Source organism: Nanorana parkeri, unplaced genomic scaffold, assembly GCF_000935625.1.
Source record: "Nanorana parkeri isolate BGI_ZX_2015 unplaced genomic scaffold, ASM93562v1 scaffold2595, whole genome shotgun sequence".
Classification (NCBI taxonomy): Eukaryota; Metazoa; Chordata; class Amphibia; order Anura; family Dicroglossidae; genus Nanorana; species Nanorana parkeri.
Window position 1 is genome coordinate 57,336 of NW_017308863.1, and position 72,089 is coordinate 129,424.

At 40.6% G+C, this 72,089-nt stretch overlaps 2 protein-coding genes across 2 annotated transcripts in view; one reads left to right on the forward strand and one right to left on the reverse strand.

Annotated features, from left to right (window-relative positions):
• TERF1 (telomeric repeat binding factor 1) overlaps positions 1–11,823 on the forward strand; it is a 25,931-nt gene extending 14,108 nt beyond the window's left edge. The window contains exons 8-11 of the mRNA XM_018573889.1: positions 226–291; positions 372–466; positions 8,657–8,742; positions 11,656–11,823. Coding sequence (XP_018429391.1) covers positions 226–291; positions 372–466; positions 8,657–8,742; positions 11,656–11,823 — 415 coding nt within the window. The remainder of the gene's footprint in view (positions 1–225; positions 292–371; positions 467–8,656; positions 8,743–11,655) is intronic.
• Positions 11,824–22,161: 10,338 nt separating this feature from the next.
• Positions 22,162–38,978, reverse strand: SBSPON (somatomedin B and thrombospondin type 1 domain containing). Its single transcript, XM_018573890.1, has 5 exons — positions 38,602–38,978; positions 27,771–27,965; positions 25,204–25,294; positions 23,167–23,343; positions 22,162–22,484 (listed from the first exon to the last, which is right to left on the reverse strand). Exons 1-5 carry the CDS (start codon positions 38,828–38,830, stop codon positions 22,367–22,369), a joined length of 810 nt encoding a protein of 269 aa, XP_018429392.1. The 5' UTR covers positions 38,831–38,978; the 3' UTR covers positions 22,162–22,366.
• Positions 38,979–72,089: the final 33,111 nt, after the last annotated feature.

Genomic DNA, 72,089 nt, shown 5'->3' on the forward strand with positions numbered 1-72,089 from the left:
GGTTCGGCTGAACCAAAGGGCTTCGGCGGCCGAATCGAGCCGGAGGATCTGCCGGAGCTACGGCTGATCCTTCCGCTAGCTTTGTGAATAACCCTCTTAGTAATTCAAGCCTCAATATTCTTCCAAACGCAATACATTTAAAAATGTGGTTCTTTGCTAATATTTATCTAATGTATAGTAATATTTATCAACTGTAAGTTGACTTTTCATTTTCTTATTGACTAGTTATCAAGTAGGGGCTGATGATCAAATGGAGGAAGAATTACAGACTTCAGATAAAACAACAGAGAGGTAAGAAGCATGTTTTTGAAAGGACTGCTGCCAAGGCATACCAGCACATATGTAACTTTTAGTTGTGACTCTTGTTGTAGGTCTCAAAGGCGATTATTTTCCTTAGGAGTGGCCACACCGTGGCATCCAGATAAGCCAGTCCTTACCAGCAGGATATTGCAGAAGCCAGTTTTAAGTGAGTAAAGACCATAATACATATTTAAACTGACCTGTTCTCCCATTTGAACTTTTACAAGTACAAGAGCAAACATCACAAGGTGCTTTCTATTATATTTTTATGTCAGAAAAGCCTCTTGTACATCTCTTATTTAGTTTCACTTTGTTACTGACTTTCCCCAATTTAATAGGTACGCTCCATCAACTGCCTTTCCCCTGTACAATAAGGCTGCTCTTACTTACTTACTGCTTTTAGGGTTTTCGGCTGTCTGATTATGTCTCCAAGGGGGTCTTCCTGCTTTTGTGCTCTTACTAGTCAATTTATTTTCACCCTTATTCATCAGCTACCTACATGGTTGTAATATGTAGTCCTGATGAAGAGGGCAAAGCTCCACAAACCACATGGGGGGGAACTTATCAAAACTGGAGCAGACAAAATCTGGAGCAGCTGTACATGGCAACCAATCAGCTTCTCTCTTCAGTTTGTTCAGTTAAGATTTGAAAATGAAACGGAGAAGCTGATTGGTTGCCATGCACAGCTGCTCCAGTTTTTATAAATTCCCCTCATTACCTTTCAGAGTGCAATACATCTAACCTTCTTGGAACATAGGCATTGCCCCTTCTCTAGGAGTGAGGTGCTCCAAATTACTACTGGTTAATGAGGCAGTCTCATCTGACTCTCCCATAGAATGGCAGTTGGAAGGGAAGTAGGAGAGGGTCAGTTCTCAAAGTAAATCGAAATCAGAATTTAGATTTAGATCAGAATCTAAATCAGAATAGAAAATTAATTTCTGTATAACAAAATTAAAGTAGTATTAAAGGCTGGGTGTTTTTTTTGCCTTAATGCATTCTGTGTATTAAGGCAAAAACACACCCAGCACTCTCCTAGCACTAGTCATGTGCGATTCGTTTCGTTCCGAATCGAAATTCGGACGAATTTTCGGACATTCGGATGTATCCGAATTACAGACATAACGAATGCAAACAAATACGAATTTCCATTTCCGAAATTCGTAGCGTTAGTTCGAACGTTCGTTTCGTTTTCTGTTCTTTTTCGTTTCTTATTCGTTTCGTTCGTTGGAGCAAAGTGACAATAGAGAAGGAGAAAAATATTTTTCCCCCTTCAAATGTCACTTTGCTGCAAACGAACGAACGAAACGAATAAGAAACGAATAAGAACAGAAAACGAAACGAACGTTCGAACTAACGCTACCGAATTTCGTCCGAATCCGAATTGACTTTCACACCCGAATCCCGAAAAACGAAATAACACAAATCCGAATTTGAAACGAAACTAAACGAATTTTTTGGCAGTGCACATGTCTACCTAGCACCCCGTCCCCCCACACTTACCTGCAGCCGCTCGTCTCCTCCACTGCAAACCGGGAAGATGCACGAGTTTGCCCGATCTTCCTGGTTGCGTGGGAGGGTACTGAGGGCAGAGGAGCCATAGGCTCCTTCTGCCGTCAGTCAAGCTGTGACTGTAGGCATGGCCGTCCGCACGCTGTGTGTGTCTCTATGGACGCAAACAGTTAGGTGCGGGCACAGCCGTTACCCTGCATGTATGGGTGCCTCCACAGCAGTCTTCTAGCTGATACAGGAGGGGGGCCTAGTTGTCTGGATACAAAACAAAACATTTTTTTTTTTTTATATAGTAAGTCTGGCCCCCATTATTGAAAAAACCCTGAAGGTTTAATGTCACTTTAACAGTAGGTCACTTGAGGTGTATTCCTTAAACCTGCAATGCATTTTGAAATGTTAAAATGGAGTATAGGTTCACGTTAATCTATAAAAACTCCTCGCCTAATAACAGAGCATTTGTAAAGGTGGAAAATAACATACACCAGGAAGTGAGAGGAAACTTCACATCTCTCCATCTTGGTCAAGACTTGGTAAAAAGTTAGGAACATTTCTGCTGCAATGCTCTGACTGGGACGTGCTAAGATTTATATCTGCATTTGTTCCATCAGGACTGCTCAGGAAGAAGAAAATGTTCATAAAACATCAAGTGACACTTTGGAGCATAAACGCTAAAAATGAAGATTTGCTGTGGTATAGGGAATATCTATAAGTGTTATTGTCTCTAAGCAGCACAATGACAAAATGCACCTTTTGTATGGAATTTCTTCTGAATAGCAGTGCACCTCCTCTTGTGTGAGTGTGCCTTGCAACCCCTGTGCCTATATACTCATAACTGTATATCTGCAGTGTAAGATCTAAGGTACAGCTGCCTCTGACTGCTAGCCTTAGACAATTTAGAGTGAGTATTAGGGATGTGACTACATTGCTACTCACTGTTTTCCTTGCTGGCGGCACTAACATGAGGAAACAAAACCCCCTGACTCTACATAGATGGCCATCTCCACACAAGGGAACAGTGCAGAACAAGGCATGGTAATTCCGTAATGGAGAAAGATCGCATGCAGGGAGACCGCAGGCAATACTGGTGATTAGTCCTTTATCCTCTGCCTACCTTTTGGGGATAATTTCTACAGCTACTTTGCTCTAAAACTAAATAAAATGTAGTTATGCTTTGCTTGTGTAGCATTAGATCATTGTAGATAATTTGTTCAAGTGCAAAGTAATGTCACCTAGAGCTTAGAAAATGATGTATTCATGTACCTTTACTTCAGTTTGCAAAAGAGAAATTAGGTTGTCTTTTCTATTTAATACTAATAAACCTGTTGCATAGCAACATACCATTATAAGTATCTGCAGCAGCAATCCTACAGAGAGACAGATTGTTCCTAGAACTGTTACACTTGGGTCAGGAGACAGGATTCTACACAATAGAGCAAAGAAAACTGCTTTAATTGCCTAGTTACTCATTTTACTTTCTATCCTCCTGCAGAAAATCACAGCTTTAATCTGCTTACTTTTAACGTTAGTTTGCCCTTTTTTAACCATACCATTATATACTGGGAAGTCTTTCATACATCTGCATAGCCAGGGAGTAAAGAAGTCATCTTTCCTAGAAGGGCTCATTCAGACAATCATGTTACTAAAGAGTGGTATTGCAAAATGCTTTATTGCATTTTTTAATTCAGATCCATTAAAGGAGAACTATGAGGTGAGTGCTTTTCACTCACCTCATAGTTCTAGCAAGTTCCAAATGCAATGCTTTACAGGAGATTAAAGCGAACACATCTGCAATGGACATGTGTAAGTATCAGAATCTCCATTCTTATACCAATGCATTACATTTTCGTTTCTTTTTTTTTTTTTTTTACTCTTTACTTTTTTTGTTTTGTCTTGGTATTCTGCTCCCATCAGAATGGAAATGTCAGGCTGTAAGGCCCTCGTGAAAGTTGCCTGCTCCCCGGCCTGAACTCAGGGCTAATACCTGACACTCAATCTGGGCTGCCAGAGGAGGGTAAAAAAAAGAAAAGCAGACAGTAGTTCAGATGACCTTACAATCTGGCTCTTCTCCTCTCACAAGCACATAATACAAGTAAAGAATAAAAAAATCAAGGAATCTGTGATGGAAGTAGCAGACTGGAGTTTCACTTCTTTACAAATGCTTATTACACTTATTGACTGGTTCTCTTTAAGTGAAATTTCAGCTACGACGGTATGATGGAATGAATGTAAGCTTGATGGAATTCGTGTGACATTAGCCATATAACAACAACAACAAAAAAGTTAATGAATAATGCGCTGCATTATTTCTGAAATGCATACCCAGTTCCTTTTTATTTTGACCTGAAAATAAATCAAAGGAACCAAAAAAAGAACATCACAAACAGGCTGATTTCTTGATTGTACATTGCAGGACACAGAGAGGTAAAGTTTTGAACCAATGAGTTATGCAGCTACCTTCAGGTGATTGGACATTGGCCTGCCTCAGATTTGCTAGTGTCCCTAGACATTGAATGCCTTCTCCCTGTTCTGAGAAAGGGAAACCCTTTTCAGCACTTTTCTACTTCAAGGCTCTTTGGGGCCACACAGCCTGACAACGGTTCTACGGAAGGTTCTATGCACTGCTCTCTTTCCCCATCGCTTCCACCTCAGGGTCTTCCTCAGCAGCTTTCAGGATACCTGCCTCTACCCTGCTATCCAGAGAGTAATTGCCTTAGTAATGACTAATAGTTCAGATGTTTTGCCCATAAATTTAGAGACCTCAGACTGCACCTTTGCTTCTTTGCTGCGTTTTTGTCGCGAGTTTCCATTGGGATACAGCCAAGTAGCCCTCGGAAATGCGCGTTTGTCGCGCATTTTTTACCGCGAATCGCGGTAAAAACGTGCAACAAACGCGCATATTCGATACGCCTCGGTGTGAACAGAGCTTAAGATTAAGAAATAGGTTCTGCTAGCAGTTCTGTGGAAGAGGACATGTCTCCTTACACCTCTCCTAAGCTCAATGACGCACTTTCTGCCCTTTTGGACACCGTGTGTAATTGTTTGCAGTTAGAGTGCCTGTGTCGGCCTTACCAAAGATCACTAGTCTGGTTTTCTTTAAAATGTCCCAAGCCAAAACCTTTCCTGTTTCCTTTTACAGCTGGTGTTGTGCGGTGACTGGGATCCCCGGGAAAATTGTTTACATCTCAACAGTTTGCTTATCAATACCATATTGAAGATGCTTTCTTTAAAAAATGGGATGTCCCTGTCATAGAACTTTCTCTTGTTTGAACAAGATTTTATCAGTCCCTGTAGAGGATGTTCCTATTTTCAAGGACAGGAGGTTAGAAGCCCTCTTTAAGGCCTATTTGCCCTAGCATGCCCTGCTATGCAACCTGCTGTTGTAGCAATGACAGCATGTCACACCTTTTTTGTGTGGTCAAGAGCTATGGCTAGGGACCCTGGGTCCATCTTGCAGGCCCTGCCACTCTAAAATGGCAAGAGCTCTTTCCTATGTCCCTGCTCTACTGTGAGGCAGGTCTCCAAAATGGGTCCCCTGTCTATCTTTGTATGATTGATCCTATGGGTTATAGGCTGGTCTGCAGAGCTTTTGTAAAACAAGCACCTGGAACATATGCCCTGGGAAGAAACCCTTTTCACTATGAAGGAGTTCACCCACTTTCACTAGTGGGGAGATGGCTGTTGGCCTTCTCGGCTTCCTGGGTCCAGACATTCCTGATGCCCAGGGTCAATTGCAGCTCAGCATGTTGGCTGTGTGGAACAAGCAGGCTCAGTCCCTTGGCCTCCCCATTCACTTGTCCAGCAAGGCCAGGCTTTTCCTAGATAAGGTAGAGCTGAGGCCTAGGGCCTCCTTTCTTCCTAAGGTAGTCTCTGCCTTCTAACTTAACCAGGGCATTGTCCTACCATCCTTATGTCCTTCTAAGGATCCTAAAGAAGACATTTATTTCCACTGTTTGTACGTGGTTAGGGCTATTTGTGTTTATCTCTCAGTTTCTGTTTCCATCCACAAGTCTGACTCCTTCGTCGTCATTCCTAAGGGTACTCGTCTGGGGCAGCCTGCTTTACTAAAGTTCCACTATCGCTGGGTAAGGTTTCCCCCTTTCCAGAGCTTTGCTTTGCTCACTGCTTTGCTTTGCTAGGAGTATTAAAGCTTCCAGGGCTTTGTAACATCATGCTTTCGCTTCACAATTCTGTAAGCAGACCTGATCCTCTGTTCACACTTTTGCCAAGTTTAACCAGTTGGAGTTTGCGGCCTCTGAGGATGCTAGTTTCGGCTGTAAATTTCTCCAGGTGGCCCTCTGATATTTGGGCCCTTCTGTTATAGTTCCCTATTGGAGTTTTTGTTGTTGTTTGTGGGCCTGTTTGCTGTGTTGCCTGTCCATCTTTTGGACTGCTTTTAGACATTCTATTGGATCCAGAATTAACGGTCTGTGTCCTGGTGACATATGATAAAGAAAACAGTTTTTTTTTGTCTTACCTGTAAAATCTTTCTTGGAGTACATTACAGAAACTAAGGATGCACCGATACCACTTTTTTAAGACCGAGTATGAGTACCTATACTTTTGATCAAGTACTCGCAGATACCAATTACTGATACTTTTTCTTAAAGGGACAGGCACATTTTTTCTAAAGCAATACAAACTAATGCTTTAAGGTCACTTTCTTAATATTATGATTCATGAGATGATGGGGGAGCATGACGCCGGCTTCCCAGCCAATCAGAATGCCGGGCGCTGCGTCATTACACGGCTTAGGGATTTGCTAGCTTCCTGACCAGTCGGGAAGCCGGGCAGAGCGTCATTGCACGCTACCCGGCTTCCTGATTGGCCGGGAAGTCGGCTCCATGCTCTCTCATCACAAGTGACGAGAGAGCATGGAGCCGTTTCCTGGCCAATCAGGAAACCGGGCAGCGTGTAATGATGCGCTGCCCGGCTTCCTGATACAGGAAGTACTCGTGCTAGGTATTGGAGCATTTGGGGATGTACTCACCCAAATACTCGTTATCGGCACCGATTACTAGTATCAATATCGGTGCATCCCTAACAGAAACCTCCCCTCTCTTTTCTGTGATTCACTCTTGTGCTACCTGCTAAAAAAATCTTGGAGTTATACAGGGCCAGTGTTTAGTCACTGAACAATCTGATTGTAAGCTTTCCTCAGGTGTTTTAATCTACACTAATTATGCTAATATCACTGGTCTACAAATTTTGGGAAATTATCGACCTCCGAGAAAAATTTTTGTTAATTCTTACATATTTTGATGAGATGAATTACAAAACAGGTGATAAAGGTGCTGGTTGGTTGGCTAAAGTTTTCAAGATATTTCGCAATAAACAAGGGAGGGAGGTGTCTGATGATCGTGATGCCTCGTAACTTCTCGACAAAGTACGGTAGAACAATGGGAATGGTACCACATGGAAGTGTATAAATGTATCTTTACTTTGCGACTAAAGATTATTACCTAACTGTAATTTATTGTTCTTTAATTGCAAAGTACATTTGTCTGGTCAGATCTACGCATCATACAGTTACATCTGGTGGCTTGTGGAAGTGTCAATGTCTAACATTTCCAAGGAACAGTTGCGTGATATTTTCCCTCAGAAGCCAAGATGCCTCGAAACTGTAAACAACGCAGATAACTTCTCCTGCATTTGTGTCGATATTATGTATGCCTCTCAAAAGTGCGGTATGACGGCAGTGGTAAAAAAAGGCATACCACCTATATTTTGGATGCAAAATGGGGGATCAGGACAAGAGTTGAGCCCTTCATTATTGTTGCACTACATGTGCATCTTATCTGCGTCATTGCCTAAACAAGAAGAAAAAGTCCATGCCTTTCGCAGTCCCAATAGTGTGCAAAAAGCATGAAAATGTTACATGAAAAGCCAATAAATGAATGGAAAGTTATGTTATTGGGATCAATAAAAATATATATTTATAATGATTGACGTGGCACCATTCTCATTGCTATATCACATTTTGCAGAAAATGTATGGAGCATAATCATAATTTTGATGCAATTTTGACCTGAAGCTGTACCTTGGAAACTGGAGCCAATTAATACTCAGGACTTAATTTTCCTTTATTGACCCAATTCTGGTAAAATTGAGCTACTTTGATTTCCAAGGCTTCCTCCTTGTAGACTTTTGTATTTTTTCTTATGGTGCCAAAACATATCACCACACTTCCTTTTGCCTTTTTAACAGACTTAAATATTAGATGTGAACTTTTCTAGCAAAGCAGAGAGGACATGGCCTGTGACATACTATAGGAGAAAAAAAAAAAGAAGCATGGTTTTAGCAGATAAAACTTAAAAATGTTCAGTGATATTAGGGTGTGTTTTTATATAGTTATTAGAGACGTGAGGTAAAAGTGGAGGTAAGTGTATGTAAACCCTAACAATTAACTTTTTTTATTTTATTTATTTTTGCTTCCCTTTCCTCTGTTACATATGACATTGAGAGTGTTATGTCCTATCTGTTCAATAAGTGCAAACATACCTGTTGACCATGTCAAAGCTAATAATTTCCTGTGCTCTCTGCCTGCTACCTCTTACATTTTTCCAGCTATCTCTGTGAAAACACTTCCCCATGTTATGAGAAAAAGGAGGGAAGGAGGTGTCTTCTAGTCTTGTCCTAGAACACTGCTCATCCATAGATACAGTAGTTAGTGAGCATTGTCACACTTGAACAGGAAGTGTGTTACTGGCATGATCACCAGGTGAAAAAAAGCCAGAAAGAAATTAACTAATACAGGCCCCACATCTAAGGATGGCTGAGCTGTAATATACTACAGTTTTGTTTCTGGGTTTAGGTTCACTCCAATGTTCCAATATGTTTGTGTACACAGAAAAAGTAAGCACCGACGATCAAGAAAACGTATTGCCCACAAAGCATGAAAAGCCCTCAAGTTCTGGAGCAAGCAAGAAAAAACAGGTAGTCTTTACAAAAGTTTTTTCTTTTTTGTTGTATCCTAAGAGGTCTTTGATTGCATGTATTGCATTAGTTTCTTTCAAAATGTTGAAAAAAACCCTTCTAAATTGTGGTATGTATTACCCTGGGAAATCATCTTTGCTTCCTGCTTGTTCCATTGTGCTGTATCCTGGCAACTGTCGCTTAAATTGAATTTGTTCATTTGTGATTGCTAAAAACTCCCCTGTTCTGAAGTTCTACAAGTGAGAGAGACTAGGGGCTATAATACTGGTTGTGAGTTTTTATGAGTGCTATTTGAGCTAGGCAGCATAAATACCAGTCTATTCACTGCTTTGAAGTGCTCAGCTTGATGTAAAAGTAATACATGATCATAGCACTTCTGGGTGTCATTTGAACTAAATCTATACAAACATGGGTATATGCTCTATATAACACTATACATAAAGGTTGGATAATAAGTGGGGCCACATGGTCTTTTTCTGCTGTCACTCATCTGTTCCTAGCTGCACATCTTGCCAATTACACTGGCTGTACACTAGATGGTGCCATTACTTTATTATGTAGTTCATGCTTGTATTACGTTGCTGTTTTTATCTGCTATTGTTGCAAGGTGTATATCATTTTTTGATTCTGTTTATTAGAATTAACAGTTACACAAGGCTAACACTGCACATTTACATACACAAACTTCTCTTCATAATACAATGCAAGTCACATGGCATTAATAACCTGCTACGGTTTATTTTTTCTTTGTAAGCAGATCCGATCATATCCTTTTTATAAGGCACTAGAATATACCTGAAATAGCGAAACAGACATTGTGAACCTTTTGCATTTAAAGTCCATCACAACGAAAAACCTGTTTGGCTCTGAACCTGTCTAGTACAAGTGATTGCACGTCTGGCTAGATCTCTGTGGCTTTCTATACTCTTATTTTCTGAGCAGCCCTAAACCTTACCCCCGTGAAACTGCAGGCCAGTGTGTTCCATTGTCTAGCATCCCCACCTTTGCTTACACAGGGCAGAAAGGTGAATACTTGCTTGCGTTTTTGGCTCCAATTCCAGTGTAAATGCACCCTAAGTTGAAATATTTTTCAACAATGAGAAGAGAAAAGTTTTTTTTTCTTCAAATGTGCTTTGACAGAAAGTGTAAAAAGTATATTATCACTGGGAAAAGTGTTAAGCCATATGCAGCAAATCTCTGAGCCCAATCCTCGGCTCTCAGAATCTCTATGGCAAAATTTGTATTGTATGCCCATGTAACTGGGCAGATATGAGAATTCACAGCCAAAAGATCATCTATGTGCATGCCACCCATGAAGATACTACAAAGACACTTTGTCATTTCTAGTGGCTGTAGAAATGATGCCGTCTCATTCTACTAGACGCGGAGACTGCTCACAATGACATGGTCCTGAAAAAGTCATTGTCAATTGTTATACATAACTCTTTGGACATTTTATCGTATATATCATTCTGTTTAACTGTTCTTTACATTTTAAAATATGAATTATAAATTGTCTGGTGATCCAGTTGGCATGATGAAAATGTATTATTTTCTATTGTTGTTGTGCATGAACTTGACCCATTCTCAATGTAAATGATCTAAATGTCCTCATTTCACTATAATAAAGCTGTTCATGTACAGAATTGAAGGGTAAACATTCATGACATTCTATATAGGCCATCACAGTGCAAAGAATTTGGAAAATGTCAGTAAAAATGGCCAGTTCCAACTGTGAACAGTTTTCTAGTGGCATTATAAGTTCAATTACTGTAAGTACTAGAATACCATATGTCCACTTCTTATATCTGGAGCTTCAGCTCTGTACCCATATCCTATTATAAGTAGACAAAATATAGGGCAACCTTTATTCGGGACATTACTGGTACTTTATCCAGAGCAAATATAATAGACCACATGCATATACAAAAGAAACATAGTTTTAATAATACAAAAAAATTAATGACTATGTGTGTATGTGTAAAATATATATCTATGTCATACCAATACAAACAAAAGAAATAAACATGAGAATGCCTAAACATTTCTTAACAGAGCTGTTCAATAAAAAAAAGACTGTTCATTCATAGATTTGAAGGGTAATTCACAAAGCTGCCAAAGGATCATGCCGTAGCTTTCAGTCGAGCCAAAGGGCTGCTGTATGGGCTATTCACTATAGCCCTACAGCAGCCGAAGGCGGCTCAGCCGAGCCGAAGGCATATGCGTTTTTCGACTATTTTCATTGATTTTCTATTCTGCTCGGTACCACGGAGGTGCCGAGCTGAATGCCGCCCAGCAGCATTCGGCTATTCACTCCCTGCTGTTCGGCACTTATGTGAATAGGGGCGAACGGCAGGGAGTAAAGCTGCCGGAGCTTCGGCTCAGCCAATCCAGATGTTGGATCGGCTGAGTCGAAGTCCTTCTGCACTTCGGCTTGTTCGGCTGACTGAAGGCAGCCGATATACGGCTGATTTCAGCCGATGTACGACTAAAATCAGCCATAGTGAGCCGGAGTGAAAAGCCGAACGTAGTATGGCTTAATTCACTTTGGCTTGGTTATTCACTCGGCTGTCTTCGGCAGCTTTGTGAATAACCCCCTTAGTATTTGAGCTGTCTTTTACTCAAATGATGGCCGACACACAAACAAAAGATCAGTGTGGTCCAATTCAATCCTATTTCTCATCAAGACTGATCGATCCCCTTTGACGAATACCATCATTTATTGATGAGAATGTATGTTTATTATAACAGATTTCTGAAAGATACAATTCTTTCATCCAAACTATCTGTGTATCAAAGGGACGTAACGTTTGGTGTATGGCCAGCATGGTGCTTGCAGAATAATTGTAATCTGGCTCTTTACCATTTTTGCTGTTACCTTACATGTGGGTTTTGTTTTTTAATGACTTGTAGCCCTGGACACAGAATGAAGACAAAATCTTGAAAAGAGGAGTGCAAAAATATGGTGTGGGGAACTGGCATAAAATACTTGCCAACTCTGAATTCAACAACCGCACCGGAGTCATGCTGAAAGATCGGTGGCGAACAATGAAGAAGCTGGACATGGTCGATGATGTGTGATACCTCCCAACCACTAAGCATCATTGCAGTGCAATGCAGCAATGACTCAAAATGATTTAGTTGTTCTACTGGTAGGAAGCAAGAATAACAGATTCTGTACTTGCTCCATACGTTTGTTTTGTCAGAGAAGATTTGCAGTGGCTCAGTAGAGAAATACAAATGTAAGAGGGGGTCATACAACCCGACATGCACATATGTGTGACGAGGTGGGATATCTGCATTGAAATTGAAGCTCACAAGGGTAGTGATGTGTGGCATTTTATGTGGGTTGTTATATGCACTGTATACCTGCTGTGCTCATTACTAGGAAAAGGCAGAGTGAGATAGACCAGTGTGTTCTGAACAACCAGTTTATGGCCGTCCTGGAAGATAAAGAAATATGTTAAAGCCTTCTGAGCATAATCACTCCCAGAGCACTAAATACCCCCAGTCATGAAGGGGTTACGCTGAAAATGTGCCATTTTGAAAACCTCAAGCATTCCTACTTCCCTCTTTTTAATTGCAAATATTGCTTTTTAACAAGGTTATTCACAAAAGGGTGAAGAGTTTGGAGAAGGCAGGAGAAGTGAATAATCTACGACAATATAACTGAACTGGAAAGTGAGGGGAAATGGAGAATTTTTCCAAATCAGCTATGTTGTCCTAAATTGTTCACTTCTCCTGCCTCCTCCAAACTCTACACCCTTTTAGTGAATTACAATGTTAGTGTTTTTATTGGTGTACAAAAGAGCTTAAATGTAAATCTCATCACCACCTGGCTCGACAATTTGATGAGCAGGGTGTAAAACTATGGAACAGTGACTGCATCCTCTAAGAATCAATTCATGTTTGCCTAATAAGACAGCCTCTGTGATGCAATAGGTGGAGATTCTTCCATTTACGCTGTTTGGCATGGGGGAATCCTTTGATTTTCTCCAATTCAGCCCACTAGCCATGTATGGCTAGCTTTAGATGACTGAAGCTTTCTTCACATCTCTTTCGCATTATTAATGGTACTGCTCCTCCGCTTTACAATGCAAGTCTGCAATTCTGCTGTGGCTAATCATGGCTCCTTTTTTTTCTTCGCACCACCCCACATGTATGATGTAAACAGGGCACATAGAAACAAGCAATTGTCTTCTATGTGCCCTGTTCACACCATACATGTGCGATGCTGTGAAAATTCAGCTCAACAGACCAGCCCTTTCTGTATGATAGTTGTTCTCTCAGCAGCTGTTGGTCAGGAAGTCTAAGGCCCCGTTCACATATAGCGACATACCTTTTGCAGCGGATCCGCACGGCCGGGATATCGCGACTTTCGGGGCGACGTTCCAGCGACGGTAGCGCGACCTTCCCCGTCGGGCTCCATAGAAAAAAAGTAAAATCGCGCAAAATCCGCCGAAAAAAGGGTCCGGTAGAAGCGACTTGCGACCGCGACGAGCGACGCGCGACATGGAGTTAAGACAGCTCCATTGAATAACATTGGCCGGCGACTTCTCGCGATATCGCACGGCAAAAATGTGCGAAATCGCGCGACAATTCGCTATATGTGAACGGGGCCTAAAGCTAGCCATACATGCATACAAATCTAATAGATTCTCCCATCCTCTCTACCAGCTTTTGTATTCAGACAGCTGGCACCCAAAGCTATCTAAATATTTGAACAGGGAGGGCATCATACTGGATGCAGTTGCTGTTCAGTCAACAAACAGTTGCTTTGATTAATCTATTGAAATGTGTCAATCCAGGTGTTGCCAAAAGGGCCACCCACGGCTTGAATTGTGGCTGATTCAGTAGCAATAAGCCAAAATTCAAGCTGTATATGGCCAGCATTTGTGATGGCAGTAAGATACAGATAGCCACCAAAAGGTGGATCCTTTATCTGAAAATGTAATGCATTTCTGAAGCCATTGTGCTGTAAGAATGTGAAAATATTACCTTGACATGAAAATACACTATTGTTCTGTGTAAATAAACAGAATTAATACCATCAAAAATGATATTCTTCAAGTACATCTTGTTGGTGACTTACTATTTTCTCCTTTTCTAAACATCTACATTTTAATATTTTTTTATCGATGTATCATTTTTTGTATATTGATGCAAACGGTATAGAACAACAATGTGCTTTCTATACAAGAAATGTTCACACATGTGTGAATAATAAAAATAGATTCAAGCTGCAGAGTACTGATGGTCAAGCTGGGCCTCTCTAGTGCCTGTAAAGCACCATCATGTTCTGCAAGCCGGTGGTGGGTATGTACCCTAAAACTAGTAACTACATTTCCATATGTGAGAGAACCACATGCTGCCTGAACTCTGTGCAGAATGGAAGATGCTCTGACTAACTGTCAGGAACCGGATCTGAACCCAGGGCCTCTGGTGTAGCTGGCAGTGGTTCTACCTGCAGAGCCATCTTGGAACCTTGGATAGTGCCTTGCTCCTCCCTTGAACTTCCTATTTAAGCCATGATTTTGCACACTTCCTGTGTGCTAGATTATTGTGCTCCTGCCAATATCTGGCTGCCTTGCTCGTCCTGTGATTAAATCTGCTCATACTGCTACCCGTGTACCGACCTTTGGCTGCTAATTCACTGACTACTCTCATCGACTTCCACTTTATACCCTGATGTAATAGTTGAGCAATAACGATTGGTGAAATTAAGGTTCTCAGCTGCGGATCAATGCTTTGATGGGCGAGGTTTGTTTATGTGGCTCAGGTGGGAGGTTCTCTGTTACACTCTATGTAGTTAGGAGTGAAGTAGGAACCTCTTTACACACCATGCACCACAGTGGCAAGGGGTTAACACAGTAGTGGTTTACCTTTGCAGGTTAATTCTCACAAGCAAGAGGTAATATAATCAAACCCCCAATCCTTGCAGTGGTGTCTGATGATTATTGTAGTTTTTGTGTATGCTTCCCCACAGCCCTAACTGAGGGGAGTGGTAGGTATGAACAGGATTACTCAAGCTACAATATACAGGTGTGTGGGACCAGAGCCCAGCAAACAATGGCAGTTTGTAACAGTTCAATCGACAGAGCTGGTAATGAATTAAGCAGTATTGATTTAAAGTTCATTCAGTGTTAGCCACCAAAGGGTTACGTGCGGTTTGTGAGCAGTGGAGGAATTACTGACAGCTTCCTGAGGCAGTGAAGTTGGATAGAGGGTTGTCAGCGGGCAACGTAGTCTGATTCGCCACCCCTCCCCACCCCATCCTCCATGAAAATGCAGGGGTTTTATTCAAAGCTTTTCACAGTTCCCAAGAAAGATGGGTTCGCCCCATTCTGTACCTCAAATCTTTCGACCGGTTTGTGTGGGTCCAGAAATTCGCAAATAGACAAAGGGCAAACCACTCCCCAGTCCTCCTTCCTTCCTTTTCCAAGTAGGAAGATGGACAGCTGCTGGAGACTGCCCTCTTGTGATCTTGTACTAGACATGAGGTTCAAGGAAGCCGAGCTAATAGAGTTAGAGCCAGCTGTTTGGAAACATGACAAATGTAAGGGCTAGTTCACACCAAGCGCAGAGCAGGTGCAGACCGAATCAAAACTGCGTCCAATGTATTTAAGCCATGACTTTGCACTTCCTGTTTGCCAGATTATTGTGCTCCTGCCAATGGTATTTTTAGCTCTACTGCAATGGTAGGAGTCCAATGGTATTTTTAGCTCCAGTTCACATCGCAGCATGCAGATCCAGAGCAGGCAAAAAAAATGCAGCAGGCCCTATTTTACCTGCTCTGGATCTAAAAATGCATCAAAAACACATGCAAATGCCTGGAACGCACTGAAAGCCCATGTTAAACAAAAAAAAAAGTTGAAAAATGTTTTTGTTTTTTTTAGCCAATAACGCGTCAAAAACGCATCTAAAAGACTAGTGTGCGTGTGCAGAAACCTGACCGGACCTGCTCTGCATTTGGTGTGAACAAGGCCTAAGTGTTTGGGAAAACGTTAAAGAAATGGATCTGGATTCAATATTGAAAAAAAAGTTTAAGAATTTAATTCAACTTTAAATAACATCAGCTAAAAGGACAAGTACTGTGAATTTTACATAATCTACATTGTTGTCCATCACTATTTATCTCCTTTAGACATCATACACATACAGTATAAACTGGAAGGTGTACACAAGGAGAGGCTCAGTTATGCAGGCTGGCTTTCTTAAAGCACTGGAAAACCGTATGAAATATGCATGTTGTCCCATGTCAAGTAGCTGACTTGAATATAAAAGCTGTTAGTAGAAAAATGTCATTCAGTGCATTTTCCCCACTTTCATATGTTTATAAATCACATGCTTTACAAGAGTGGAATATGTCATTCATCAAGTAAATCTTTGTTTGCAGGTGAGATAGGGGAACCATGTGAGCTCAGGATAAAATACTCATCACTTTGCATTATATGAATAGATGTGAGTAGGAGTGTTAAATGTAAATGTTTCGCATTTTTGGTGCTCAGCTGCATAAAATTTTCTCCTGCTTTTCATCAAAAACATCTCTCACACATTTTTATACATTTTATATGTCATCTCCATATAATGGAAAATATACATCAATCTATTCACAGGATTCCTGTTCCAGCTCTGTATAAATGTATAGAAAGTGTAATATTTTAACAGTCAAAGTTGATTCCAGCTTTCCATGAGTAAACAAGCAGTAGATAATATTAACTCAAATGGTGGTTTTACCCATTGTCAGATGACCCCATTGCTTGTCTAAAGGGAAATTTACACTGGAATTAGGTAAAAAAAAACTAATTCTAATATTTACAGGTTTATAATATTCTTAATCATATTAAATATCCATTTGAGCAAATATTTATTACAGGGTACCTACATGACACTTAGTTTGGAAAGCATGCTGGGCTTTCAGATAACAAAGTCAATGGCAGCCATTAAAGACTGACAGGATTAAGCTCATCTCCAACTAAAACGTCTTTCAATGTTTTGAGAAGAAAAGAGTTAAATCTTTTGACAGACTTTTATTGCAGTCATTGTCAAGACTTCCCCAGACTTCCTATTTGGGTGACAGGTACAGGTAGTAATGGAAATACCTTCTTGATATGCCCTGGATCTTTTCCCTCACCACAAGTAGTTCAGTGAAATTGCTGGGATTGATTGTCATCTTTGGTCTGTGTTACTGGAGCGCTGCAGTGGTCCCTGTGATAAAATGAAGCCTGCAAACACTGTATGTATAAATACACTATAACTTCAGTCATTGGGACACAAAGTGAGGTGATATCTCTCCAATGGTGACCCAGACAGCAAAACAGTCCTAACATAGTTACTCTATCCAAAGCTATAGAACTAATGGCTGAAATTCCACTTTAAATAAAGCTTAGGAACACGGTGGGTGCCATGTTCTGCACAGCTCTCAATGGAACAATGTAAAACGTTGCAAAAATAATAACTGTATGCATTGCCGTTGTAACTAATAAGACCAACCAAGCTTGTTTCCTTCATTTTCTAATCTGAACTAGAGAAAATTGTCAGCTGAATGCTCATTAGGTTCTATGGGCATCACATTCATATAACACTTTTTCATACATAAGACCCTGTATTTATGCTGGAGATAATGGCACTACTTCACCCGAGCTCTGTTTCACATCAGAAAAAAAACAATATGCAGTATGTATTGTAGGACTTTTAAGCAGAATAAGCGACTACTGTTTCTAAAAATATTTGCCATTCTGGCCAATTACACCCATGTCACTGAGTTCATGAAATAAAAGAGTCATAGTTCCTTTGTAATATTCCATTGACAAGATACTCGGCTAACCAGGGCTAGACCACAACAAATACCACCACATCTTTGGAACTTCTGAACATTCTCTATATAGTTTGGGTGTTCTGCATCTCATAATTAAATTCCTTGGTAAGCTACACATTTTTACATAAAAGAGTAACATTGTGGGCCTACATAACAAAAGTGATTTGAGGGTAGTAACTTAAATGACCTCAGTCTAAGCAAAAACTTTTCTGTAGCAATAATGGCAGACTTACTTTGGAATATAACTGAATATATTGTGACTGTTTCTGAGGCTGGAAATTGTGAACATTTTCCAATTCTCTAAAACCCCCTACCAACTGGTGCTCTTGGCTCCCACAATTCTTTATCACTCTATCTTCTGTCACAGCCACAACTAAAGTACCCAGTGTGAGCATCTAGAGGAAAAGGTAGTACCATCCCCTTACATCATTTGGCAGTGCGCGGGTCTAACATTTGACTACCAAAGTTGTAGCACTTCATCATTGGAGGAGGTCACGTACAAATTTTGGAGGAAGGAGCAGTGGGGGATCACTGAAGACATAAGTATCAGGGTGGCAAAGTGACAGTACCTCTTTAAAGTCTTGGTGTGTATGTCCAGGCCTCTCCTTGAGTGTCTCTCCTTGGCTCTACTACTAACAGCTATGACAAAAGCAGCACATACAGTGTACAATTATTTGATTCTTCCACAGCAAATTACTATTGTAGCGTTAGTGGCCCCAATCAATAGTTTGCGGTAATTACAGGCCTAGAATTTTAAGAAATTACGCTGGGGTCATATTCCCATCTTAGAGTTGAATCTTTTCTTTATTGAGACTTATTCCTATTTTAGATAACGAGTGCCTAGACAAGTTCTTGTTTAATGGCTAACTGAAGGGAAAATCACAGCAAACTTTCAAAGGACAAGGCTAATTAGTCAAACCGCTAATCAGGCTGACATAGAGCTTTGCACTTTGAAAGACTGCTATGATTTCCACTGTGGTTACTCATGAAACATCTTACTTTTGATATTTGCCTTAAAAGGACTACTCCTCCCTTTCCATGGCTAACAAGGTAACATAATTCATCTTCATTTCGCATTTCAAAGGTATGTAGCTTTCGGTAAATCAAACTCCTGAGCAGGAAACTTGTCTGTGGGATGCTAGCCCAGCTGCTATTCATGAAAAAAAAAAACATTTGCTGTGTATTCATCACAGATGACCATTTATAATTCAGTTTCTTATTGGGCAGATGGAAAGGTTTGGTAAGAAACTAAGTAAGTAAGAATTCTTGAACTGCATAGTTGTTCTGGGTCATGACAGCCAGGCAGTTTATTTTTCACCAAGGCCAGCCTACATATTTCTTGCAGCATTGATTCATTTTGATATGTAAATGACCCCCATAGCCCAAGTCTCCTCTCATCTTGACAGATTTCCCTTACTCCCTCACAAATGAACAGCCAATCTACCTGTTGAAGTGGGAGGAGAAGCTGGGTGAAATCCCCAAGGAGATGAAGACTGGAAGGATGTCAGGACACAGGCATCCAAAAGTCAATATATTTGCACTAGAAAATGATTTTTCCAATTTATAGTGCTTTGTGTTTCATGGTGTAATGGAAGTAGTGGACCCTGTTTGTTACTAAGCGAATGTAGGTCCTAAAGTTGGTCAAGATGCAAGGTCTAAGGACTCAAGCACCCAGCAAGGGATGATGGGCTTTGATGCAATTGGCTTCAAAGTTATACACAACAGCTGACAGCAGGTGGAAACAAAATGTGGCACAAAATCAGCAAGCAAGGCTGTGGTCAAACAGGCAAGAGGTCAAGAAAGACAGATAACAAGGTGTGCAGAGACACTGGCATAAAGGAATGTGAACAAAAAGGATCATTGAGATCAGACGGAGGTCATAAACACGGAATTCAAAATTGAATAGAATCACTGGTATTTGAGCCTAGGAAGAAATACTCAGAGGGTTCTTTGCTCAATCAACTCCCAAGTGCACTGAGCAAGCTTAATAGCTTTCCGAGACATAGGGGTCTATTCACAAAGCTGCCGAGGGCAGCCGAGTGAATGACCGATCAGAAGTGAAGTGAGCCGAACACCGTTCGGCTATTCACTTCAGGCTGGTACGGCCGATTTCAGCCGTATATCGGCTGAAATCAGCCGTACATCGGCTTGCTTCGTGTGGCTTCGGATCAGCCGAACATGCTCAGCATGTTCGGCTGACCCGAAGTGCAGAAAACTCATAGGAAATGTCCAGCAGCACCTCTCACTAGAAACCAGCAGGGGGAGTGCAAGAATACTTAATCATGCAGACTCGAAAAGTCCTACAGCAGTTATTTGAGGATTTAGAAAACTGTTGCACAAATTAACAGGCATCAACTATGGAATCTAAGTGCAAAATTGCAGACTGATCCTGTAGAGACTCAGCTGCAACATGAACAGCTAAGGACATTCACACAGCCTGACCTGTTGTAACTGTGGCTTGTGTCTTGACATCATCTCACCGATGAACTACATCTTATCACTTCAAACCCTTTGACGACTGCACTCTTAAAATTCCTGTGGCACCAACATCACCCTCCAGCACATGTGCCACTCTGTTGTCCCTGCACTTTCTTTCTTCCTTTACAGGATCATTTGGACTATAGCAGTAAAGAAGGCCACCCTTCTCATCTCAGGCATAAGGAAGACGTGACAATTACAATACTATTCAAGACAAGATGGTAAGGAGGGCCCGGTCCGTGAGAGCTTACAATCTAAAAGGGAGGGGCAAGTGATACACGAGGAGGTAGCTGTGTGGGGATAAATAGTTTGAGAACATGATGGTTGAGTGCTCAGGTTGAGGTGGGATAGGCTTCCCTGAAGAGAGTCTTTAGGGGTCACCTAAAGGCAGTAAGAGTGGGAGATAGACAGACAGGTTGGGGTAAAGAGTTCCAGAGGATGGAAGATACTTTTTATAATAAAAACTTTTTCTGAGACCATACTGCTGCTACAGCCATTTTTATGGCATTCTGAAAACCCAAGGCTTCCCATATGTAGATAGTCTGAAGAAGATACTCATTTATTACATAAAATATTTTATTACATTTTCTTTTTTTTTTACATTTAGACAGTAACATTTGTGATACAAAATCTTTTACAATATATAGTAATGTTTCCTTAGCAAATGTTTGACAAAAATAATACTTGTATAATGGTAAACAGGAACGTAGTAGAGTTATTTACTTTGTGGAAAAAATGTGTCAGAACATTGGGAGTGTTTCTGTTTCAGAAACTGTGCACATGGTGCCTTAGTGGTTAACAATCTGGGCTGGTAGAGCTTGAGATCCTTAATTCAGTTCCCACCAGAGACACCAGGCTCTTCTTTCCTCCGACAATCACCCCAAAAAAATGCATGCCTAGTATATGTTCAGGTCAGCTTCTGTGGGAATCTAAACTTTGTTGGCTTTTTAAAGCTTATGATACTGTAATTTACCCATATTTGGCCATCACATAATTTGCAACACATTGATTCATTGTGGCATGTTATAGAGGAGGTGACTGCCAAATTAAGGTTACATCATTTAGTAGAATTAGATTTAAATTACCAATGTTATAATTGCTTTGTTTGCATCACATTAGATGTATTACAACTGTAAAACAGTCTATTTACAGTCATGCTAATAAGTTTTATCCCCCACATTAATTCTATCTTACTGAAAGTATTGGAGAATAATTTCCCATTTCCTTTCTTTCATAGAGTGGAATGGAGAAGGTTAACTGCTCAATGTCACCTGTTTATGAGCAGGTTGGTATTTTTTGCTATTAAAGTATAATCCCACATGATAATTCTCATTTGACATAGTTCTACACATTTGCCCGAAGGTCTCCTGGAGCAGAATTAAATAGTAGTTGTATGTCATGGTGATTTTATGCAGCCTCTGAGATTAAAACAAATGGTGTGTACCCAAGCCTTATGCTGAGCATACACATGGCATTTTTAGAAGCCTACTATCATTTTCCAATCAGAAAATTCATGAAACTAACCAGGTATGAATCGGACATAAGATGCTAAAATGTTTGAAATACATAAAGTTAACCTGGGGGAGTGTTTTTTCCTCAAAACTGGAGTTTAAATTGAAATCTTTATTTTAATGTGGTCAGTTATGATGGCCTCACTAACAAAGAACACACAATTACTTAGCTATTAAAATCAGTTTCAGGAAGGCCTTAAAGTAGAACTATGTTCAGGTGGTGGACATTCATCTATTTATGTATTCTTAACAAGCAGTAAAAATGCTTTATAATAAGCCCTTACTGACCTCTGGACATGCAGTTACCATTGAGTTATTCATTCTGAGAATACTTTAACTTTTATTTTCCGTCAGGGAATCCTTCTGTTTCCCCGGTCAACAGTGAATTGGCAACCTGCCAGCCTTCTAATCTGTAATGTAACACAGCAGGTATACCGGAAGCGGGGGGAGAGCATGATGCAGAGTACTGACTTGCAGAACCTCACTGGAACTCCCACTGGAGGAATTGCCCCACAATGCTTGCAGCTACGGAGGTAACTGAAGAAGAGATCACTATGTCTGGATGCACGATCAATGTGAATGTTTCCTAATTATCTAAAGTGGTTCTCATATCTGTGCCACTGCTTGTGAAAATTCCATAGCAGAAAGGATGACCAGTATTAGTATCTTGAGCATTGTGACCTATGTGCAGTATATATATATTTTTAACTGTTAGTGCTTTAACCAGTAGTGGACATTATTTGTTTGTTTTTTTATTTATAATAAAAATATTCATAAAATTGTAGATAGGGCAAAAAACTTGAACAGGTCCTCTATGCTACGTAAATATAAAGCTGTGCACCACGGGGCATGAGCACTTGTCAGCTTGTCTAATTTTTTTCCAGGAACCATGACACCTGGTATTACCCACAGCTTGCCAGTGAAGAATCTGATTTCTGAAAATAAAGGTAGAAATGTTAGTCAGCGTAGCATATGTTATTTTTTAAAGGGTAGCATATACTGTATAATAACAAAATGAGGAGAGCAGAAATGTCCTAACCATCAATTCTCTTTTTTTATTTCTAACCCTATAAAGCAAAAGAAATCTGGTAGGTGGAATCACCTGTGTGTTCCACAATCATGTTGTGAAGTTAGCAAGATATCATTATGTATGCCAGTCATCTTGTATGCTTATCAATTATTGGTGGTTCATGTACTATGTACTATGAACCACCTAGTACTATGCGGAAAAAATGGCCACTACTAAATGGTCCTATATGAGTAGGAGAGAGAAGAAGATGAGAAAAACCTGTGCTCAGTCTTCCTGAGTAGTATACAGTACATATTTTCTAGTAGATATGGTATGTTTGCACTTACAATATTCACAATTTCACACTTAGGCTCTGTAATTCTTATAATAACCACTACTACACATTGGCTAGTCAATATCCATTCAATAAAAAATAGCCAAGATTATTCATTTGAGCCCTTCAAAAAAAAAACATTTCTTCTAAAGATTTTAAGATTTTCTTTTTTAATTCATATGATTGTGTTTGAGGCTGACATGAGAGACTTACATAGTTTATATGTTTTACATAGATTATTGCTACTTCCAAGATAGGTGAAACATTGACTTACTTATTGGCATCACTGCCATCGCCATAGCATTGATGATTTCTAATATTCATTGCAGGGTGCTGGCAAGCAACACATACTGTGTACCCTTCCCGTAGGTAGAGCATCCAACGTGCATGTGGGCGGTCCTCTGTTAGACAAGCTGGAGACAAGGATTCAATCTGGAACTCCACACAATATCTGGTGTCAATAATTGGAAGATTAATATAATTAACCTTTTCAAACCATGTAAGGCACATATACACATCTTGATGTAGCTAATCATATATGCAAAGATCTTACATTAACTACAAAGGTCATGGCCCGTTGTTACACATATAACTTAGTACATTTAGGAACCATAATTTCTGTTGAAGGGCTGATCTATAAATAATGAAGCCTTCGTACAAAAATCATTATAGGGCTCCCTCACTTTCCGATGTCAACCTTAAAAATAGAACCTACCTCTCACCCATTCTAAACAATTTGATAGAGTCTAAGACCAAAGTGACTTTGTCACTGGTGACCACTCACTAGCTACAGAACTGGCATAAAACCCACTGACATTCTCCTACGGTGTCGCTTCCTCATTCACTTAACCAGTGAGATGTCATTCTATTGCTTCTCCCTCTTTAGCAATGATTCTGCATTCTTTAACTATTTAAGTCCCTCTGTGTTTATCCCCCTAAATCCCTTTGAGTCCCAGAGCATTTTTTTTTCATTTTGTTGATGTCTGAGTTGCACACATTATACCATTAGAAAATATGCATTTCCTTGTAATTTTTCCCAACGCAATGTTTACATTATTTGCTCACCCCCATTTACCACAAAAGAAAATCAACAAAATCTGCTGATTTAAATGATATCACATCAGACTGGCTTATCTAGCATAGCAGAATGGTAAAGCTTACAGTGAACATACGCATTTGCCTTCAGGAGAGCTAACATTGTGTTAGTGTACTATTAGGATGACATTAAGTTAGGTTGATGAGGGCACAAATTAGCAAGACGATGACTTTTCTACAGGTTTGCAATCCCTAAAAATGGTTGAAACCATATTCACAAAGAATGTTATAATTATGTGGACATTGTTTTATTGCGTACAATTAAAGTGCGATTTTATATCTGAATGATAATGATGAGTATGTTTCATTGGTTACCATTAAAGCTCCACCTTACCCTGAGTCTGCATTTTGTATAGATATTGGGAGCGTGGTACGCGTCCCTAGGAATATGGTCTCCCATTTATAAGTAATTTATAAAATTGTCTTCACTAACGTGAGCATTTCATGCTTGTGCAGTAAATGCAAATATCATCCATGTCATCCAACATTGTTGTTTAACAGAGATTAGTTTGGGAGGGAATATTTGTATTTACTTTTTGTGTGCATACATACAGTGTGTATGTGTGTGTGTGTATATATATATATATGTGTGATAGCTTTTGGAGGTGACCCTGTCACCTCCAACACAGAAGTTCTAGCATAGCACTGTGCTATTTCTCCTGTGACAGGAAGGCTACATTCCTGTGTAACTACACACATGGAGCAGAGTAGAGAACCGTTCTCTGCCTTGCTCCGTGCTTTGGAACCTAATTTGCCGTGGTCATGAATTCCCCACAAGAGGGGGACACCCCGAAGACTACGGCAAAAAGGAATCCAAGGTGCAGAGAGACAGGCAGCCGGGAGCAGTACACGGCCGGCCGGCCGCTGGAAATAGAGAGAGGGGAGGGGAGAGGAGAGGGGGAGCGTGATTCAGGCAGGTTAAGAATGATTTTGGGACGGCTGTACAGCCGTTTAAAATCACTTGTACAAAACGGCTCCCACACTACATTTAGCCGGGCTGCTTGTAGGAAAAAAAACTACTTGCCCGGCGCCCGAAACTGCCTGTCCAGGGCGTCGGGGGAGCCTTTGCTAGCCAAGTGTCAGCCGAGGTCTGATCTAACCTTTCTGTGCGTTCATAACACCAGGTGCCTAAAGGCTTCTAGGCTGGCCCTGCATCTACATCAGCAATCCTACTTGAAACTCTGTAATATTTCACAATATTTGACTAAATAAATACCCAGGATCTTCTGTATGGGAAGCCCAGTCTGGAGACAATGCACGCTTCCTTCTGGCTTTGTTGTACTCAAAAGCAGTGATAAAAGCAGGCACTGGAAAGAAAATAACATGTATAAATATATGATTCAACACAAACTTCTCGGTTCATCACTCATAACCATTTTGTACTTTGACAGTGCCACCCAGAATCAAATAAGACGACATCTACCACCTAATTATGGAAGTCAATAGAAAAGCGTGTCACAGACTTTGTTCTGATAAGGTGAAAATTATTTTAAGTCAGAGGACTGCAGAGCTGAAATCACAAGATGTCAGGAAACTTTTGTGTGAAACTACCATTGTGTCTTACTGTAAAATCACTCGTTTTTGGCATCTGCTTTGCGGCATATGTCTTAAAGTGTTCCACATTTGCAGTCAATAGTGAGAAAAACTCTCTATGTTTGTTATGTGTTCCCATTCACACAACCCAAAAATTATTATTTTTTAAATATTTATTTTAGATGTTTTGTTGCAGCATGCAACGTGGCTGATTCCAGGTTTTTCTGAGCTCCTTTACAATGACCTGTCCTTATAATAACTTAGGACTGAAATTTGAGGATTATGTTAACTTTACTAACATTTGAATGCAGAAGCCAGGGTTGTAATCCTTTAACCCCTCACAGCCCTTCCTAACAGCACAAAGAAGGAGAAGAAAGTAGACATTTTACCCCTTAGGACGCCAAGAAACCATAATCAAGTAAAAGCAAATTTAAAAAATGTTTAAATTTATTTAGCTTATGCTATGTGAATAGGAACATGTAACAAATATAAAAAAGGTGTTACCCCAATTTGACTGCGAAAGGAGAAATACACTTTAATGCAAATTTCTGCAACTCGGGTAACAAAATAGTGGGACCAAAACATCACATTCATAAAATACAGATATTTTTTCTTGTCTAACAAATAGAGTGTAATACAGCCCATACGCATTTTTTATTTTTAAAGCAATGCCAGGCTATTTTAAGCTATTTTACTCACTTTCAGCCGGCTTTCAAAAGCAAAATTGGCCAAACAGATTACGACAGCTTGCCGCCAAAAATGTCAATTATTTCACAGTTTCAGTACAAGCTGCTTGTGGTGGCTAGCATTGTTCTGACAGAAAGTCTTTGAAATGACATCTAAGCACTGCAGATAATCTGTTAAAGCAACGGGTAAGAAGGCCTGGTTGATCCCCATCAAAGCTTATATAAAAGAAAAGTATATGCCCATGTAGACTGATGAAAATACTGTAAAAACGTAGGTTTACTGACAATATCATGGTCAGAAAAGTCATGTGTCATTTTCCTGCCTTCTACTAGCAAACCTGAGCAATAAGCTTAACAGCAAAGGTACAGGAAGGTCAAATCTTTCAGTTCTCGCACAGGCATGGATACTTTGATTTCTTTTATTTTTTTGTTAGAAATATGTTTGTTGAATTTTTAAGGTACAATTAAAGTATAAAACAATACAATCTGTACAACATCCTGGAATCAACCAGAAATAGGGGGCTTACTATCGCAGCTGGCTCACATGCTAGAGACTGGACCTAAGATAATATAAGCAGTATGTAGAAGGGTGGTCTGTGGGCAGGTTAAGAGCTGCCTCGCATCTATAAAGGATCAAATTGGAAGTCAGTCACAAAGGACCTAACAGAAGCAAATATTAAAGGTCAGAGTCTACGGCAGAAGTGTTCAATCCAAACATCCCACACCTTACTGAATTTAGCAGCACAGCCTCTATGATAGTAAGTATCCTGATACAGAGACAAATTTTCATTCACCAATTTCTTCCAAAACTGTCTCGTGGGAAGAGTAGGTTTCTTCCAAGACATCACTATTGCTTTACAGGCATAGAAATGGATAGTTTTATTTACATAATTCCTCCATACTATTTATTTTTTTGCATAATTTAATCTCTGTAACTTTGTATACAGGTTTGGCGGTCCTTATTCTATATCTGAAAATCTCATTTGAAATGCACTCAAATTTGTGGAATTCATATAGTCTCTAATAACTGTACAGCATACTTATTTCTTAAAGGAGAATTATGGGGTCAGTGCTTTTCCACATTGTTCTCCCCAGGGTCACGGGAGGACACAAACTAGCGTCCTCCCGTAACCCAAAGCTCAGTAGCTCGCGGTATACTGAGACCGCCGCAGCCGGGACGGATCCCGACATTTCTGTCGAGATCAACCCAGCTGTGTGATTGACAGCTGGCTCTGCCTATCTAGAGGCAGAGCCTGCTGTACCAGCCCCCTCCCCTGTCCGTTCCGCCAGTCAGCGCTGGAGGATCAGACAGGGGAGGGGGGAATCCCTGCAGGGAGCCGTGAGTGACAGTCACGGCTCTCTGCAGGGACAGGATCGAGAAGTGAGCGAGCGACAGTATGTGCTCGCTCACTTCCCAATCTATTGAACCGACGCGTGACAGTTTAATTGTCACAAGTCGGCTCGAACTTTGAGGCTGAGTGATTTTCCCTCACCTCATAGTTCTCCTTTAATTCTGAGTCTCTACAGTACTGTTTTTATAATATTGTATTAGATTCTATTGTACCATGTAAATGTCCACACTCAATGCCTTGATTTGTGAGATATTCCAGACATCCAGCCTTTTCTTCCAGATGTGGGCAGGGCTCTCCACCATTTTCTGGCTCCTGTAGCACTTCACGTCTGCGCACTCTGAAAGTTGGGGTACACTGATTTGCACAGCCACTCCAATGGCTCCATTCACCAACAATGCATGCAATAGCTATTAAGAAAGCACAAATATTACATCAATGCTGTAAATTGTATTCTCATTCAAAAAAGTACGAAACTTTACTATACCAGGTATCGTTTTAATGTTTGTTTTTTTGTTTTTGCATTTGGTAAATACATCTACCATTGTATACTGACCAGGAAAGTTTAGAATTTAATTGTGGTTTATTTTGTTTGTTTGGTGCATTGTGTGAGTGCACATGAAAAATCCTTTAACTGCATGTTGCTATGTCTGGGCTTTTTATGTGCATGCACCAGTGGGAATATTGGGGTGCCTACCAGGTAAGTTCAGTTATTGACACCTAAATATATCAAGAGAAATAAAAGATGATGTAAGGCAGTGTGCAAGAAAGGCCTTGGACAGTCCCCCATAGGATTGACTAGAGAAACAGAAAATAGAGTGATCTGTCATACTGCAGTTGGATGGTATACAGTCCACCACTGTGTACCATGTAGTGGTACCACTGGCCCCAGTATCAGGTGTCCCATGTTCAGCAAGATCAGTTATATGCTCAACAATACTCTACTCTCTGTCAATGCTTCTTAATTTTGTTTACTATGAAAGTTAATTGTGATAATGCGTAAGATCACTGCTCTCTCTTTGTTGTCTGTATTTGATTTTCCTTACAACCGCAGGTAAAGCCACACTGCCATGTTAGTGGGCCTCTACAAAGTGTGGTCTCTAACTATGCGAGCTTCCATCTTGGGGCATATACTATATGTATTAATGAATAAATTGAGAGCAGACATGCTTTGGAGGTAGCACAAAAGTATGTAAAAGCATAAAATAATTCTCTATAAAAGATGCCTCACAATCTAAACAAGGAGCTGCTCACGTGAATGTGTTGCTGGTTTCTACTTACAAAAAGTTACTGGGGTTTAAAAACGCTAAGAAAAAAAATAATTTAAAACAAAAACCATTACAGTTTTACCTTAGTGTCTATAAAAGAATTCCTGCAGTATAGGCAAGCTCACCTTAATTTGCTATTGCATGTGCCGGGCGATTGGAATTCCACACCCCTGCGGCCAGTATCAGCTGTGCCGCCTCTCTACTCCCTGGTGCCCCGAAGCCAGGCCTCGGTGGCCTTGTGGTGAATCGGGCCCTGGAAGGATTCCTGTAAAACTCAGGGAAGCTCTCCCTGACCCCATACATTTTTACATGCACTGCCATTATAGTTTCGGATTGATGGAGTTAGGAACTTGTACTTCTGTGACAACCATATCTACGCTTGTGGAAAGGCAGTTTAAGAAACCAGGTAGCCAGCAACTAAAGGAATTTGCAGAGCAGCAAGGCCTGGTACATAGAATTAGCTGGGCCAAGCACAGTGGGAACAGACTTATTATGTCTACTATTTGTAGGAGCATAACTCCATTTTAACATCCTTGCTAGGTCAGTTATAGATATGGCAATTAAGTTTTTTCAAATCTTTGCTTCTTGCTGTTCTTTTTAAACAGGCACATGGATTCCAATCACTTCCTACTTCCTAACTGCTAAGTGAGAGGGTCTGCCTGCTATAGTCACAAACTGTCTCAATGTGGAGACGCAGTGAGCCAATCACAGAAGCATGGAATGCCATTTGTGGGGGAGTTCCATATGCAAAGAGAATTCACAAAAGGCCTTAGTGTTACAGTTAGCAGGTTACAAGGAAGCAAAAAAATTATGTATTTTAAAAGCACTGTGAAGCAATAGTACAGTATCCTATCATTCATATCATTGTTTAGGATAAATGGAATTCCCTTTTAAGGAACTATTTTCATATTTTAACAATAACAAGCAACTACAACATGAATAATAAAGTATATTTCTGTATTCTTTCAAAGTGTGAGAAATGCACATAGTGTGGATTTCATAAATACATAATTCCAAAGTTCAGTCATCAGCTGGTCTCTTATTACATTGGGTATTATTCAGGATGCTAAAAACTTTTACAAGATACAATCTACAGTCAAGCGCCTTTGTTGCTGGCACCCTTTTTTCTGCCGCCACCTTATTTTGACTGCTTTACAATTGTGGATTTAGAACAGAGCAAATTCTTCTCATCTCGTCAGGCTGAAATTCCTCTAACGGCTTCCAATCAAACTTTATCTAATCCTTTGCCAAGATTTTCTGTTTGTCATTTTCTAGCTCTGTCAAAACAGTAGACAGTTGTGTAATGCTGTGCTGTTGTTAGATATGTGGGAGATAAATAGTCTTTCCTTGTGTTCTTGTGTACCATGACATATCTAAGCAGCTTTGTGGTTTCCACTCCAGTCAAACGGAGAAAGTTACATTACATTAAAGTGACAATAATCCTACAGGCATAGGTCTGACAGTCTTTTCTTTTCTGTGAATTGAAATTCAGTAAAATATATTCACAACAGGCTGCAAGGAGATCCCATGGTTTAGAAGCAAGTTAGCATCTCCATCTCAGTCCTAAACTTAAACATTCAGAGCTTCAAAGTCCTTCCACTGCAGGGGCATACAGTATGAGCTTCCTTTTTTACTTCAGATAAGTAGTGGTTCACCTGAGCTGTGAATTGGCATGATTCTTTTCCTTTACTGACCTCCCATTCCCTGACACCCATTCCCTGCTAGAAAGATCTGCAGTAAAATCTGGATACTACTGGAGAGCACTTTTCTGTCCAGTGCTTTACCCTACAATCTTCCCATAGGGTTACACAGGAGACTCACTGGCAGAAGCACATGACTATGAGCCTGATTCAGATGTCTTATACCAGCTCCCACTGCATATTTGTAAGTAGGAGGACCTGTCATCCCCTTACCAGCAAAACATACATTATAGACTACTACAAAAAATCTTGCATTTCAGTACAGGGATTTCCTACTCTCCCTATTCAATCTCTACTCTCCATCTCCATTTAAAAATAATAGTTCTCTAGAACAGATCCAACAATGCACTAGTCAGATTAATAATGTTAAATGAATGGGATTTTTTTAAATAAGTTCATGGTGGTGGGAGACCTGGGCCCGTATACTTCAGAAAATTATTGTAATTTGAATGTAGAAATGCTTATTTTAATAATTAAGCAGACTGCTGTAGTTCAGGTTCTCATTAGTAAACAGAGTGACAGATTTATATGTATTTATAAATGATCATGTCATAATTGGCTATACAGTGTTTCATGGTTCTCCAAGATATCACTAAGAGGATGTTGAGTCCCACCAGCTTGACTGCTTAGTGTTTCTGCAAAACATCTGAAAATATTGGTGACTATGCACAGATAAGCAATTCTGTTCTCACCGGTTGTAGGGGAACTATCATTGCAGCATGTCTTACCCATCTTCAACTAACAAGCCACTCAGAAGAAGTGATTTAAGCTTTGGCTCCATCACCACTGCAGTCTGAATGCAAAGATATGAATTCCTTGTGGAGCAAGTCTGCACAGCACACTATTGACTAACAACAAGCTTCAGACTTGTCCATGGACTTTCTAAAAGTCCTGTTCGTATAGAAATGTATGATTTTCTAGGTTTCTTGTTGTCCAGAATGCTTCAAACTGGGAATCTGCCAGCTCCGGCCTTTGTCAGAGGGTCTAGGAGCTCTTTTATGATGCTCAGTATCATTCACCTTGGCTACTGGAAAGGCTTTCTGAAGCATTTATACGTAGGCACGCACTTGGAAATATATTTTCAGATGGGGCAAATAAATTGATTCTGAAATACTAACTGTGAAAATAATAAAGAGTGTTGTAGATACTCATCAAAAATCTGTCTCAAAGTGGTGCAATTTGCTACAGATTCATGTATGTGCCGGTAAAGTGTATATGAATCTGTTGCAAATTCAGAAGAATCAGAATAAATTTTTTCGCAGAGTTGTCTCAAAGGTGCAGCACAATTTGAACTAACATGGAAAAGGTCTTATTTACCTTCACTGCTCTTCTTAACATTACATTTAGATTTCTTTATAAATATGCTGCAGCCAATCCAACACAATTTAAAACTGTTGCACATAAGAACTACCTGAATTTGTCAGGAAGCATCGGAACCCATCAATATAAATATTGCATGGCTGGAACTAGGCTTGATTTAGCCCTTTCTAATATGACCATATCACCAGAAAAGTTTCATCTTCTATATTGAATTGCAGTCTGAATGTCTACATTAAATTACTCTACTGGTGCTCCTCTGCCAGTATTACTGTTTTTATGCTTCGTGATCCATAACATGTAACAAAGCACAGAGTATGCTTAAGAACCAGGATGCCCAGGGCTCTGTGTAAAAAATATGCCCAAACATGGTACAGAGGCATATTAAAAAAAACATTCCCAATAACTTTCCTCTAAGTAAGTAGAGCCTTAGTTTATGGCTTTAAATTTATTGAGGCCCCAAGTAGTTCAATTGGGCTTTGCAGTTTAACATTGCAGGATATTTCTTTCCATGGCATTAAATCATGGTTATGTTTTTTCAGATCCAGTATTCACATTAATACAATTATTTGATAAATAGTTTTACATTCATGGGTGTGTTCCCTGACAAAAATGATGTATGGAATTTATGAAGACAAATCTGTTTTGCTTTTGAGTTAAAAGCTGAACTCCAGGCAAACATCTGCATATACAGCTGAACCACTTACAGTATATGGGAGCTGTTTTACCTGCCAAATGATTTCTAATTCTTGCTTGCCATCTTTAAACTGCAGTGACATTTGTTGGCCAAAAACTTCCAGCCTGCATGCCATAGCTGACACATGGGGGTTGATTTACTAACCTTATAAACACGCCATGAACAAGTATACACCTCCGTAGTGTGTTCCCTCCCAGTATGATCTATTGGTGGAATCTAGACACCTTTGTAGTGTGTACACACCCAGCAAGTGTGTTGTGCAAAGCCCTGCATGAATTGCAAGGTGATGTTGTGTAAATTAGCTCTACGTTGTGTTGCTTGCATTGATGAATGCAGGAATGTAAATGCATGAGCTAACCATTTTTGTCTAAACTGTGAAGCAGCATTATATATGCATCATGTGCATGATTTTTCCATATATGGCATTAGTGGAAATATGCTTTTAGAGACTTGCATGCCGCTATTAGAGCGGCGTGTAGCCTATGGCGCATGCTACATGATGCGCACGTACGTAAATACATAAAAACGCGCCAAAAACGGCGTGAAAATGTGACACGTTGCTCGGGTTTGGTTGATAAATACGTTTTGCTGTGTAAAAATGCACATGCACCTGGTGCGTGCGTGTGTTTAGGTTAGTAAATCACCCCCATGGTGTGGGAACCACTCTGATTGACTCTGGATCGGTGGCAGCCTGGTCTGACAGCTTGGAGTCATAGTGTTGGCTTTTAGCTGTCAATAGGGGGACGCAGAGATTAGTAGGTAATAGCAAATTGGTTTGGTATTCTTCAGTGCAAAGGTTCAAAATGGCTGCTCCCGGTGCAGGTTGAGGTGAGTACATAGAACAAAGAGTTTGTTGTTTTGATCTGCCCTGATCAAGGAAGGAGATTAAAGGCTCACTTTAAGTGATAGGTGAAGTGTTAGGGTTATACTGATGGTTAAAATAGAAGGGTCAATTAATGGGAAGGAAAATCTTTCAACAGCACTACCCTTTGTTGAAGAGCTCAGGGTGCTGCTATTATTTGACCCTTTTTGTAAGCCAGCATGTGCCCTACTATCTGGCATAGCTATCTGTCCTACCACCAACCCTCACATCACTACTGTGTCCTGTACTGATGTAGGGTCAGGATTAGCTTTTTGGGGGAACAAGAGTTAAGGCATTATTTTATGCTGGATTCACCCTATTGCATCGAGGTAACGGATGCATCAAGCACATTATACATGTTAGAATAGCATCGCAATTAATTCTGAATGGCACCCAATGCACCATCCCAACATACCTGTACGTACCCAGCACATGGTGGTGCATTGCTTTGGATTGCTTTTTTGTGTGCATTCTGGGGCATTAGGTCATGCATCGTACATTAATGCATGTGTGTTAAATGCAATGCACCAGAACATGTTTTTTAATGTTAGATACACTTGGCAACATAAGATAATTTAAAAGAGAAGTGTTGGGAGAGTAAAAATATAATCTTCCCAATGCTTACAGCTGGTGGGTGACACTGCAAGTATAACATGCTGGCTCTATAGTTCAAGAGCTACATGTCAATAAGTCACACCTCCCTGTCATCCCCCCCCCCCTCTCTGTTCCTACAGCGCTTATTGGAGGCACAGACAGGGAAGGGGTTGGGCACATCTGGCTCTAGAGAGGCAGAGCCAGCTGTCAATCAGGCAGGATACCGACAGCATTGTCAGATCTTTCCCGGCTGCACTGTGGTTCTGCGCTGTCAGCATGAAGTGGGCAGTAGCTAGATACTGACTTTGGGTCACAGGAGGACATTAGTAAATGTCTTCCTGTGACCCAAAAGCGGACTTAAGCCAAAGAAAGGTTTGGCTATAGTTCTCTTTTAAATGAGCTGCAGGTTTCACCCATGCTCTAGGCATTGAGAGCTCTGCAAAAAAAAAAAAGCTAGCATCTAGACAAGGGGTTGTCTATAAGGTCGATCGCGATCTACCAGTCAATCGCATAGCGATCACTGGTAGATCGCGATGTCCCGTCTTCTCTGGATCCCCCATCTCTTCCCCATTTGTATGCAGCGGGGATCCGAGGAAAAGTGAAGCTGCAGTCGGCGGCGGGGGACGGAGCCGCTATCACAGCAGCACGCCGAGCGTTGAGCCTGACAGCCGGCGGCTCTCTCCCCCCCGGCGGCTGAAGTGCTTCTTTCTGCCTCTGCCCGGGAGAGCAGGGGGGGATCCAGAGGAGAAGTTGCAGCCCAACTCTGTGCGTGGCCAAGCGGCAGAGAATCGGTACATATCAATGATATGTGCCAATCCTCTGTGCAGGACAAACACTGCAGCGATCCGCTGATCACTCCAGTGTTTGTAAATAACTGTTGACACATAGTACTATGTGTCCCCAGTTCTGGATGAACACGATGTGATTTACATCACTTCCTGTTCATTCATGAGTTTCTCAGTGGGGAGAAGCACTCCGTACAGAGGCTCCTCCCCATTCAGAAACTGGTGATAGTAAATATTTTCTGAATGAATGGTAAGCCTCTGTGCTTTCCATTCATTTAGAACAGAGGCTGCAGAAAAAGAGATTGAGGACTCTGTGTCCTCAATTTATTTTTCTATTTTAAAAGGGAAATATCAAGGGGCTGTTTAGACCCCTGATATTTCCCCGAAGCGCCAACCCCTCTCCCCCAACAGTAAAAAAAAATATTAAAATGAAATAAGAAATAATAAAATAAAATAGTAAAAAATAAAAGAAAAAAATCCTGGAAGCAGGGCGGTGAGTGACGTCACCCTTCGGTTGGGGGGCACTTTTTTTTTTCTCGCCACATGTGCAAAAGGAGCTGGCTACTGCTATGCTCCCGCGGTGCTCGTGCGGCTGCCGACTGAATGTGTCAGACACCGCAGACGGAAAGGGGCGGGACACCTCTCCCCGTGTGCAACATTGGCCACACGAGCACCGCGGGAGGATAGGACGTCGTCGCCTCTAGAATGCAAGCCGGCCGACTCCCAGCGTTCAGGGCGGGAGGGGGCATAGAGTTGCGTGCAGCCATGTCCCCCGCCCACAGTTTGATTGCCCGCACCCGGAACGCAGGCACATTAGTGCCTGCATTCCGGTCCAGTGTGATCTGCAAAAATAGTGCTTGCACCGCCACGTCCCCTCCAGCCCCTGAACGCAAGTGTTTTTTCATTGGTAGATCTCATTGAGCTCGTCATTTGAAAAGTAGATCTCCAGACGAAAAACTGTGGGCGCCCCTGATCTAGACTAACACTCCTGAGATCATATGAGTAATATGATCATATGAGTTTCTCCAGCCATGGTATACACTGTATCTTAAACCTACCATTTAGGAGTTAAGGGTTTGGTTTGACAGCAAAGAAGATGATTTTACTTTAACAATAAGCCCACTTTTGACATGGGGAAGGGTAAAGAACAAGAAAGCCAGTTAGAGATAATCACCCAGCTGATGTGCATCTATGCAGGAGACTCTTGGTACATCTGGATGATGATAGTCTATTGAAGCTATGCATGGGTCAGGGGGAATGGAAGCGATATTTGTATATTGTATATAAAATATAGATGAATATATCTGACCAGACGCTGCCACCTTCCTGTGCCCTACAGGTCAAGTTTAGCTACAGCCCAGTAAACTGTCACTTGCCCACAATCCTTTACCTATGCAGTGTTTTATTGCTTCTGTGTCGCTGTGCGCAAGATTTTCTCTCTTTCCTGTCACTTGCACAGAAAGATAAAGAACTATTTTTAACAGTGATACAGGCAGCACTAAAAACTTGACACCCCCAACCCCTCATCAACATGCTAATAAAAATGTTAAATAAAAGCCTTTATTTTTTCATTACATACATTATTTAGACCCAGTAGCATCATCATTGGCTTTCTGTGCTCCTCTATGCAACACAGGCAAACATGGCTGGTGGGAGGGGCTGGAAGGGAGCTGTACATATATTCCTGAATTCCAGTGGGCTGACTCTTGGGAGGAGCTATGCAAATATCAAAATGATGGGTGGGTGTCATTCTGGAGGAGTGGGCATTCCTGGTCAGGCTGCATTTGCATGCAGAGCACCCTAGATAATGCCCATATATAATGCCGAGCCTTCTTTACTGAAAGAACTAAAATCCAATTAATAAAAGGGGCAGGGACAGTCAGGCTGGGGAGCAAAGTGCTAAATGATGCTGAATGCCCTCCAGTCAGGAAATGAGGTGTGCTCTATCTGATTTAATGAAGCTTCTAATGCACACTGTCAGAAGCTTACAGACATTTTAGTACAGGAGAGGAGCCTGCACAGCTGTGAAAGAGTGATGGTTGGGCTGGAGTTCAACTTTAACAGAGCTAGACCTGCTTAGTGGTGAAACTACCAAAATAGCTGGGGTAGTGGCCCCCAGGGGGACTGGATGTCAGAATGAACAGCTAAACCCACCTCACCCAATTCCCAAGTGGGGAGTCTGTTAAAGATCCGTGATCACCATGAGAAGCTTCTGCCTGCTTTTACAGCTGTTAAGTTTTAGATGATTACTTTTCCCCCGCATTCCCTTTAATTAATACATAAGGCCGGCATCTCCTTCCATGTGTTATTTACAGCAAGTGTTTTCTTCTCTGCTATTGTGTCTATGGAAGAAAGTAACGAAGAAATGTGCAATCAAGAGTCGGGATCAATTAGTCATTTCCGAAAATACAAAGCCGAGCCTGATCCACCCAGATGAAGCTATTAGAAGGAATGTCTGATTGTTTCCTATCTTCCTGTATTGCTTCTCATGTCATAGTACAGCCCACACAAATATAATAAACATCAAGAGGTACACACTTTCACTTCAGGCAGCCTGGGGCTCTGGAGGAGGCAATGCTGGGACTTGTAGTCCTACAGCCGCTGTAACTCAAAAGCTGTATGTGATATGATGGTGGCCCTGGATATGTACCCAGTCTTCAAATTTTGTCTATATAAAGGTCATTATTATCAATGTTATTACTCGGTAATCAATGTAACTTTTATTTAAATATGGCGCCCGGAGGTCTGCAGGCCACTCTGGGCCTGGACAATGCAGAAATCTAATCAAATAGATACCGACCTTAAAGCACCACTCCAGGAAAACATGTTCTTAACCCTAACAGTGGGGCTATCCCTGCATTGCAAAGGTTAAGTGCTCGTTTTTATCTAGTTGCTAAAAAAAGTTATACTTACCCGAACTGCCAATCCAGTTGCTACTCCGGTCCCTGAAGCGTGTCCTCTCCTTCTCTGCAGCGATGGTATGTCCCTCGGCGTCTTCACGTCCTATACATTGTATATAGAACGTGATGACTCAAAAAACCTTAGACCACTGCAGCGGAGGAGGAGAAAGGCTGGAAGTACTGGTCTAAGAGCATGCTGGCTCCGAGGTAAGGTGAGTATCAGTGGCATCACAAGGGGGGTGCGGGCGGTGCGTCCCACACCCGGGTGACACCATTGGACGGGTGACACCAAAATGACTGCAGTCACCCCCTCTAAAAAGTCGGGCACTCGGTCATGAACCAAGAGCCGGACAGTGTCAGGATATACCTCATACCTCAGGGGTGAACATCCTCTCCTCTCTCTGTCAGCGTTCGTCACTAAGATGGCCGCCAACAGGCTTTAATTAGATTACCGCGCAATGACGTCATCGCGCACGAGCGTGGTGACATCACGTGCATGCCCGATGACGTCGTGGCTGGGTGTCACCCAGTACCCGCACCCGGTGTCACCCCACCTCAGGACGCCTCTGATGAGTATAACTTTTTTTAGGCACCTAGACAAAAACGAGCACTTAACCCTTGCAGTGCGGGGGGTAGGGTTAAGAACATTGTTGCTCAGAATTCTGTTTTAATTTATGATACTGTTACTTTATTCAATAAGCAGACTGCTTTAGCCCAAGTTCTTGGATTCCCTTTAACATACACATATATAAAAATAACACGTCATAATTGTGTATATAATGCTCCATGGTATTTGCCTTCTTTAGGGGAATTACCATTTCAGCCTATCTTTTCAATGTTTGGTTAGCATGCCTTGCTAAGCATTTCTATTTATGTTTTATTAACGAGAACAGTGTAATGATACTTTTAGAAATTCTCCTTACCTGGGCATGCTTGCAGATAGTCATAACAGCAATCCATGGCAGACTGGCACAGCTGGTCACAGTAACACGTCCCATGGGTCCGGTCCATCCTCCAGCCCTGGCTGACACATGTCAAATCTCTACCTTTACAGCACTTTCTAGCCTCCAAACACCCAGCTTCAACCAAGCCAGGGAGTCCCAAGAGACCCACCACAAACATCCAGACACTTCTGCTGGTGCCCAGATCCATCACTGCACCACCACTCACAGTCCAGATCAGGCTGATACAGGTCTTCCCTTACTAACCTGCCTGTGCTGACATCTCTGCCTAGCTTACTTCTCTCCAAAAGGTTCCTGCTGATTTCATCCACTAGCAACTGTCATAAAAATTGAAACCTTAAAGTAAGGAATCAATCAAGTTCTCAGAGTAGAGCTTTGAGTTGTCCCTGGCTTCCAAACCTCAGGAGTAGATTGCATAGGAGTCAGCAGTTCCAGTAAATTAATATAAAGGGATGTAGAGAGTGCTGAACACAGGTGATGCGGCTTCCCCATACAGTGACAGCGAGCAGCAGAGAGCGAGCAGAGTCCACAGCTGTCCCCTCCCACACTTCACACAGGCTGTAGGAATGTCAGTGTTTGGCTGTTTCCCAGTACTGAGGGGATGGTGTTGTGTGTGCAGCAATGGGATGAGCGCAAACACACTGTGCATTCTACACACTAAGCAGCCCACATACCATCTCTGTATATGAACTTCTCCCTTACATCAGAATCATTCACCACCAGCCAGTCCTAAGTATATTTACATTTCTTTATGTGTTCTATCATGTCTTCCATATTTACTGTATGATGATCTTTTTTTCTGATGACAGCAACACTGCCTAAAAAAGGAAGAGCAAACTTTGGCCCACAAATGGTTTCTTAAAAAGCAGGTAAAGCCCCCCAAAAATAAAAAAACAAGGAGCTAGATTTTATTTTTGCAAAAGTATTTTTTTGCTAAAATATTACTTTCCTGAGCAGGACCTGAAAAAATTCTCCAACTCCTTCTTTGGTATTTTTCTGCACTTACTTCACTCCTGCCCGACTGTTCAAAATGGGTAAGCGAGGCACCCCTATCTGCCACAAATGTCAGATGGCAGACACAGATTTTCTTCATATGGTCTGGGAATGTCCCAAAATTAGACCTTTTTTTGGTTACCAAATGTATTTCCCACAACTTTACTTTTCCTAATATATGCAACCTAACGTGGAATCTTTTGGGCATTTTCTGTAACTTTCCAGCTACTGTTGCTACTGTTGGTTTTAGACAACAGTGTCCGATAGTCCCTGGTAAATAAAGTATTGCCCGTTATAGACTAACCTATGAGGGCAGAGGATGCCCTACTAAATTTGATCAAATCTTGGTGAATGGATTTCTTGTCCTGTGAAACGCAGGCCCAATTCACCTGATGTTTTCGCCTACGACAACATGACCCCAGGATCTATATCCACATCTATACTGTGCCATATTAATGGACCTGAAATGACACTCACAAATATTGGCTGAAGTGACTTTCTTTTAACATTAGCCTAGATATATAAACAAGTTTTACAACCGCACAGAACCATTGTTTACTGCCTATGCTACATGTTCATGTCTGCTTATCCCAGACTCTTGAATGGGGATTAGCTTGAGCTTGATGCGAACCCAATTCACCTGAGTTCACCCAAGCCAACTCAAAACTGTGACCGATACCTCCCTCCCGGGGCAATCAGTGGTGGCAGGGGCATTTCCCACCCCTTTGTGAAGTGTAGCAAGTCAATGCACTTGCACATTATGTTGAAAACTCACCCACCCATTGCAGAATTGAATTCTGTTTTAACCTTACTCATTCTTACTATATAACAGAAAGATTTAATATATTCTGTATAATGCCAAACATTTGTTTCCAGTATTGGGTAGAGTAAGAAAGGATTATAACTTGTACTCTGTCAAATATTTATTGTTGTGTCCCCACTAGGTAGATTCACCCTTCCTGTTTGTCCTTGTGACCATTATCACCAATACAGAAAGTCCAAAATGCTGTCACTAGAAGAAGAGGTGAGGGGAAATCTTCCAATGGAGATACCTGTTCTAGAAGAGGGAATCCCCATCTGTTTGTAGAGATTTCCTCACACTTCATGTTGTAATAGAAAATCTCTCTAATGGGACACAGATAGCAATACATGTTCTGGCCGGGGGGGTCGTAACCTTCCCTTCCTTACACAAAATTAAAAAACATTTGGCGATACATACACTTTAACCTTTGTGACAGTGCCACTATATGGGAATAATGTAGGTTCCATAAAATTTCAGCATGGCAGCCAGAAACCTAGCATTTATGAAGGAGACAGCCTCTACTACCAACATTTATAGAGAAAGAGAGAGAGAGAATGAGAGAGTGTCCATAGCAGACATAAGTAGAAGGCAAAGCAGAAGTAGTTCCCCTTCAGACATTGGACCCTTTGAATCTGAAACCTCAGAAGGAACTATATAGGAGAGTCACTACTCTAACACATTCACCCATATAGATTCAACTTTGAGCTATTTAACTCTGTTGATAGCAGGCTTTCTAACAGGAAGTGAGAAACATCTGGAATAATGTGAAAAGAAACCTAGAGCTCCACCTATCTGCTGCATATGAAAATACAAAATATCAACATGCAATGTTTCATGTTTACCTCTTAAAAACATTTATAAAAATGATCATTTATAACATTTTAGTTTTTAGAGCTAACCAAAATAAAGAAAAGAATAGTATACGAGATACAAATCACTATACATTCCCCTTTTCTGGGGGGGAGGGGTAACTAAGGAAGGGATTTTCTTTTCAAGGTTGCATACTTTTTTCACCAGCCTACTCTCCATTAGTTTTCCAGTGCAGTTTGACATCACAACTTTTCATTCTAAACTTGTATGAATGGGAGGAAATATTAGTGCTGAAATAAGATGAAGTAGGACAAAGTGCATTGAAATAAAAAGCAATTATTTTACAAATAGGCCTCTTTAGGAAATTCTTAACAGAAATCCCAGGTCTGCTGATAGACTCCACAGAAGGTTTTTTTTCTCGATTGTATAATGGAACAAAAGGGTCTCAGAAAAATTGCTGTACAGGGCTTGGAAAGAGGCTGTAAGCACTTGGCAATCTCTTGTATAAATAAGCATCTATTTATGGCAATTGGCACACGTGTTGCAACTTAATTTCTGTTTTCATGGTAAATTGTTTTCTTTAGTAAACCAAAACTACATATTTCTGTGATATAATCAATGATCTGAAATCAAGGGATCCAATTAATTAAAATGTTAATTGGCCTTACAAAAATGGATAAAGGAAACGGTTCAAGGAAGAATATGGAGCCTGTCATTGCCTGTCCTTCTGAAAAAAGCTAGTTGCCTAGCTGTTATGCTGGTCCATAAAGGAGCCCATACACTGGCCAAATTTCAGCCGGTTTGTAATGTACCGGCCAAAATTTGCACAGTGTGTGGGGCTGTCGGCTCCCTTTTAGCCAGCAGCTGATTGAAGGAGACTACTCAAAAATCATCATATGATCAGAGAAGGGCAGTCAATGAGCTGCACGCTCTGATCAGGTATTCTGACAGATTCCGGCGGCACCTGTCAGAATACAATGCAAACAGCGGCGATTTCTCGATCGATACGCTGTTTCTGTGGATGGAGGAATTGCGTGTTGAATGAAAGAAATTGATGGGTGTATGGCCAGCCTTAAGGTCAGCACAATGAAGGGCCCATTGAAATCTTTGCACTGCATAACAGTGCCATTCATCTTTAATAGCACTCCAACACACTAAAGCAATGTACTTGGATTGCAGTGCCCCACAATGGTGTATTGCATTACAAAAAAAGGGTCACTCTGATTTTTGGCATGTTAGGATGGGTTGACAGCCCCTTCGTTTCAATGGGCTACCTTTAAGCAATGCAAGTCAATGTGCAATATAACAAGAATTAACGTAACACAGAAGTGAAAATGTGTGCATTGCGGTGTTATGGGATGCCACTGCTGACCTTACTGTGAAATAGCTAGATGCCTGGCTGATTCAGACTTTTCTGCTTTTAAGTCACCTACCTGGAGCAAACATGCTAAACATGAGAGTTGGAAAACTGTCAAACATCCTTATCTGTATACATGCTCCAAATTAACAGTGAAGCCAGAGAATCAGCATGACAGTGAGGGAAACAGCATTCTCAGTAGGCCTTTATTATTTAATCATGACAGATTTTGTTTAAAAACAGGCTGTTAGGCACATATTGATAATCAGCCTAGCTCATTTTGTTAGACACACACTCCACTAAGGCTTTGAGCACTATAAAGTGCATTGCAACATGATTTTATATTGCACATGCATAACAGGTAGGGTTTAACATAGAGGTGAACATATTTGCCAACTTTCTGAAATGAGAAAGAGGGTCACCTTATAGTACAGAGTATTAAACTATTGAGATATATACATCGCACTGCAAGAAGGGACATTTAAATTGGAAAGAGGGACAGAGGGATTTGGTTTCAGAAGAGGGACAGTCCCTCCAAGTGGTGGTCAGTTGGGAGGTATGTGTAAATAAAAGATCTTGCTGCACACTGTATCTGAGCAATGGGTGTAAAGCTGCAATTCTTCACATACAACTCTTGGTCTCCATGCAGAAGTCTGTGCACTGCCCAATGTTTGTATAATTGTGTTAGAACTGTTTGAAGTGTGGAATAATCTCTGTCTCTTTCTTGGTACCTTTACAGTTGGTTTGTATGGAATATTCTAACACCAATTCATAGTAGCAGTTGTTACTTTGATTAACTGTATCTGCCATCTACAGTTTAAAATATTTACGTAGTGTGCTACACTTCTATACATGGACCGAATAAAAAGATGTCACTAATGGAGATGATTTTACCAGATTCTGGTCAGCCCACTTGTCTCTGGACTACATGTCCAAACCCGGGGGTCTAACAAGGGCTACATAACCATCTTCTACATCTTCTAGGATGTGGATACATCACATCTACGAGCTAAGTTAATTAGTAATATCATCTAATCAGATCCTTTGCTTTGTTACTGTTGTACTTTTAGCTGTTTTTCATTTTTTCAATGGCACCAGCTCTAGCTACAGTACTTTATGCTCACCTTATCTGCACAGATCTAATACGTCTACGATGGTAAGTCTGATATTCACTTATACGGTACTGCAAATTAATTTATGTAAAAAGTCTAATAATGCTACAAACCTTCATTTTTAAGTATTAAATTACCTGTAAATCACAGTATTATTGTCATTAATGCACACTTTTCCATCATACACCCCCAGGAGCCATTGGGGTCAGCATTGCCCAACGTCATTGGCTTTCCTTTCCTGAATCAGTAACCTCTGCATGCTGTTAATGACATCAACACTGTGCTGTCAGTGAAAGCTTCCCACGATTGGAAACAGAAAATAGAAAGGTTCAGCTTTCTGCTACAGATGAATGGGGTGCTGCTGTATATCTATAGCACTTTTTTCCCTTTTTTGATAGAGCAGGAAATGGTTAAAGCCTCTGTTGGCTTTTTGTTGTCATCTGTGCTCTTTGTTGTCAATCTCTCACAAACTAGGGAAATTACCATTTAGGCCATTTAGTTGTCACCATAACAAGCATCCTATTTGAAGTTTCCTCTAACTTCTTGTTCTGGTGACAGCTAACAAATGTGCTATTTTCTCCTCTCTCTTTCAGTCCTGGTAGCAATGGTCACCAGGACAAATAGAGTGAGTGCATCTCCCCAACCAGGACATTGACATCAGTAAAAATCTGCCAGAGGCTACCATCCGTCACCACTCTAAATCTAAAAACAAATGTTGGGCTTTACATACACTTTAAGTCAACCCTTTATTAGTATACTGAAATATTTATTGGTCACCTTGAACTGTTTTGGAATCATTTCTACAATAATGTTTTTAGCTGATATTATCCCAAAATGTTCTATTTTTGGTTCAAGAAAAAAATCTACATTGTTATTGGTCATGTGCTAACTTACATGTATATATTTTTATTAGTAAATATTACACAATAAAGGGTGCCAGTTTCTGCCTTGGGTAAACTGTGCTGTTCAATATGTTATTGCAGGCCTAGGAATGGCTACAATTGCTTTACGTTCAGCAATTCTGCCACTTATTAATGCAAAGAGCATCCAAAACTTGTAATCTTCAGTAAAAGATATGACAGTGATGCTTTAGAAGTATGGGGATATAAAGCATCTGTCAAACTAGGATTTTATGTCTGAGTAAAGCGATGTCAGTAAGCGGGTTCTGAGACAGAGCATTCCAGGGCTTGTTGTGTCACAGGGCAGTGAATGTGCCAAGCAGCAATTCTCAACTCCTACATTGCTTGATGTTTGGCTGAAACAGTCGCCATCTGCATGTGGTCGGGATAACTGGGCTGCTGAATATCCATTAATAATAAGTGATGGGTTCCCTGGAATGTGTTTAAACAGTTAATGGCTTGTAAGTGTCAAAGCTGGAACATTTAAACTGAATCTGACAAGAGAGCCCAATCCTGCCTGCAGCTCCTCACTTTTCATGTCTGCTGCTGTGATAGATTTGTTGTCCCCGGCATCATAATTCATCTTCTGTGTATAATACAAAAATAAGATGTCCAATAAGAAGAACACAAAAGTCTAGCTGACTCGATTGCTAGAGAAACAGATAGTGATTTAGATCAAGATTATTTTCACTGTGTCTGGTATTCCAGTAAGGGGTCCCATTTGTTAATTGGTCAGTAAATTGTGCTTTATTACTGAGGCAAATGTGAAAAGTGTAGTATCATAGTAGCCATATTTCATTGCCATTTGGTGAATGTTCAATGGCTCTTAAACCTCATGCGGTGAGAATTCAAGGAGAAGATATTCATCTCTAATTAACTGGCCAATTACATGCCTAGGCAAGCTCCTTCCCAAGCATACAAATAATCCTTCATGCGTTCTGTATCTTTGTTGTAACTATAATATTACTAATAGTCATGCTGACAGTGAAGGGGCAGGCAACCAACCACATCAGCTCTTAGCTGGGTACCACTGCCACTTGTCACTGACACTTCTAGAAGTACTGTTTAAACAAGGCTCCATCATATAAAACCTATGACGGTCCAATATAATTTTTAGTTTAGTTTCAATTTCATATGAAAACTTTATCCTTGTGGCTGATAAAACACACCCTACCATCTGTAAAAAGTGCAACTCCCGTTAAAGGTAAAATACTACCGTGTGATTATAGAGTACAAGGCACTCTGTTATAATATCAATGCTTTCCTCTTCTGGAAAATGTACCAAATGTTCCTGTTCACCCAAATATGTGACACCTCGAAAAAGAAGACAGCAAATCTACAGCTTCCATTGTCACAGAACAACCCACTGCGATCTGCCAGAGACAGTGGCCTCTCATGGTTATGTTTATTGGCAGTTAATTACTTCAATCAAATCAGCACAATGCACTGCTAGTTCTTCTTACTCCAATGTTTATTGGAGAATGAAGCCCACAGTTACATACATAGCTAGGTTCAATAAAGGCACATGGCCACGTGGTCACCAAAAAGAAAGCAGAAGAAAAGTACTCTGCATCCATAGCAGCTCGAAATCCTCACTGATGCGAAGGAAAGCCAAAACTCATAAAAGAATGGTTAACCAAGTATTCAGATTACATTAAAATGGAAAGACAAGATTATATGCAAAACATGAACAAAACCCAAGAATGTTGTACTGGATTACATAGAAAATATATGTTTTGGAAATGGTCAGTCAAATGTTATTCCTATTATCTTTCATAACTTGAACTATTTGCAATGCCCACTATTTTCTATTTTTTTTTTATATATATATTTTTATTGGTGCATATTTTTTTTGTGCATTTTTCGTTAGCTCACATCACGGATTTAATTTTTTGGATAAGACTTGTGTTATTCAATATCAATACATTTTTGATTGATGTATTTGCTCCACTGATTTTTTCATTTTTTCATTTCATTTGCTATTTGCACGTTATCACGCACCTATGAGATAATTTTAGTGATTGGTCTTATATGTATTAGTCAATTTTACACGTTCAATTCTGTATTTTTTCATTTTGTGGTTTGCATACCCTGTCACACTGTATTTACTCACCTTGGTACCCTATTGGGGAATTTAGTTTATAGGAGTTTCATGGTTACACATCAGCACATATTTAGTTTTCAACAGACACTATCACATTTTATTCACATCATTAGGTCTCCTTGAAGACCTTTTCCACCGGGTCGTTACCCATTTTATTGTTCTTATTGCAAATCCCTGTTTTAGATACACACATATATATTTAATATTTATATATTTATATTTATTTTCCATTTATTTAAACCTTTAGCGCTGTGACAACACCCATACTATTTTCTATTTAACCCCTTAATGACCAGTCACATGGTCGCTTTTGCCACCGGAACTCTGTTTAAACTTGGCTTTGCAGTAGAAGCGATTCTGGTGGCTCAGCTGCCACCAGATCACTTCTACGGGCCAGTAAACGGTGCCCCCCGCCCGACACCCCGGCCGTGTTTCCTGGGTTGAAAACGACGATCGTGCTACACATGTTGGGTATTGCCGCACACGCTGGAGTGAGAGCAATAATTCTAGGTCCAATATTTACGTGTATCTCTAAACTGATGACCTGTAGCGGCTTTTAAAGCGTTGTCTATGGACTTTTTGGGGTACTAAAGTTTGTCGCCGTTTCACGGATGCACACAATTTTTAACCTGGGCGTGTTGGGTATCTATTTATACGTTGTAACCTCATCTTTTATATTGTATTTTAAACATTGGTATTTTATTGTGTTTTGGGGCATTTAAGTGCATTTATCATTGCGCTAATATCGTGCAAACATAAAAATTGGCAACTACCACCATTTTATTCTATAGGGTCTTGCCTTTCAGAAAATATGTAATGTTTGGGGGTTTTAAGTCATTTTCAGGCCTCAAATATGGATTATAACATGTACACAAAAAATGAAAAAAAGGCCTCGGTCATGAAGACACCTGAAAAGGAAATTCAGATGCCAATGTGGTCCCTCTAATACTGAATTAGACATTACCACTAAGAGAAATCTATAACATTCTATAATGTTCTGAACCCAAAGAAAGTTATCTGTTGCCTTCTTTCATTACTACAGTATACCATCTGTCCAATATGTTGTGTATATATTGTTTTCGTTTTGGGTTTTTTGGCTTAAATACTCATGTTATGATGTATTACACAATATTTTGTCTAAATTGACCCTTACTCTTGTTGTTCTTCTTGTTTGGTACGTTGTAAGAAAAAATATTTTAAATAAAAAAAATTACAACTAAAAAATATAGAAACTTTCCTGACATGACATGTTTGTAAATGTAAACAACAATTGCCATTGTGTTGCTTTACCTTTTCTTATGGAAGAATATTACATAGTTGTTCTAAAAAAACCTTGTACACAACTGAAGGCTAAACATGTTTTTTCTATAGAAAAGGTGCCTTCATGTTTTTGGGGAGTTTTTTTCTGAGCTTTTAATGCAGTTTTCCAGTCATGATATATTATGTTATACATGATGTATCACCATTCACATTCTTCCAGGGAAAGCTTGAACCTAACTGGTTGCTGTTATAAAGTCAATCCTAAATGTAGTGCTAACATTTTGCTACGCCAGGCTTTCTGCATGTGAGCCAGCAATCTACAGGTTGCTTGGGAATATCTCTACTGGATATAAAACCAAAACAGTTAGGTTATGTTCTATCTTTTGAATGTCAACACCTAACCTTTAATATTGGTAAATTTTTATTAGATATATGATATTATATATTTTTATTATTTTATATTTTTAACACAATCCCCCTTTTTTTTTTTCCTAATTCCTAAATTTTTGACCAGCTCCTTGTTAAACTGCTTTCTGCCTGGCAAAAAAATTAACAGTAGAATCGGCCAAGAGAAACAGCTTTGTTTTGGAGTCTGGAGCAACATACGTGTATCAAATTATATGTTTATTCGAAGCCAAAATGTCACTAGAACTTGTCACATTTGCACTCTCTTTGACCTTTACACTTTAAAATGATCCATTTCCTTGTTCAGCTCATACAATGGTCTGAATTCCCATCACGTCATTCATGAATAAAGGAAGGCTATTGAAATTGTTCCGTGCAGTACACATTTTCAGTATGCAGTTTTTGCTCTTACAATTTCTTTTTTTTGTAGCTTGCCTTCTCAAAAGAATTAGTCCATTCTGTCTTAATATGTAGTGTATAAGCGACATATTTATAAAGACCCAGCAAATGTATGCTCATTTTCAATGTTAGACTCTTTAGCCTCAAATGACCTTCTCACTTCCAAACTTCTCTATTGGCCCTTTAGTGTGATGCGTATGCTTAGTAACCAATAAGAAGGAGATTGGATGGACCGGGACTGAGTAAGCTTTTACAGCAAAAGTCAAGGTTTGCATATAAGTTCAACGGTCCATAGTTCTGGATTTGCTTATTGCTCTGGCATGCATTTCTAGTTGCCCAGCTTGTTACAGGTTATTTGCAGTCTGTATCTATGATTAAGGCTGTGTATGGAGAAACCCATCAGCAGTTGTATTATGTGTATGGAAACATTCTTAAATAGAAGAAGAATTATTGGAGGAGATCTTTGGTACTGGTAATTGTTTGTATGTTTTTGGTCCCTGGAAAAGGTATTTACTGTGTGCCGTTTATGGAGTGAGGGCGCCTAACAGGAGGCAGAGAAGTGTAATCCTGCTAATATCAGTCTTTTTATTTCCTCTCTGGTAACTATTGCAACAGCACTTTGTTTGTGAACAGAAATTCCCATATATCCCATCCCAAATTAATCTGATTAAATCCCTGCATTTCCTGGACGTCTGCACAGAGGTCATATTATAGGCATCCCTCGCAAGGGAATTTCCATCTCTGGTGAGATACTTGCCTGATGCTGACCTGCAGCTTTTGAGCCTGAATATTGCTGTGAAAGCATATCTTTCCATTTAGGAATCAGACAGAACGGGCAGGGCCGGATTTACTATCTCTGCTGCCCCAATGCCAGGCTCTGCAATGCGCCCCCCTGTATGCAGGATGCATACAAGTGATCTTGGCGACATCACCGAGATCACTTGTACAAAACAAATGGCTGATTCCCTGCTGTACATTTAGCCCTGCTTGCCCAAAGCAGGGCTAAATATAGAAAACAACTACCCACCCAGCGCCTGGAACTGTATGTCCCGGGCGTCGGAAAATAGGAATTCCACACCCCTGCTGCCACTCTACTCCCTGCTGCCCCGAGGCCGGGCCTTGGTTGGCCTTGTGGGAAATCCAGCCCTGATAACGGGCACTGGCAAGACCAATATTTATACAACATGGTTTTAGGTTTTACAGTATTTAGGTTTTTATTTTTATATTATTTTACAGTACTTTGGTTTTCCAGTATTTTAAAATCGTTACAATTTACATAGTTGATCTGGAGGGGATATTTTTTTCTTAACAAAATTGGAGTGTCCGTGTTATTAGTAAAGTTAGTAGATGGCTTCACCCTCTGACTCTTTATATCTTGCATTTTCGATACAACAGCAACATCTCCCACCCATAATTACTTGTGTGCATCTGTTCCTGATCTCCCTTGCACCTCCTGTTGCATTCCCCATAATAAAGAATAAATACATCTAGCAGGGAGAGTAGAACTCCTCACAATGGTCAACACAGGTGTACACATCTGAAAAGTCAAGGGCAGATATCTCTGTAACAAAAAATGTTGGCTTAATTCTCCGTCATCAAAAATGTAAATATGAGTTATGAGTAGAATAACCCTTGAAGTCATCCAATAAGGTTTATATAATTAAGACATTACAGTCATGGTCCCAAAATGTAAATATGTATTGCAATAAAAAAAACTGTAGAGTAAAATGTCATTTTTTTTTATAATAGTATACACATTAGACATGTGCACTGCCAAAAAATTCGTTTCGTTTCGTTTTAAATTCGGATTTGTGTTATTTCGTTTTTCGGGATTCGGGTGTGAGAGTCAATTCGGATTCGGAATTCAGACATAACGAATGCAAACGAATCCGAGTTTCCATTTCCGAAATTCGGTAGCGGTAGTTCGAACGTTCGTTTCGTTTTCTGTTCTTATTCGTTTCTTATTCGTTTCGATCGTTCGTTTGCAGCAAAGTGACATTTGAGGGGGAAAAAATGTTTTTCTCCTCTAATGTCACTTTGCTCCAACGAACGAAACGAATAAGAAACGAATAAGAACAGAAAACGAAACGAACGTTCGAACTACCGCTACCGAATTTCGGAAATGGAAATTCGGATTCGTTTGCATCCGTTATGTCTGTAATTCGGAATTCGGATACATCCGAATGTCCGAATTTCCGAAAATTCATCCGAATTTCGATTCGGAATGAAACGAATCGCACATGTCTAATACACATGATTATTTGATAATAGAAAGACAATCCCATATATAAAAACATAATTGAATCATAAGCATCAGGGAGAAACTTAGAGATATAATTTTTATAAGGTCACGTAGAACTTTTAAATTTTATTGAAAACAAACTTTGACTGCAATTCTTTTGGAGCGTGAATAAAAACAAAATCCCACAATAGACAGTATCTAGGCTGCAGATGAAATAAAAGCTGTTTTGAGAATTCTTTGTACAGGTTCATTCATTGTAGACAGCTGTGTTGTACTTGGAAACACCCCCACACAATGGTATTCATATTAGACATTACACAAATTACACAACCAAGAAGACAGAGAACAATGACTAACTGTGGATCATTTATAACACCCTTTATAAACCTGCATCTAGGAGCAACCCCTTTAGTGCTATTTTAACAACCAGTCAGATAATTGTTCGCTGTGGCTACGCTTCCTTTAAGGTGAGTTAAAAAACCATCTCAGAAGTCGCAATGACAACAAATGTACTGTTCTTGCTCAAATATTTCTAATGACCCATTTGCCTTGCCCTTAGAGCTGCTATACTGCCACCTCCATGCCTATCCATATTCCAGAGCGGAACAGGAATCAGCTGACTGGCCTGGAGGTGTGTAGAAAGTTCACAGCAGAAGCTAATCATATCAGAATGAGTTATGGAGGAAAGTAGAGCTATCTGATTGTGGCACATCAGAAGAGGAGGCAGGGTGGAATCTGGACCAGGACAATAAAAAGGAATGCAGAGAGGTAGGCTGCCCGGATCATGGGCTATTGGAGAATAGATAGAATGCAAGCTGATCTTATCTGGGACATCAGGAGGCAAAAAGTAAGTGTTTCTGGCTATAGTGAAGGATGAAGTGTGCACATAGAAAGGGGAAGTAGGAAGTAGAGCAGGAGCCCATTGTTGCAAAGTGGTGGAAGGTAAAGAGGAGTGGCAGCTGATCTTGTACCATCAGGAGAGTATGTAAAACAGGACCTAGTCACTGACTAAGGAGGATGGAGAGGAAACGAAAAGGGTGCTGATCAAGGAAGCAGATGGGAAAATGATAATGGGGACAGTGGGAGGGTGTCAGAGCTGAAGATAACCGTTGACAAGGGATGAAGAAGAAAGAGAGGGAACTCATAGTGGTCAAATTGTTGAGGAAGGAATGGCAGCTGACTGTGTACAGTTGAGAGAGGAGCCAGAGAGGGAGCTAATTGATGTTCAAAAGGAGGTAGACACAACAAGAGGTGGTCATAAGTGGGTGACTAGGAGTACAAAAAAAATGTAAGATACTTTAAGTCCATTTCCACCTTTACAAGTGTAGTGCCCTCTGGTGGTCACTACTAAATCTAGTGAATATCTGGACTGTAACCAGTCTAGATACTGATTATTCAGAGTTCGGCATTCTACAGGTGTCCCTGAGTTTGCTGGATTGATTGCTCCTCCTGTTGCTGAGGAAAAGGGAGCCTTGGCATACAGTGAGGGAGGATCCATCCTCAGACTATGACCATGCACCTGACCCTGACCAATCCCTGAGTAGGATGATTTAGAGGTATGGCTGAGGGTAGGTGATAAAAGGTTTGGGGACACTGGGCAGAACTCTCTCTCCCCTCCTGGGGCCTCTCCCTTGGAGGTCTATGTGATGCAAGTGACTGGCCTGGGCCTCAGCACATGGCAGGTGCTGGGGGCCTAGAGGCCTAGGATACCACAGATACTTTGCTTGGGCCCATACACGTGGCAGGTGTTGAGTGCCTCAAACTAGAAGATATTACTGAATATCTGGCATGCACCTCAGCAAGTGGCAGATGCTGAGGGCACGGAGATTTCGGATACAGCTGAGAGGAGACCTGATGGAAGCTGGGCTGGAGGTGGAGTCTTTTTGTAGCGGAGTGTTGCAGAGGAGCTGGTGAGAGCTGCCATCTGGACCCTGCGGGAGATCCCTCACCCTATTCCAGGTGTCTGCTATAGAAGAAGCCAACTGTTATTACCTGAGTACAGAGATAGCCTTTTTCCTACAAGGTACTGGACCATCCTGGCTGTTCGCAGTACTGTTCCTATTATTGGTCACTCTGACAGGACCATGGTGCTGTTGACTTTAGCTGTTGCTGGGGCAGGAAGCAGTCCTCTGAAGAATTTGCCAAGGGTGTCCTGCAGATCCCAAACCCTCTCTCCTGTTGATCTTTGCAAATAAATATCCAGGGGACCCTGAGACTTGTACCTGTTCTGTTCCGCAGTGTCGGTGTTGCTGGTTCTGAGTAAGGGGGCCGTTGGCTGGCGTAAACAGGCGGGAGAAGCTATTTCATATTCAGCGGCTCCTTCGGGGGTGAGCGCTACACAAGTGATAGCATTTATTGTGGTAATGAAGTGGTGCAGTGATGATGTATACATGTGCACATTTTCATGACTCACATTGCAGTCTTTCTTCATTTTTTTATGAAGGATTTATTAGGCCAATAGCCTACAAATTCAACATTTTCTTCACAGGAAATTCAGTCAGTGTAAGACGTAAAGAGCTGCCTTATCATACGTCTGCCTCGGTTTTATTAGGCCTGAAGCCTAAAAATTCAATATTTTCTCCACAGGAAATTCAGTCAGTGTCAGGCTGTAAAAAGCTGCCCTCGTCCGTCACCCATTGTAACATGATCAGTAAACACCAGCTCTGCCTTTACACACAATACACTGTCCGGAGGGGGATATACAAACATTACTTGCACAGACAAAGGCAGCAATATCCATGAGGATTTGAAGAGAAAAACTAACACGAAATGTATGTTTCTGTGTTCATATACATCAGCTAGATATGCCTGCTTTATGTTTCCTCTGTGTACATTGCTGGCATATGTTTTTTAGAAACACCAGTGCAAAGGTGGAAATGGGCTTTAATATACCTCAACGTTTTGTATAATTTCCTGAGGTAGGGGGGAGGGTGACATCACTGGGCCTATTTCCAAGGTCTTGGGAAAGATGAGGATCCCAAATCCTCAAATTTCATTTTCATGCATGGTCCATCATAAGAGAAAAAAATTAATAGGCTGGTTAAAATAGCTATTCTGTATGTATCTTCTACAACCCTCCATAAAAGAAAAATATTTGTCCTCACATGTAATTAATCTTCAGATCTATCCTGAAGTCAATTCAGAATCCAAGTTTCATACAGATTTTATCACAAAGCTAATATGTGTTTTCCCTGCAGATTGTAGCTTGACAATACTTTTACAGAGCAGTTAAACATGAGCTTGACATCTCGGTGCCATTATTTGGAAATACCTGCATTTTTGTATGTGAAACCTCAAAGAAAAGTAAACTTAGCATGTAGATGACAAGTTAAACATTAAGCAGTAAACCTTCAGGCCAATACTCAGGTGTTCAAATTTTGTTTCAACTGCATTACTGACAAGATTTTGTTTATGGTAGAGGGCAACGTGGCTCTGCTCATCTCCTGCACTAAGCATATATCACATGTCATAGACATTTTAGAACATGTCCACCTCAACAAACTCTGATATTTGGGTACAGCCATTTACAGAACAATTTGTCTAAATTATATTTGCAGAAGCGTACAGCTCTTGTCTCTACTGGCATTTGTAACATCAATCTAGCAAAAGAGAGCGCCCATCCCCCATACAGTGTAACCCTTCTATGCTTCTACTACCTTACTTACATTGTGTTTGTTAAAAATAAGTCCAAATCACGTTGAAGAGAAGAGAGTTTATGTTTTAAAAAAGTTAATCTTGAAGCTTGTCAAAACCACGTAGCATAGAGGAGTCTGAGTTGATGAGGAAGGCCTAACTTGCAGCTCAAGTCCAAGAACCCCTGGAGGTGGAACAGGTGCGCAAAGACAGGAGAGGCACGAGTGGCGGTAGAAGCGAGGTCCAAGGCAAGCCGGATCTGTAACAGCCGAGCAGCGAGGTACCAGGATAGTAGACAAGGCTTAGTCAGGGACCGGCCAGATCAGCAACTTGCAGGCAGCGAAGTACAGAGCAGCAGGCAGGAGCGTGGTCAGAAACAAGCCGAGGTCGAGGGAATCCAGAAGAGCAGCAGAATAGTCAGCCAAGCCGGGTCAAACACCAGAAGATCAGGGTCAGGATGCTGGGCTCAGGAGACAGATACAGGAAGCAGCTAAAGACCAGTCAGTCAGCTAGAATGTCACAGCCTTAAATAGCCCGTTTATCACGAAAATCCACAACACGCGCATGCGCACATCATCACATATGCCATAGACGTGCATACAATTTTGTGATCCACACTATGCCCACGCACATGCGCATGCACAGGTGCCCATGCAGGATTCCGAGCACAGGGGCCAAGCTTGACTTCCTGACAAAGCCACTTTTGCTTCTTCTTGAACACCACTGCTTGGGCATTGGACCATTGCATTATTAAAAACCTACAAGCATTTCCTCACATATCTCCTATATACACAAATAACATTGCTGTCCTTGTTAGATATATATATATATATATATATACACTGAGTGGCCAGATTATTATGACCACCCCATTATCACACTGATCTACAATATGTATGAAAAGTTGATTAGCTACATATGTTTTTTAATAGAAGGGCCTCTTTTCAAATATAAAAACCAAAATAAAAACCAAAATATTTAATATATTACAACTTACCAGTCATTAAACATGGTGGCTTACTAAGGAGACAGAGTTGGGGGGAAAAAAACCTAAGAGCAGTTTTGACCCTGATGAAATAAAATAAAAAAGTTTTGGCTTTAGATCTACTTTAAGTGAGATATACTGTTCTGCCTCATCAGGCATGGAATTTTTTTACTTGCCTACCTGCCATCTCAAAATTGGCCCCAAGATGTGGCTGTAGGGAATATATCTCTATTTACAACAGAGCAGACTATTTTTCTATGGTAAGTTCCCAGCATCCTCCAGCCCAGGAAGAATGAAACAGGTGAACTCTGGGACCTCAGATTCCATTTGGAACAGAAGAGAGGAGGATCCAGTGCCATCCTAAGCACATGTTTGGAGAAAATGCCCAAATTCCCTTTAAGGCAGCATCGCTGGTAGGGATGGACTTGTTTTGTGAGTGAGCTATCACTTCATTTTAATGCTGATTGTATGTTTTCTTTGTATGTTCTTTTTTTCACCCACCCTCTTTTGTTAATAAAGCTTCAAGATTTCATCCAGTCTGGCTTATTGCAGAATAGGAGGGTTTAGCAGCATGTCAAGCTATGCAGGCCACAGGGTAATGTGTAGTGGGGACAGAACATATACAGTAAAGTTACACTGGTTATGTATTAGGAAGGCTATATACAGTATATAAATGTCACACTATTTTCCTTTCTATAATAATAGCTTCTTTTTGTCCCGCTGACTGTATAGCTGTGAATAATTTCTTTGTGCGACCTCCGCTGTTTTAAACCGGGCTGCAGAGCAGTATATATGTCAGCTTTTTATAGTCTATACTTAGACCACATCGGATTGGTTGGCTACGCTGGATGATGTAGCCACCAATCTTAAGTGTATGCATTACTATATGATTCTTTGGCCCATTCAACAGGTATTTTAGGGGATTAAATAGACACATCGTTTGGAATGGACAGGAAAAAAAAGATATGTAAATGTAATTCTGCAATACCTATTTAATTGTAATTTTTGACTATAGTTACACTTTAAAGTAGGGATGTTCAGATACCAGTGCCGATACTTGGAATTTTCATGAGAACTACTAGGGTTGCAGCGGTTGCAGCTGCAACTGGACTCTGGTGCTTCACCACTGTCCTGAAATCAATAGTCTGTATTATTTTAGAAAAACTGTCACATGACAATAAGCAAAAATGTATCAGTACTTGTATCTGTGAGTACTTGGACAAGTATCAGTACTTGGACTTGAAAAAATGGTATCGGTGCATCCCTTATATATTCTATATTGCCAAAAGTATTTGGATACCCCTCCAAATCATTGGATTCCGGTGTTCCAATCACCTCCGTGGCCACAGATGTATACACTTGTGAAATCTAGAAATACACACAATTGTAAACTGGGACTTGTCCCTTTTACCTTCTGAGCCTTCTTATTGGTCAAAAAGTTCTCCTGGTGCATTAAATAACAAATAGGGAGGCTCAGGAGGCAGAAAGGCACTGACCAAGATTAGCTTTTACAAGAAATGTCAAATTCTGCATATAAGCTCTGTTGTCTGCATCTCCAAAACTGCTACTCTGCTTTGACATGTAGTTTTGGCTAAGTGTAGATTGTGCATTTGTATTTTTTCACCAAATTTTCAGATTGATTTCCCTAGGTTAGTGACAGGTTCCCTTTAATAGAGAGGATGTATTATATACTAAAAATACAAATTAGTGTTTTAAAAATGTCAACTATGTGTCTATTGACCGCATTTGTCATAGAACTGCTGTAGGTCCCATGTATGATAGAAAAGTTTTGGCTTTTGTCATGGGAAAGCTTAGGGAATTCTTTTTTTACTTGCACTGGCTGACCTAGATTAAGTGAGATAGCTGGAATCTATCCCTATAATAATTATTACCATTATACTCTTTATCCAAAAGGAACTTGGTAAGCTTGTTGAAGCTTAGCAAAACACAAGTATCACTGATAAAAATAAAAGAAGTTCAATCGTGCTGAATAGTGCACTATGCTTGAACTTATGTTTCTTTTAAAGAAACACGATCACCTTACCCATGCAGGGCAAAGTGACAGTGTCTCTGCAAAAGGCCCACCCAGAGCTCCCTATACTCTCCTTACTATTAACTCTGTCACTTGCTTCTCCGCAGCCAGCACTGAAAAGACTAGTGTTAGCAACCTTAGGGAGCAGTGACCTCACTTCCTCTGTTGATGTGACAGTGCTTGGGCTTAGTGATTGGCTGCTGGCTCTGAGCATTTTCACAGAAGAGGAGGTCACAGGTTCTGCATGCCTGCTGCTTTCCCACCACTCCTTGTCTAGCAACCCAGTGCTAGGCCTCTGCACTTTCATGACCAGAAGAGTGGGGTCACCAACACAAGACTTTTCAGTGCTGGCTGCAAAGAAGCAAGGAGCGGCAGGGAAGCACTGGTGAGGTGAGTATAAGGGAGTTGGGGGAGTCTTTTGTCTTTTGCATATACTATAAAATATATATATATATAAACAAATCATACATTAAAACAGGGATGCACACATCCCAGGAGCTCCTTAAAAATGCCTGCTAAACATTATAAAAGAAGAAGAAAGATTGTCTAAAAAAGAGCAAAGGATGTAGCCGCATCCTCCCACAATTTTGACGTTACAGTACTTTTTACAATTTGCTGGTTTTCAGCTTCCTTATTTTGTTGTAGTCCAGTGGGAGAATAACACATTTCTAAGCGTTTCATGGAGATCCGCTTCTTCAGGAATAGGCTACTATCTTTTTTTCTATAGGAAATTTGTATATAAAAAAATATAGTTTAATTCCGATTAGTATAGACACATTTAAGGATTAATACAGTTTGTCTAGTTCAATGAACTTATGGTAGTCTTTAAAGTGACATTAAAGTTAAAAAAAATTCCCTCCCCAATGTTAATGTTAGCACTTACCTTAAATTATGTCTCTTAAACAGATCTTCCTCTTCTTTCCTGATGTTTTCATCTGTCCCTCCAGCGATGTGGCGGCTCTCCGTTCCAGCGCTGACTCCTCTCTGCTAGCTGTCACTTCCGATCCCACGGTGTCTGCATGCGGGTGCACGCGTCCATAGACTTACCTTGCGTCTCTGCTCGTCTCCCGGCCAAAAATCCGAACTGCAGTAGTTTGTGATTCTCGGGCGGGAGCGCGCAGCGAAAACAGGGTACGTTTAAACCGCTGTTAAAGCATTTGTTTTTTAAAACTTTTTGCCTATAGCTCCTGCTTGCAAGCAGGAGCTATAGGCAAAAAAACGGGAGGATTTAGAAACCCTTTAAGGTGGTAATGTCCACTACTATCCACCATCCAACCATGGGCGCAGACGGGGAGGAACCAGAGAAGAGCAAAGAACAGGGCACCCCCAACGCAGGAATCAGGAGAACAAAAAGCAATCAAGGAAAGCCAGATATTCTATTGGGTAATAACACCTCAGACATTCTTCTTAATATCGAATAGGACAAAGCTATAGAAGACAGTAAGTACTCCTTGAGAAGCAGTAAGGTAATATGCCCACATGGTTACACATAAACCCCTCATTATATGGCACCAACAACTATAGTTTATTATATTACCTGATATCCATTTCAATCATCAATGTATATTAGATGACAAGTAATTTGGGCTTTCAAAACTGCCTATGAACAAAGTAATTACAATATATATTAAGATGAGGCTCTCATTTCAATTAAACTCTAATAGAATGTATGAATGCCACATGTTCATTAATAGCACTTCCTTCAAGCAAGGAGACTTATACAGGCACATAAAACCTTTCAACATGGATATATCCAATCATAAAACAAAAAGTCTCCATGAGTTTGTTTCTTACCAGAGATATGTCCGATTCTTTTTTCTTTTTTTTTCAATCCTGAATTCCAACCATGTGAGAGTGTCCATCTCTTAACCCCTTCATGTAATCCTCCTCGCCGGATGCCAAAAACGCCATTATGACATCACGTCCGGTGTGGGGGCCGTTTGCGCGCACACGCGCGCATCTACCCGAAAAGAGGTTTGCATGCGCATAAGGTGAAAAATCTCAAAAACATAAATCCAAAGAGCATGATATGGACATCAAACTCATTTAACCCATTTCTAACTACAGAACCAGTATCATAGATGCATTTCAAAGTTAATATCAAAGGTCTCTGAGCGATTATTTTCACCCTGTATGGACCCCCCACATCCGCACCCAGGATCAAAAAGCAGCACAGTAGATACTACCATAAAATCATTTCATAAGCATATTAAATAAGAACTATGGGGTTAAGGCTTTTCCCCATAGTTCTCCTTAGGGTAACGGGAGGACACAAACTAGCATCCTCCCGTCACCCTAGGCTCAGTATACTGCGAGCTGTAGCTCGCGGTATATTGAGACGCCGCAGTATACCGCGAGCTGCTGCTCACGGTATACTGAGACGCTGACGCGGATCCTGACAATTATGCCGGGATCCGCCCAGCTGCGTGACTGACAGCTGGCTCTGCCTATGTAGAGGCAGAGCCAGCTGTAACCGCCCCCTCCCCCGTCCGTTCCGCCAGTCAGCGCTGGCGGATCGGAGCGGGGAGGGGGGAATCCAGCCCCTCCCCTGTCACTGCAGAGAGCCGTGACAGGATCGAGAGGTGAGCGAACGCCGGTATGTGTTCGCTCACCTCCCGATCTACTGAGCCGACCTGTTATAGTCTCATTGTCACAGGTCGGCTAGAACTATGAGGTGAGTGAAAAGCACTCACCTCATAGTTCTCCTTTAATCTTAACTTTCTAAATCCAAAAATCATTTTCCTTATATGTTGATAGCAAGTACATTTTTATGTTCTATGACTTAAATCTATAACTGCTATAGAGGAATCAAACATTTTATTTTTAGCATAGGAAAGTTTGTAACTTATAACCTCATTTAGGCCTGGAGACTTAGTCGCCTGTAGTGTGTATATCCATCTAGTTTCCCTCCTGAGTACTTCTGCATCAATGTCACCTCCCCTATTACTCTCTCATCTACCCTTTCCAACACTCTAAATTTCATGCATGATGAGTCAAAGTCATGTATAAGGCCTACATGGCGGCTAATTGGAGTGGATGTTATACCTCTTGACATTAAGTATACATGATCGTATATTCTACGGCGTAATTGTCGTTTTATTTTTCCTACGTAAAAAGAACCACAGCTGCAGGTCATAAGGTACACTACAGCTGTGGTCGAACAATCCTCAAAGTGTTTGGAAATACATTTCCTTTTGTTAGGTAGAATAAAACTGTTTCCTTCTCATATCCATGTACAATAAGTGCATTCACCACATGTGTCTGTTTTCGCTCCCTTGCAGGGGTCCCCCCGTTTTAATCCCATGTAAGGTTACATTATCCCTAATGGATTTTGAGCATCTGTATACTATCTCAGGTACAGGTCTTACATATTTTGATATGGTGGTATCGGCAGTGAGCAAAGGCCAATATTTCTCTAAATACATTTCGTATTTGTTGGTGTTGTGCACAGTACTTAGTTATAAGTTTAACTGTTTGCTCGTCATTTTTCTTTCATGGTCCATAAATTAATTGTGTCCTAGGTTGTTGTTGCACTCTCTGATAGGCCTTCTAGTGTTGGAGCTGGAAAAGTATCTGTACATGTACTTGTACTTGTACCAAGTACGGAACTTGGTATCTGAACATCCCTACAAATTAGTAAACTAAACATGAGATTGTAGTCCATCAGGGGAGCGAGCTTGGAGTGGTGGCTATTTTACAACACACACAGGGATCATGGGGGACAAAAGTAGCCCCCCTCCAGAAGGAAGGACAGTGTCAGCACCAATTCAGAGATGATTGGAGGATCTACAGCTGAGTGATGCAGAAATAAGATACATTTTTGTTATTAGTTAAGGTACTTGAATGTATTTTTAAGATTTAACTCCTAAGTTTAGTGTCACTTGAAAAGAGAGTTTCCTTCAAAGTACATTAGACACTAGGAATCCGACAGATATGTCAGTTCGGTGTATCTCCTCATATGTCAGTTGAAAATGCTTTTATAAAGTAACATTCCTGGGAATGTCAATCAGCCCTTTGTAAATACTATCTTGCACACTCCAATATGTGCAGGTAAATAAAGGAGCACCTGTGTGTTCTTTAATTGCTTAGGGCTCTACCGGCTTACTGAAGACACTCCTTTTCCTGCACAGGAAGAACAAAGCATTTATAATATAAATGAGTGATGTAGCTGTCATTCAGGAGCCCCTAGCTGAACAACTTTATGTTTACCTACATCCAGGCCTAGGCGTTGGTGACCCACAAGAAAAATCAAACACAGTTATTTACAAAGTGGCTACATAAATCTTAATGGGAACCAGCTACAAATAAATTTGTCTCGGAATATTTTGTTTCCTAGTTTTTATATACAATTATGCAGTTTTACAAATAAGATAAATGAAGTAACCTGCCCTGTAGGAATTACTGTATAAGGGAAATTTTAATTTAGCACAAAAGACATTATAAGTTATGCAGAAAGTCCCGCTGGGGGAAATTACAGCTTGCTGTAGAAAAGGGATGGGTGAGTCGGATGGTATTTGCTGGGTGTGCACATGCTTATCTTTTTTCTGCTACCATTGTTTTTATCCTTGCTGTATGTCATGTCAGTTATTTTTTCTGCATTTTACTTTAATTTTCAAACAAGTTTTGTCTTTTTGCTATTATTGTCAAATGTTCAGCCAATCGGGAGTGTAGTATGCGGTATTAGACATTAAGGCCTATTGTATGCATAAACTCTGCTCACGAAAGCATTTAGGCTGGGTTCACAATTTCATATTGAATCAATGTAAGTATGTTTACAAGTGTTATATCAAGAATTCACATGCATGCAGTAAAGTGCAATTTAAGGAGAGTTCTTGAAATTATAAAGTAAACCCTGGTGACTATACTATAGCTTACATACTAAACAGACCCCAATAGGGCATACCATTTATACTACCAGGGAGCTTTACTCAAAGGAGCTTGCAATCTAAACAAACCCAATTCTCACCCTAAGCGAAACATTGCTTGTAACATCTTACAGTCTAATATAAAACAATGCCTGTTCACGTGAAGCACAAAATCTTGTAGACAGGGAAGTCTACAGTCTGCCCACACCTTTTCCCCATCTTTGTCGTATTTTTGGCTTTTTGTAATAGAGTTTGTCTATTTGCTAATACTGAATCCTTTAAATCAGTTGGTCATCAGAATATTAGAAATTTATAAACCCACTTACTTATGATCTAAAAGAGCCCATTAGATACAGAAACCCTGTTCATACAAACTTTCTGTCTGAAAAGAGCCCATTAGATTATACAATTTACACTACAAAGGAGATCCTACACTGATAGCCTTATTCTACAAGATAAACCCTGCTCTACCACAGTAGCTTACATTCTATAATGAGCCCATTAGGTCTTACAAAATTTCCGCTAATACGACCTTAAGAAAAATATTGGTTGCAATTATTTCTACTTTAATAAACTGAAGTATTAATCCTGTAAAGTATTGTCCTAAACAGAAGAAAAGAGGGTGTTTTATGATAAGAGATAACACAAAGGTAGTTTAAAACATATGTAAATCTGACATATCCACTTTTTTTCTCAGACTCTTCCAGATGTTCTTCCTAATTATTTAAAATGTTGGTATTTAACTGAATATACTGTAAGGCTAGATTCACATGGGCCGCAGTCTCCACCACTCTCTGAAAAGCAAACTGTGGTGGATTGCTTTTCAGAGGAAAGTGGAGCAGCAGCTGCCCAGTGTTCAGGAGTCAATACTGCTGCCTCCTGAATGAAGTTTTTTTTTTTACTACTAATGTTTTTTTCTATTACAATACTATGCTGCGACTGCATGGGTCCCATTTATTGCAAAGGTCGTGCTTGACAAGCTGCAAACCCGACTTGCTGTATATTTTTTGCCGCAAAGACAAAAAAACATAGCAGCGGCAGCAATGTACAGCACAGCTTCTGTGCTCTTCTCAAGCTTAGTTCAATTTCAATCCTGCTGCAATATTTAAATAAAGTTCATTATGGAAAGCAGTTTTTCAGCAATGGCAGTCCGCAATGATCCCTCCTCTGAGTTGACCATTGTAACGGCTTATTGCAGCTAATCTATGCTCCTTAAATCCATGGGGCTGAAGCAGGCAAGCTCCGGTGAATGAGCCAGCTTTGCAGAAGTATAGCGGGCAGGGCACTGGCAAATGCAAGAAAAATTGCTGTTATTCAGTGAGTCACTTCTTCAGCTGGAGCGGCAGGAGATGGGCAACAGAGCACACCTAATCCAGTCACTCAGATTCCATCTATAATAAAAAAAAATATGTATCAGGGGATCATCTCTTTACTTTTAGGAGTGCTCTGTCTTTTTTAAAATTCTAAGATTGCCCCAGACATTGTGCTTTACCCCTTTTGCATCCTGTTGATCTGAATGAGAGATAAATTAAAAGGAAAATTTAGCTTCCTAGATCTTTTAATTAAAAATTAGTACACTGCCCATCAAGGTTGACACCTAAATAGCTTATAAGGGTTTGGGTTTACAATGTGGTATGCTCATTTAGAACCAAAGTTACTCTGTGATAAGAGAAATATGGGGGCTGCCATTGCTGATCCTCTTTTGAAAATTCTACTTGCCTGGAAGTGTCTGGCTTCAATATTCACTGACCCAGAACAGGACCCAAAACCTCATACTTTAGTAACAACAGGATAATTTAAAGGGTTCTACCCAAAGCGATGTGCTTGGTACCTGGTGTCTGTTTCCTTCTCTTCTATGTTCTCTTTCTCGCTCTCTGTCTGTCTGTGTCTCTCTCTCAGTGGTGAACCTTCCCAGGAGTGGGCGGCCAACCAAAATTACCCCAAGAGCGCAGCGACGACTCAAGAGGTCACAAAAGACCCCACAACAACATCCAAAGAACTGCAGTTCAGGTCAGTGTTCATGACTCCACCATAAGAAAGACACTTGTCAAAAATGGCCTGCATGGCAGAGTTCCAAGACGAAAACCGCTGCTGAGCACATCAGGAAGGGGGCCAGCACTTTTTTTTCACACAACTGTATAAGTGATGCACCAATACCATTTTTTCAAGTACAAGTACTGATACTTGTCTAAGTACTCACAGATACAAGTACTGATACATTTTTGTTTATTGTCATGTGACAGTTTTTCGAAAACAATACAGACTAATGATTTCAGGACAGTGGTGGAGAGCCAGAGCCAGGTCCCAGCTGCAACCACTGCGACCCTGGTAGATCTTGTGAAAATGCCCAGTATCGGCACTGGTATCTGAACATCCCTAGTGGCTTTACATACACTTTAAAGTTTAAAATGCTGCCTATCTCACAAGAGCTTAACAAGATTGGCACATATTAAATCTGATGTTTTACCTGGAAATGGGCTTTTAATAAGGCTGGGTCAGTGACTAAGAAAGTATCTAAGAAGAAAAGGGCAACCCCTGTGACAATTTTTTTAAAGTGACAATTTAGCTTAAAGCTGGGGGAAACAATCTTTTGGATAACGAAAGAATACAATATTAAAAATAGAGGAGGAGAGATTCATTATTTACACCTGGCAAAATACCAAGTATGCATCAACAAATGTCAATTTTACTCTTGAAAAAGTTTTATATTTATAACTTTGTGCTACAATTAGAAACATGTTTAATTATAAAGGGGCTTTAAAAAAACAGCGCAGATATATAGAGATAAACAATCTGCACTAGCTGACACAATCCACCAGCCAAAGCAGACTATGCTTGGTTGCTTTATGGCTGTTTTATCTTTTATGATGGTTTCAGAATTTTGTGATGTCAAATTTATTTTGGATGATAAAAAGTAAATCTAATTAAAAGCACCATCGCTCCGCAGGGAGAAAAGAGAGCTGCTTTTATCACCATTGGCGCAGATGATTTAACTTGATACTTTAGAAAGGGATTATATTGAAGGTCAATTTGCGAAGCATTAGCTTGTCAGATGAAAGCCTGGGAATGTACATAGACTGTCTACAAATAAATGTATGCACAATACACAGCAGAACAGAGGGTTAAAGAGTCAGTCCATCCAAAAGAGGCATTTCAATTTTTGCTAAATCAAACCTGGTCCTCTACCCTGCATGAAAAATGCACTGTTTTGCTTTAAAGGAGAACTATGGGGTTAAGGCTTTTCCCCATAGAATGGAAATTCTCTACCAGGCTCTGGTGGTCTACGGACCTGTGACATGATCACATCTAATGCAGCTGGCAGAGAGGTAAGCGCTCAGAACTGAAGATCAGATGAGTTTATTTTCTTTATTTTATGCCCTAGGTCCAAACGAGCAATTAAATCTTGCAGTGCGGGGGTAGCCCCACTGAGAAGGTTCATTTTCACATTTCCTGAAGGATCCCTGTGTGTGTTGGAAAGTAGGCACTGCTACAAGATTGCTGTGGCGAGCTTGTAGTGGTGGCTACTTTACAACACACCCTGTTGTTGACCATTGGGAACAGAAGTAGTCACCCTCCAGAAGGAAGGACAGTTTCAGCACCAATTCAGAGATGATGTGAGGATCTACAACTGAGTGATACACAAATAAGATACATTTTTGTTAATAGTTAAGGTAATTTAATGCATTTTTAAGATTTAACTCCTGAGTTTAGTGTCACTTTGCCAGGTGAGGGTAGCCAACAATCAATCGAAAACAATCAAAACAGATGGATTGCAGTTAATTAAGTGTATTCTGATGGTAGTGAACGTCCATGTAAGCTTCAATTCCTTATATAGATATACTGAACCTTCCAGTCTGGTAAACTTAATCTCATTTGGATTTCCCACTTCACTGCAGTAACATACCAGCAAAGTTAACTGAGACATGAAAATGCTTCAGCTACAAATTGCTATCACGGTTATAATTCTTTGTGATTTTAACTTTTATCTCTCCTTTATTTTATAGCTACAATATTTCATTACTTTGACTACTTTTCTTTGAAGACACACATTCAATTAAAGAAAACTGGATTAATTAAAGTGTTTAAAGAAGTGGTAATCTAGACTGAATGAACAAAGCTGTACTTATGCAAGCCATGCTGAATTCCCTGGTATTTATATGCTAAATATTTGGGTATTGCAGCCAGATAACTTGCTCTTAGTAGGGGCGTAACTACAAATCATGGGGCCTTATAGCAAAACTTTGGGGCCCCCTGGCTAGCTCTCTCTGTAGTAGCTGGCAGTGTTAACTGTGACAATATGGGGGTGATTTACTAACCTAAACACACGCACGCACTAGGTGCGTGTGATTTTTACACAGCAAAACTTATTTATCAACCAAAAAGTCTCTAAAAGCATATTTCCACTAATGCCATATATGGAAAAATCATGCACATGATGCATATATAATGCTGCTTCACAGTTTAGACAAAAATGGTTAGCTCATGCATTTACATTCCTGCATTCATCAACGCAAGCAACACAACATAGAGCTAATTTACACAATATCACCTTGCAAATTCATGCTTGGCTTTGCACAACACACCTGCTGGGTGTGTACACACTACAAAGGTGTTTAGATTCCACCCATAAATAATGCTGGGAGGGAACACACTACAGAGGTGTATACATGTTCGTGGTGTGTTTATAAGGTTAGTAAATCAACCCCTATGTATCATTCATCATAACATGAAGAATGTGCAGGCACAGGCCTGTGCAAGGACTGGCAGCAGGAGAGCTGTCAGCATAGTCAGTACACTACTAGGGAGCAGTGCTGGGGGTAAAAGTTATAGTAGTACTAATAATAATAACCACATAGATATTTTATAATATGTTTAAATGAATAATGCTCTTTCATACAATAAATACCCTAATACAAACTTCTTTAAACTCTTTCGTCATTATACTTTTTTCATAGCACTGCAAATCTCAGTCCTCCTATAAGATTTTAACAGAGGGTAAACTCTAGGATTTGTGACTGCATTAGGCAGGTTAATTCCAATCTGTAGCAGAATTTCAGAGGATAATAATTCTATACTGCTACAGTAGATTAGCAGATGCGTTTTACCACACAGAGGTTGATCTGTGACTAGACAAGCATGAGGTCTGACATGCTGGCGTCGTGTGATGTCATGAGCCCGGCCTGACGGCACACATGCACGGAACACGGCGATGGCCAATATGGCCGCCCCGCCGCATGTACTGTTTTTTTAAATGTGCACTTTTGGAGGTTTGCTTTGCCTTCCTTTCCCTGCATAATTATTCGTTTCATCAAACCAAACGAATGAAAATAACTTTCCCTTTTCATTCGTTTTGTCCGGAAAAAAAATTTTTTATGCTGTGGCCATGTCTATTATTTACACTATTGGCTCAGTTCACAAAGTCTTATCACTATCCAAGGCATTCTATTTACAGCCATGTGACAGTAATTTTAAAATGGCATTGGACTTTCATTGCATATCGATGCATTCAATCAATCAATCATTTACATTTTTTTTAGATTTCCACACAAAATAAGCATATTTTGTTTTCCCAATATGGGTGTATTCAGAAAGATCTCATTTAGAAACATGGTAGTTGCCATTGCTGACCTCTCCTTGTGAAAACTGGAGTTGCCTGCTATGTTGACTCTATGGCTTTAATCATTTAAAGCTGGCCATACACTTTAAAATCTCTAGATTTACCAAAACTATGCAATATGAGTACCAAAAACATAAGCAATCCATTTAATTAGTGCAATACAAACTTTATAGGAGACCTAAAGGGGATTGTACAATCTGATTTTATAGTGTATGGTCAGACTAAAGTAGTATTAAACTCTCAAACATTTTTTCAATAATGAATCAGATCAAACAAATATACATTGCCCAGCAAAGCATTGCTTTATATTTTTGACCAAACACTTCCAATCATCATGTTTCTGAACAGCTGCTTCCAAGTCTCTCAGCTCCTCTTCCCTGAACTTCCTGCCCAATACAAAATCACAAAGAACAGTGCAGACTCCAGCAACTGTTCATCTGCTAGCTTGGAGAAGGGAGGAGAGGGGGCCAGGGGGGAGGGGAATAGCTTGATTTGCTGTGTCTGTGTGTTTGTGGAGACACACACAGCTTACTAGAACACACAAGGGTGACTGCATAGCACTCTGCTTGAGAAAGGAGTCACTCTAAAACAGGAAGTCAGGACCAGTGCTCAGGGGACCGGCTGATTTTACAGGAAACTAAAACTTTAAACATCAAGGAGCAGCATTCATTGTAAGTGATTTCATCAACATTTGACATAGCTTAAAATCCTTTTGAATTTAATATCACTTTAAAGAAAACCTGTCCCCATGCAGGGCAAAACAGATCTTTTTTTAAACTCCCCTCCCCAGCAGCACATACTTACCTTTCCTTTATTACTCCACCAACACGTTCAGCCACCAGGACTAACACATTTTCATTACTTCCAGGTATGGAGGAGCATGTGACTCATTTCATGTAACAGCACTTGTGTTTGATGATTGGACCAATTCTGTCACATGGGGGTGGGAAGACAGTGAGCCTTGAGTAAGTGACACTAAACGCAGGAGTTAAATCTTAAAAATACGTTCAAGTAACTGAAGGGCTTGTTCCCACCAAATCCGGACCAGATCTGGATGAGTTTTTGCATATGCAGTGCTGTGCATTTTGACATGTTTTTGATGTGTTCCGGTCTGTTTTTTGGCTGTCAGGTTTCAGGTTTTTTGGCTTTCAGGTGTAGTCCAGTGCGTTCCAGAGCATTCCAGAGCAGAATAAATAGGGCCTGCTGCAGCTTTTCCTCGTGCACTGGAACCGAACGCTGTGGTGTGAACTAGATCCCAAAATACCATTGGAATACATTGGATGCATTTTTGGTGTGAACAAGCCCTAACTATTTTAAAAAATGTATCTTTTTTTGTGTATCACTCGGCTGTAGATCGTCAGTTCATCTCTGAATTTGTGCTGACACTGTCCTTCCTTCTGGACCGTGGCTACTTTTGTTCCCCATGGTCCCTGTGTGTTGTAAAGTAGCCACAGTTAAAGTTTGTAATCTTGAGAGGTGGGTTTACCAGTATGTGCCTTCAGTGGTACACACAAGGTCGTAGATCTTCAACATGAAATTGGTTATTATACCAAATACTCTATTTTGTATTGTGGACAAATGAGAGTCAACCCTACTAAACTGATAAAAAGTACAGCGGTACGATAACTGAGAAACTCTACAGCTGTTGCGTGAGACAGAACATCACACTCCTAGCTCTACGGCTGCCAGCTGTCTTCCAGTTATAATCCAACACAGGAAGTGTGCTTCTCCAATGGAGCCTTGAGGGGATTCACCTGTACGGAAGATTTTACGTATTAGCATTTGGATTTCTATAGTGAAGTGTCCTGACTGAGATTAAACCTTGTTTGCCAGCTCGCAATGTGTCCCTAAATCTTGTACATTACGTTACCTAGTAAACACTGCATCATCTGTGACAGATTATAATCACTAAAATGCTTTAACAAATAAATCAGAAATAAGTCTAGTAATTAAAGAACAACTCCGGGCAAAGGTTTTATTAACCCTTGCAGTGGGGCTACCCCTACACTGCAAGGGTAACTGCTCGCTTTGGTCTAGGGATGAAGGTAAAAAAGTTATACCTCACCCGATCAGCTTTTGCTCTTAGACTGGTCTTTCCAGCCTCGCTTTCCCTCCACTACAGAGGTCTAAGGTCCTGTGAGTCATTATGTTCTATACACAGTGCATACGATGTGAGAACACAGAGACATCACTGGAGCATAGGAGGAGACAGGCAGAAGGGAGCGCTGTTATAAAAAAAAGTGACCTGATCTTCGGAGTCAGCTTGCTCTTAGACTGGTTCTTCCAGTCTCGCTTCCCCTCCACTGCAGAGGTCTAAGGTCCTGGGAGTCATCATGTTCTATACAAAGTGCATAGGAGGAACACAGAGGGACCTCACTGGAGCATAGGAGGAGACAGGCAGGAGGGAGCGCTGTCACAGCCGTTCGGCTCGGAGGATCGGGCGAGTACTGTATAACTTTTTCCAACTTAGACCAGTTAACACTTGCAGTGCAGAGGTAGCCCCACTGCAAGGGTTAATACAAATGTTTCCTCTTCTTTAAAGCAAACTTTTGCCTTCAAAATTATTCAACATGGAAATCTGGAGATTATTATTATTATTACAGGTATTTATATAGCGCTGACAATTTACACAGCGCTTTACATAGAGCACGTTCACATCATTCCATGCCCTCAAGGAGCTTACAATCTAAGATCCCTTTCTCACATGCAGACATACAGGGACAATTTAGACCGGAGCCAAATAAAGGAGAACTATGGGGTAAGTGTTTTTCACGGGAGGACACAAACTAGCGTTCTCCCATGACCCAAAGCTCAGTATACCGCGAGCTACAGCTCACGGTATACTGAGACCGCCAACGGCTGGGACGGATCCCGACATTACTGTCAAGATCACTGTCAAGATCCACCCAGCTGATTTGAGGATCTACAACTGAGTGACATTTTTGGCAATAGGGTATTTGAATGCATTCTTAAGATTTAACTCCTGAGTTTAGTGTCACTTTAAAAAGTGGGCATACATACCAACAATAAAAGTTTTGAGCAGAAATTTCCCAATTTTAGAAGATATCAAAGATATTTTATAATTCTGATGTGACCTATTCTGGTCTCTAAAAAAGACTGTTAAAAATCATCCTGACACTGTTACCTGTTATTAGATTAGGCTAGATAGGGATGCCGATGCAAAGTGTTTGGGTGAGTACTTGTACTCGCCCAAATGCTCCCGATGCTTATCCCGATACCGGAACTTCCGGTATCGGGAAACTGGGCGGCGAGTAATTACACGCCGCTCCGCTTCCTGATTGGTTCTTGCTCCCCGGACCAATTTCACAAAGGTGACAAAGGAGCATGGAGCTGGCTTCCCGGCCAATGACTTGGTTGGGAAGCTGGCCAATCAGGAAGCCGGGAGGCGAGTCATTACCCACCAACCGGATTTCTGATTGGCAAGAAAGCCGGCTACATGCTTCCTCGTCACCTGGTGACGGAGCATGGAGCCGGCTTCCCAGCTAGTCAGGAAGCCAGGTGGCAAGTCATTAAATGCCGCCCAGCTTCCTTAATGGGACTTCCGGTATCAGCGAGTACCGGAAAACAAATATCGGTACTTATACTCAATACAGAAAAAACTCGATACATTCTGTACATGCATACCTTTGCATATTTATTCTAGTTTTAAGCTGACTAGTTTAATAAGAAAGTTTGCTTCAGGAAATTTGCACTGGCTTTAATTAAATGCAGATGGCATGTCACAAAATATCTTTCCGTTCCAGCAACTTTGGTGGGATCATCAGAGTGTGTGTGCGTGCGGGATTCAGCGTTAAATGTTTGTTAAATGTTTTACAAAGATACACACTCAAGGGGACGTATGAGTCACTTAGCTCCTTTTTTCCAATACTGTACAAACACCTTACGTATTTATATCCACCACCGGGTCTTCACT

Coding starts and splice junctions, on each gene's coding strand:
- SBSPON (XM_018573890.1), bottom strand. CDS start 38,830: ATGGATCTGGGCACCAGCAGAAGTGTCTGGATGTTTGTGGTGGGTCTC. Junction 25,295..27,770: donor TGAGTGTGGACATTTACATG/GTACAATAGAAT, acceptor TTTTCTTTCCAG/TGCCTGCTTTTATCACTGCT. Junction 23,344..25,203: donor TCCCATACAGAAGATCCTGG/GTATTTATTTAG, acceptor TATTGACACCAG/ATATTGTGTGGAGTTCCAGA.